Source organism: Primulina tabacum, chromosome 7, assembly GCF_025594145.1.
Source record: "Primulina tabacum isolate GXHZ01 chromosome 7, ASM2559414v2, whole genome shotgun sequence".
Lineage (NCBI taxonomy): Eukaryota > Viridiplantae > Streptophyta > Magnoliopsida > Lamiales > Gesneriaceae > Primulina > Primulina tabacum.
Window position 1 is genome coordinate 32,851,722 of NC_134556.1, and position 72,089 is coordinate 32,923,810.

The window sequence follows — 72,089 nt, forward strand, 5'->3', positions numbered from 1 at the left end:
ATCTATTTATTTGTAACTTGAAATTAAATTGAGATAATAAAATATTTATTTAAATTCTAGAATTTAATGTAATATAAGAGTATTTGGTTAGAACATAAGGTAAAAAGATGAACCAGAAAATGGTAAACACAAGGTTCGAGTTTAACTAGGAAAAATAAATTCATGTTGTAGCCATTCAGCCTGCTTAGCCGAGAAATGGCGTTTATGGATGATTTTTATGAATTTATGATTCTATGGGATCTCGGTAAAATCCTCTATTTTTTAATTACTCTGGTATATCTTTCATAAATCTTTTTATATTTTGTAAAAGTTCCAAATATAACCTTGAAATGAATTGTTGCTCATAAACGTACACAAAATTAATTAAAATATTATAATGTGTGTATCAGAAGTTAGTGTTGTGCTCTGGTGTTGTTAACACGAGCACACAACATGCAACGGAAATTAAGTATTAACACACAAATATAACTTTAATAAATTAACACCAGATTTAAATTATGCACAAGTACGAATACTTGTGCGATGCCTCATGGAAAAAAATTCACTAGAAAATAATGTAAATCGTTTACACCAAAACAATACTAGTGAGAAAACAAAACCAAATTCATTGACATTACAAGGAACTAAAAATGCATCAAAATAAACCCCATAAAAACTAGATGCATAAAACAAAAAGGCGTGTTGCTTAAAACCAAACGAAGACACTCTTCGATCAACACTCTGCGTCACTGTTGTTCTTGAGTGTTGGCAACACCAGTCGGCAACACGGCAAAGTCTGTGACTCAATCACACAAAGTCTTCAACATTAAAAATATTCTTCAGTAATCTCTGTAAAAGGAATATGCACTAAGTCCACGAAAAACCTCGCAGAGATCACACACGAGAAAGCTCACGAAGACACAAAAGAACTCTCTTCCTGCAACCCCACGAAAATCTTTTCTCTCTCAAAACTTCTTTTCTCTCAAAAGCCCATTCTCTCACAACTCTCAAAAAGTCTCTGGAATCACACAAATCTTTTCTCTCCCTTCTCCACACCTTATATGGTTTGTGAAGCTCACTTATTTATATTCCTTGCTTGACCTAGGAAAAAAGTCCTAGAAAATATAGAAATAATATTTTCATTAGTCATAAAACACTTTCAAACAAGGATAAAATATCTTGGAGATAAAAATCATATTAAAAACAAATCATATAATATCTATAGATAAATCAATTAAGATCTTATCATCTAGAAATAAATCAAGCAAAAGATTATAATCTAGAAATAAATCAAATAAAATCTCTTAATCTAGAAAGGCAAAATCTTAAATTGATATTATCAATTTAGCAAAATAATAAAGGAATAAAATATTTCTTTCAATCTCCCCCTTTTTGCCTTTCTGGACAAAACATCCAAAAATGATAATCTTGATAAGCATCGCAGTCAGTTAAGCTCCCCCTGCATTAGAGTGTGTCTCCCCCTGAATTAAACATGTTAGAGCACTGGTATTGTTGACAGTGTTGTCAACACCATCATTAGAACACCTGAAAACATAAGAAGACATACGAAAGAAAAATTCAATAATCACGCAAACAGATATAAGAGCGACCCAAAAACAACATTACAGACAGAACATAAGTATTCATCCTTTATCTTCTTATGTGTCATTTTTTGTTCTCCTTACTCCCCCTTTTTGGTCAGAATGTAAGCCAACTTCCAAAAGCACCATCTACTCAGTCACTTGTAGAATATGAGAGAAAATTATAGAGGTATATCAGGAGTTACGCACAAAAACGCACAAAGAGAAATCACTGAGAGTAAAAAATTGCAAGGGTAAATGAGAACAAGCAAGAGTAATTACCAAAATCAAACAGTAAAATTGATTCAAACTCGTGTTACGACGATTTCAAAAGAATATCCAGTAAAACCCACGTCGATTATAACTCACTGACACAAGTATACACATAAATTCAAAATCTAAGTAATCAAGGTTTTTATCAACTGTCATAGGTCAACACTGATATGTCACTGCACATGATGAATTCACGAAACAAAAATCAATATGCATGTCCTAAATATGCCTCCAATGTAATGAATTATCAAGATGTCAGGCAGTGTATAAACTGTGCTGTGTCAGAACTTGGTGTTGGCAACACCTCCTGGCAACACCACTGAGTTTTATTCAAACTTCCATAAAATTTTATTTTGATTCAGAAATGGTAGCTCCCACACTTGAAGAACGGTCTTCAATGGACTCCCCTAGGTAGCTTTTTCCATTACTATTTTTACTTAGAAGTGGTAGCTCCCACACTAGAAGAACGGTATTCAATGGGCTCCTCTAGGTAGCTTTTTCCATTTTCTTCTAAACAATTTTTTTTATTTACCTCTTTTCTGTTTTTCTCCTTATGCTCACATTTTCCAAGTCACTTTTTCACATTAGACAAGATCACGATTTCCATTAATATCCTCAACTACTCGATGCCTTGGATTGAGCATAATTTATTCCTCAACGTTTGATTGGAAGTATGAACACTCAGAGAGTACCTTTCAGAAATTGCCTTCACTGTTCAGAAATTACACAAATAAATAGGATGATTATGATTATGCAGTATGTCTAGCATCCTAAAAATATACATTCAAAAATGGTGTTGTCACCGGTGTTGGCAACACCAATGACAACATGTGTGTGTGATAATTGTACGCACATGCTGAGAGACTTCCGAAGATTGGAAAATCTCTCAAAGTCCAAAGGTTTCGTGAATATATCAGCCAGTTGATTCTCAGTCCTAACAAATTCCAGTCGAATTATTCTTTTTTCAACCAAATCTCGAATAAAGTGACGTCTTATGTCTATGTGTTTTGTTCGAGAGTGTTGAACAAGATTCTTAGAAATGTCTATAACACTTGAGTTGTCACAATATACCATCATGAAATTACTTAACTTGTAATCCAAGAAAGAAATTTAGTTCTCCTACCATGCTCATTTCGAACTGTGATGACATGCAATCCACAAAGTTATTCACAAGTATTTCAGATGAAAAACCAAACATAATATCATCTACATATACTTGACAGATCAAAATATCAGATTTCAATTTTTGAAATGAAAAGGATTTTGTCAACCTCACCTCGTTTGAAGCCCAGGTTTATCAAGTATTCGGCCAACTTACCATACCATGCCCTTGGAGCATGTTTCAGTCCATACAAAGCCTTCTTCAATTTGTAGACATGGCCCAAGTGGTGGGGATCTTCAAATCCTTTAGGTTGACAAACATAGGTCTCCTCATTCAGAATTACATTCAAGAAAGCACTTTTTACATCCATTTGATACAATTTGATGTGCATATGACATGCTATTCCAAGCATCTGTCGGACTGACTCAATTCGGGCTACAGGAGCGAAGGTTTCATCAAAATCCTCCCCCTCAACCTGTGTATACCCTTGAGCTACCAACCGAGCTTTGTTCCAAACAATGTTACCAGATTCATCTGTTTTATTCTTGAAAATCCATTTTGTTCCAATAACATTGGTATTTAAAGGTCTAGGCACTAAATCCCATACATCATTGCGCACAAATTGTTCAAGTTTTTCATGCATTGCATTGACCCAAAATTCATCTTTTAGTGCATAATTAATATTCTTGGGTTCAATTTGAGACACAAAACACGAGTGACTTACCTAGGAAAACGTAGAGCTCATGCAGATTAGTCCAATCATCTTTCGGTAGTCAACCTTCTCTTTTTTCCTAGTTTGCACACCTTCATGTAGTTCACCAATGATTTGTGATGATGGGTGATTCTTCTGAATTTTGCTGGGAATTTCTTTTCCACCATTGATTACCACATCATCATCATCATCGTTATCATTATCCACAGTTTTTGTTCGGTTCAGAGGCGGTGTTGTGCTTGGTGTTGCCTCACTGGTCTCAACACCAGACTCAACACTGTTTCTGGTCAGTGCCTCACTTACATCCAACAATTCTTCTACATCATCCTCCGGTGTTTTAACTGTCACATCTGCAAGATCATCAAACACAACGTTAATTGATTCCATTGTAGTCCTAGTTCTCAGATTAAATACACGATAAGCACAACCATTAGTAGAATATCCAAGAAAAAGACATTTATCACTTTTGGAATCAAATTTAAATAGATGATCTCTATCATTCAACACATAACCTACACATCCAAAAATATGAAAATATTTAAGGTTTGGTTTTCTTCCCATGATAATCTCATATGAGGTCATTGTAGAACCACTTCTTAAATAAACACGGTTGGAAATGTGACATGCTGTATTTAAAGCTTCGGCCCAAAAACTATTTTGACACATTCTTAGAACTAAGCATGACCCGAGCCATTTCTCGAAAGGTTTGATTTTTCCTTTCAGCTATGCCGATTTTTTGAGGGATCTTCGGAGATGAATATTCATGAGTGATACCTTTCTTATGGCAAAAAGAAATAAAATGAGTATTTTCGAACTCCTCACAATGATCGGTTCTTATTTTAACCACCCTCATATCATACAGATTTGTTATCCTAGCATGCAACTTTTTAAAAGCATCAAATGTATCAGATTTTTCTCTAAGAAAACTTACCCGAGTAAAATGTGAAAAATCATCAACACAAACAAACGAATATTTCTTACCACCCAAGCTTTCAACTTCCATCGGACCCATTAGATCCAAATGCAAGAGTTCAAGGCACCGTGTTGTCCCAAAGTGTTGCAACACCGGGTGCGCAACACGGGTTTGTTTACTTTTCTGACATGGACCACAGGCATACACGGCACCTAAATTTAAAATGGGCATACCTCTCACAACATCAAACTTACGCAGATTCTTCAAGGTATTGATACTCACGTGTCCCAGTTTTTGATGCCATAGGTCTAAATCACTCACCTTGGCACTTAGGCGACCATCATCCTTCTCCCAATTGATAGCGATTGTCAGCAGAACGAGTACCTGACATTACACAAACATTGACATCATTAAAAACTTCACAATTATTTTTATTGAACTTAACATATAAATCATCATCACAAAGTTGACTTATGCTTATTAAGTTTGAGTTAAGTCCTTCAACGTGTAGAACATTATGAAGTTCAGGAAGCCCGTCAACAGTCAGGGTTCCTTTGCCTACAATTCTTCCTTTGGCACCACTACCATAGGTTACACGCCCACTTTTTACTTCAACATAATCCGTGAGGTGTTCTTTAGATCCGGTCATGTGGTGTGAGCACCCACTGTCAAAGTACCATGCACCTGCAATGTTAGTTTTTAAAGAAGTATAAATGACATTGCAATAAATAACAGCTTTTGGTACCCAAACTTTCTTCACAGGAGGTTTCTTGACTGTTGTGTTGCGCCTGGTGTTGGGCGACACCAGATTTGCATGCAAGTTCATTGTAATGCCCGAGATTGTAGGTTGGTTACATGAAATTATGAAGGGTTGCATGGAAAGGAGACCGCACCTACGCCTGTATTTATACCGCCCCTGCGGTATAAGGGCAGAAAGTTGGGTTTTGAGTACAAGTACTACCGCACCCGCGCCACATTATCGACCGCACCCGCGGTAGGTGGGCAGTAAGGTATGATGTTGCTACAGTAGGGTGAGCGCACTCGCGGTCCATAACTGAGCGCCCCCGTGGTCGTTTATTATGGAAAATTGGAAGGGGATGCCGTGAGTTGACCGCGCCTTGCGGTCCAGAGAGAGCGCACCCGCCGTGCCTCGGTGCGAGAAATCCAGCAACACTATTACATCGACAGATGGCATATGAGGTATATGTGTATCCTTCTCCTTCAATTCTTCACTTCCAGCAGCTAAGAACCGAGAGCAAGTTTAGGAATTCCCTCAAGCTTTCTTCATAGTAGACTTTGAGTTGTGCAAGAATTACATATCCGAATTTCGATCCGAGACAAGATTCTTGTTCCTCTTGACAAGGGTTTAAAAAGGGTATACTTTTTATATCTTTCCATCATGTTTTGATATTTATGTGTTGGAAGAATTATGATGTGAGCTCTATGATATGTGCTTGAGATCCTAACCATTGAAGAAATGCAACCGGATCGATGAAATAATATCATATGCTATTGTTATGAAATTCCAGCCTAGATTGATGGAGATTATACAGAATTTTAAGGGTTATGCGATGTATATGATTGTGTTATGAATTGTGTTATGGAGTATTGTTGTTGAATTAGTTGGTATCGCGAGAGTACGCCGTTATGCCGTCAAATCAGTAGATTGATATTGATCAGATTCAGTATTGATTGAGATTGTATTGTTATGTTATTGACATTGATCAGATTATGTGTTGAATTGAGTATTGATCAGAACAGGTATTTAATTGAGTTGTTTACTGATATTATACCTATTCGATTGTCATTTCCAGATTCGGAATGGACAGATTTGAATCCGAAACTTCGACTTCGTCAGATCGAGAAGAGAAAGGTATAAATCGATGTTAACTGGGAGATCGACTTGAGTTAGATTTAACTCGAGTTTCCCTATACCACATACTTGTATGGTATTGTTTTTATACCTTTTTGTTTTAATGATTATGTTTATTTTATTGAATTAGAAAGTAGAAAGCAGAGAGCTATTGAGTGAGAGTCACTGACAGAGGGGCTAGACTATGACAGAGGAGTCACTGGCCCATTGCACATTGTCAGAATAGGGTTAGTCTTGGACAGACATGCCAAGACACTGGACATTTGGTATATCGAGATGCTTCAGATACAGATAAAATCCTTATTACAGATTATTCGATATAGACTAGACCAAAGTCCAGAAATAAGAACGTACCGCCACCGCGACCGGTAGTAGTAGGTGGGAGACCTGTTACGTTCTTATTCACCGGGATCCCTAGATTAGATGAGACATGAGTCGAGTCTGAGATGCCGAGTCATGAGTTGAATTACAGATTGTATAAATTATGTTTCGTAGATTACAATACATGTTTTATTTACAATTTGATTTCGATTTGCAATGTCAGATTATGATACATGTAGTGATATATGTTTCATGCTTTATTATACCATGGCATGTACACATTGTTTATACTGGGATTTATTCTCACCGGAGTTATCCGGCTGTTGTCTTTTTTGTATGTGTGCATGACAACAGGTGGGACATGATCGGGGTCAAGAAGATGATGAAAGAGGACAAGTTTAGCGTGGTGATTCCGGACTTGTTGTAGATATGGTTCTAACACTTGAAATCTAGTAGTTGAACCTTAGTCTAGTTTGAATGTTTATTGTACAGAATTGTATTTTTATACTGATATGTATATTAATTAAATTCCATTACGTTCCGCCCTTGTATTGTAAAAGAAAAAAATTTAGACCCTGTTTATCTTAATTGATAATTAAATTCCAAAAATGATTAAGAAGATGATTAGCGTCCGGGTCCCCACAATAGGTGGTATCAGAGCCTTAGGTCCTAGAACAGTAGGTTTCTTAGACTGAGATAGAGGAGAATGAGCGGGGTAGATTGAGTTTTCTTTCCTGCTTTTGCGATACTAGCATGTGACTTGTTGTAATATTGACTGGTTGTAATGTTGAATTACATTGTATATGCTAGCATTATACGATGTTTTACTACCTTATAATACATGTTACTTGATTTAACTGATTTGATTTGATAACGTGTATTATTGAGTATGAATCAGACCTGATTCTTGATCAGCAGTAAGATGATCAAGAGGAGGACTGAAACAGGTTTGTTGTATTTGGTTACTAATGCTTTTGGTAATCAGATATACCTCCTCGAAGAATTCCAGAAAGAGGTAGTACTGCGGTGGATCAGATAGATGAGTTGGAAATTTCGATGGAAATACAGTTGAAACGGTTTCAGTCATTTCAACCGCCGATTCTGAAGGGTACTGAGATGTCTTATGATTGTGAGAATTGGTTAGATGATATAGAGATACTGTTTGATTCACTTGATTACCCAGATGAACGGAGAGTTAAATTGGTGCCCACCCAGTTACGGGACATCGCAAGGAGCTGGTGGATGGTAACCAAAGAAGTATTAGAACAACGTGGTACGGTGATCACGTGGAAAATGTTCAGAGATGAATTTTATCAAAGATTTTTCCCCGTATCATACAGACAGGATAAAGGTACAGAGTTTGCAAATTTGAAACAAGGTCAGTTGAATATTGATGAGTATTTGGCCCAATTCTTTACCTTGCTACGTTTTGCTCCGCACGTGGCTAGGAACGATGAAGCTGTATCTAATCAGTTTATTCAGGGATTGAATCCGGAGATACGTACATTGGTAAATGTGAAACGATCAAATAATTTTGCTGATACCCTGAACAGAGCCAAAAGAGCAGAAACAGTTCTGATGAGACAAACAGAAGCTTCATATGTTCTTCCAGCACCGAGTTCACAGCAACTGCTTCCCAGAGTTGAGATTGGCAGCAGCAGTGGTGGAAAGAAAGAACAGTTGCAAGCTCGAAAGAAACAGTTCAAGAAGTTAGGGAGCGGGTCATCTAGCTCCAGTGGTTCTAGCCCGAGTTATGTCGGAGTTTATTGCAAAACTTGCGGAGGGAAACACCCCACAGAGCAATGCCAACTGGTAGATGCAATATCTGTAGACAGCGGGGACACTTTGCTAGAGTTTGTCCACAGAAAGGTTCCTTAAGATTTCAGGGAGCAGAATCATCTGGTTGAAGTGATCAAGGAACAGACCCAGGATGCACTTGATGATATAGTGACAGGTAACTGTTCTTTTACGATTATGTTACGTATGTATTGAGAGATACTAAAACATCCTATACATGATTTTGTATGAATTACATTGATATATGCTTTATCTGTTGGGTCTGGTGGTATTGTAGTATTGATTTCCTTACCTCTTGGGGGAAAGGTTGATGTCAGTGAATTCTGTAAAATATTGTATACTGCAGTAGGATGAGAATGAAATCGAATTAGACTGTGGGTACTTATGTTGTCTGATTCTGACTGCATGATTGATATTATTATGCTGACTAAGTGCAGAACTATTGTAGATTCTTGCCAGGAGATAGTAAGATTCGGACCTGAAATGGCCAAAGAATGAACCTTGTACGATAAGCATTCTAGATCTAGAATTCCTTTGATATCCGTATTATATATAATTCGATGATTATCGAAAGGAACAGAAGGATTTCTATGTATTCAGTTGATTTATTGAAACTGTGCGTATCATTGACTGATTTGCCAGTAGCATGAGAGTTGTTACAGTCTTCCCAGATGAAATGACGGATTTGCTTTCAGTCAAGAAGATTGATTTCAGTCTTGACTCGATACCAATCCTGTATATGGGTTGATGAACCTTATATCTGGCAGTATTCTAATGATGTTATGTTCGTTGTATCTATGACCTCTTGATATATTCGCAGCATATGATTGATTGAATCAAACAATTGAAAATTGTGTTGAAAATTCTGAGAACTGTGATTGTTGTATACAGAAATTGTTCAGATATGAATCTTGATTGAAACAGATTATATTCAGATATGTGATATCTGAAGACAGTATATTGATTGATCTTAAAACAGTTAAGATAGTGATCAGTGGCTGGGAACGATATCGGTATCAGAAATGTCAGAAATGTCAAAAATTCATAAATACCTGAGTTTAGCAGATTATTATATGCGACTGTTGTTTGAAATTGCTTGAGAATTGTTATTGTTCTAAAACAGTAATTGAGACAGATTATATTGTTTGGGGGACATTACATTTGAAAATGATATAACAGTTAATTTAAACAACATCGAAGATATGATCGAGTAACCAAATTGACAGTATTATCAGAAATTACCGTTTATGAGGGTCAAATATCAGTATAGATGATTGATGTTTCGAATTGATCCGATAGTATTGTTATTTGAATCCGTGTTTGATACAGATTATTGTGAACCGTTGAGATTATATACAGTTCAAACCGAATCAGAGCTGATATCGAGAATTCAAGCAGTTTAGAAATGTTATCAGAATGTTCAGAATTTGATTATGAGGATCAGAGCAGAGCATCGATCAGAGTAACAGATATGTGACAGAATCGTCTTGTTGTGCCGAATATTTCAGTTTGATATTACAGAATTCGATATTGATAATCAGAACAGGGTGTCGATCAGAATATCAGGTAAGTAATACTGTCTTGCATATTAATAACTGATTTAGTTGTGCCAGATATATTTCAAATCTGAAATGACAGATATTGTCTGAAACGCACAATAATCGATTCAGCATGGATCCTGATAGCAGAAAATATTTTGATAGAAACAGGTGAGATTAGATATGGCAGAAATTGTACTGAGATGGCTAAATTGCCGATAGATGTAAACAGAAAGATAGAAACCAGAAGATTTATTACAGAATTGTTTAATTTTGAATAGAAATGGGAGTACATTTCTATGAATTTTGTAATGAAAGTACCGTAACTATTTCAAGATTGTGATGTGATATGATTGTGATTAACAGATTGTTCAATCAGCATATGTTAGTTTGTACAAGATGACGTACAAACATGAACAGATGACAAAGATCGAGGTCAGAGAAATGATCAAATTGAACAGAATGCCCAAGTAGATTATATCAGATTGTGATTTTTGATTGATTTTGTACTTATGGCAGAATATACCATGAGTTCTTTCACATAGTAACCACAGACTAACAGATAGCCAGAGTGGACTATCCAGATATGGGAGGATATTTGTGGAACTATAATGCTGGATGTTAGCACTAGTTGACACGATGTATTGTCACTTTATGTATTATTGTACAACAATAGCTATCAGATGAGTAATGAGATAGTTGCAAACGAGGCATTGTACCGTAAGGAGTCCAGCTTCCCTTTGTATAAGGATAATATCTCGAAGATACCTGAGATAGGATCTGATACGATCGAAGATATAGCAAAGAAAATGTAGCTGATTCAGAAGAGAATGAAAACGGTTCAGAATAAACAGACTAAATATGCCAACATCAGACGATGAATGCTGGTATTTGAGGCCGAAGATTGAATATATCTTTGACTAGGTTAAACAGATTCGATAACAGCTGATGGTGTTGATTTGTTATGAGCTGTTAATTGGTATATACGGATGTTGTATAGCCAGTATTGTGAGATTGATTTTGTCAGAGTTAATTCGAAAGATATTATGATATTATACTTCTTGAATTATTATTCCAATTTGGAATCAAAGATTCGTAAAAGGCAGATGTTTCAGAATGAAGATTATTACGTTGTTGAAAACACAATAATATTGTCACAATATCAAAGAGACTATCTGAAAGACAGAATCTGATATGAGATTGAGATTTTAGAATGATTTCATTGAGATGAGTTTCTGATTAACCTATATTATACATTTTATATATATCTGATTTGATTGCCTACGAGTTCGTGGACGAACTCATATCTAAGAGGGGGAGAAATGTAATGCCCGAGATTGTAGGTTGGTTACATGAAATTATGAAGGGTTGCATGGAAAGGAGACCGCACCTGCGCCTGTATTTATACCGCCCCTGCGGTATAAGGGCAGAAAGTTGGGTTTTGAGTACAAGTACTACCGCATCCGCGCCACATTATCGACCGCACCCGCGGTAGGTGGGCAGTAAGGTATGATGTTGCTACAATAGGGTGAGCGCACCCGCGGTCCATAACTGAGCGCCCCCGCGGTCGTTTATTATGGAAAATTGGAAGGGGATGTCCGTGAATTGACCGCGCCTGCGGTCCAGAGAGAGCGCACCCGCGGTGCCTCGGTGCGAGAAATCCAGCAACACTATTACATCGACACATGGCATATGAGGTATATGTGTATCCTTCTCCTTCAATTCTTCACTTCCAGCAGCTTAGAACCGAGAGCAAGTTTAGGAATTCCCTCAAGCTTTCTTCATAGTAGACTTTGAGTTGTGCAAGAATTACATATCCGAATTTCGATCCGAGACAAGATTCTTGTTCCTCTTGACAAGGGTTTAAAAAGGGTATACTTTTTATATCTTTCCAGCATGTTTGATATTTATGTGTTGGAAGAATTATGATGTGAGCTCTATGATATGTGCTTGAGATCCTAACCATTGAAGAAATGCAACCGGATCGATGAAATAATATCCTATGCTATTGTTATGAAATTCCAGCCTAGATTGATGGAGATTATACAGAATTTTAAGGGTTATGCGATGTATATGATTGTGTTATGAATTGTGTTATGGAGTATTGCTGTTGAATTAGTCGGTATCGCGAGAGTACGCCGTTATGCCGTCAAATCAGTAGATTGATATTGATCAGATTCAGTATTGATTGAGATTGTACTGTTATGTTATTGACATTGATCAGATTATGTGTTGAATTGAGTATTGATCAGAACAGGTATTGAATTGAGTTGTTTACTGATATTATACCTATTCGATTGTCATTTCCAGATTGGAAATGGACAGATTTGAATCTGAAACTTCGACTTCGTCAGATCGAGAAGAGAAATGTATAAATCGATGTTAACTGGGAGATCGACTTGAGTTAGATTTAACTCGAGTTTCCCTAAATCACATACTTTTATGGTATTGTTTTTATACCTTTGTGTTTTAATGATTATGTTTATTCTATTGAATTAGAAAGTAGAAAGCAGAGAGCTATTGAGTGAGAGTCACTGACAGAGGGGCTAGACTATGACAGAGGAGTCACTGGCCCATTGCACATTGTCAGAATAGGGTTAGTCTTGGACAGACATGCCAAGACACTGGACGTTTGGTATATCGAGATGCTTCAGATACAGATAGCATCCTTATTACAGATTATTCGATATAGACTAGACCAAAGTCCAGAAATAAGAACGTACCGCCACCGCGACCGGTAGTAATAGGTGGGAGACCTGTTACGTTCTTATTCACCGGGATCCCTAGATTAGATGAGAGATGAGTCGAGTCTGAGATGCCGAGTCATGAGTTGAATTACAGATTGTATAAATTATGTTTCGTAGATTACAATACATGTTTTATTTACAACTTGATTTCGATTTGCAATGTCAGATTATGATACATGTAGTGATATATGTTTCATGCTTTATTATACCATGGCATGTCACATTGTTTATACTGAGATTTATTCTCACCGGAGTTATCCGGCTGTTGTCTTTTTTGTATGTGTGCATGACAACAGGTGGGACATGATCGAGGTCAAGAAGATGATGAGAGAGGACAAGTTTAGCGTGGTGATTCCGGACTTGTTGTAGATATGGTTCTAACACTTGAAATCTAGTAATTGAACCTTAGTCTAGTCTGAATGTTTATTCTACAGAATTGTATTTTTATATTGATATGTATATTAATTAAATTCCATTACGTTCCGTCCTTGTATTGTAAAAGAAAAAAATTTAGACCCTGTTTATCTTAATTGATAATTAAATCCCAAAAATGATTAAGAAGATGATTAGCGTCCGGGTCCCCACATTCATATAGTCATTTTTCAATTTAAAACAGAAAGGTTTGATGTGACCTGGCTTATGACAGTAGTGGCAAATAAAATGTCGCTTTCTTTGCTTTGATTTAGAAGTTGACACTGACTTCTTGGTTTGTGGCATCTTCACTAGCGGGTCAACTTTCAAATGAGAAGAGGAAGCTCTGTTTTGTTTCAGCAATCGTTCCGAGGCTTGCTTTGAGATTGGCAGAGTCTTCATGGGAGGTTTCATTATTAAGGGGACAGAGCAGTCTTCACTTGCCTTTACAAACACGGTTGATTTTGATTTAGAGTTGGAAGTTTCATCATGTTCATATGCGCTTTCAACATATCCAAGACCAGTTCTGTTGTCCTTTCTCATAGTTAGCATTGAGTCAAGTTTTGATGAACTTGAGCTGAATTTAGCAATAGTCTTTGAGGCCTTCTCAAGATCATCCTTGACTTTGCACAGTTCGAGGTCTTTCTTACTCAACAAGACTTCCAGTCGAGACATGCTACTCTTTAACTCAGTATTTTCCTTGGTGAGGATCAAATTTATTTTATTTCTTTTGATCCAATCTTCGTATAGCTCAGTATCCTGGATTTCATGCTTACCTAAGTCATTGTGAGATTTAGCATTGAGACACAAAGATTTTGAAGTGGTGTTGCAACACCAGAGGCAACACCATGGGGGTTGACTTGCAGCCAGCACTTTTCCTTCAAAACTGCAGTGTTCTTGGATAGTACGTCCATTCGGATTCTGTTAAATTTCCTGAAAAAAAAAACAACAATAAACCAGAATCAATCACTTAGTGTATCAAGCGTTGGCTCTGATACCACTTGAAAGTAATTGTTGCTCATAAACGTACAGGAAATTAATTAAAATATTATAATGTGTGTATCAGAAGTTAGTGTTGTGCTCTGGTGTTGTTAACACGAGCACACAACATGCAGCGAAAATTAAGTATTAACAAACAAATATAACTTTAATAAATTAACACCAGATTTAAATTATGCACAAGTACGAATACCTGTGCGATGCCTCATGGCAAAAAATTCACTAGAAAATAATGTAAATCGTTTACACCAAAACAATACTAGTGAGAAAACAAAACCAAATTCCTTGACACTCCAAGGAACTAAAAATGCATCAAAATAAACCACATAAAAACTAGATGCATAAAACAAAAAGGCGTGTTGCTTAAAACCAAACGAAGACACTCTTCGATCAACACTCTGCGTCACTGTTGTTCTTGAGTGTTGGCAACACGGCAAAGTCTGTGACTCAATCACACAAAGTCTTCAACATTAAAAATATTCTTCAGTAATCTCTGTAAAAGGACTATGCACTAAGTCCACGAAAAACCACGCAGAGATCACACACGAGAAAGCTCACGAAGACACAAAAGAACTCTCTTCCTGCAACCACACGAAAATCTTTTCTCTCTCAAAACTTCTTTTCTCTCAAAATCCCATTCTCTCACCAACTCTCTGAAAAGTCTCTGGAATCACATAAATCTTTTCTCTCCCTTCTCCACACCTTGTACGGTTTGTGAAGCTCACTTATTTATATTCCTTGCTTGACCTAGAAAAAAGTCCTAGAAAATATAGAAATAATATTTTCATTAGTCATAAAACACTTTCAAACAAAGATAAAATATCTTGGAGATAAAAATCATATTAAAAACAAATCATATAATATCTATTGATAAATCAATCAGGATCTTATCATCTAGAAATAAATCAAGCAAAAGATTATAATCTAAAAATAAATCAAATAAAATCTCTTAATCTAGAAAGGCAAAATCTTAAATTGATATTATCAATTTAGCAAAATAATAAAGGAATAAAATATTCCTTTCAAACCTTATATTCATTATTATTCTGAAATTTAAATTCTTCATTTTCTTAGCTCAGTATGAGTTGAAGATGGTATATAGGCTGAAAATCAATAATCTCCATGTGTGCGAAAGCCACTAAAAAAAATTTGATAAAATAACGCCAAGTATCAGATTCACTTTGGGCTCAAGTCTCAGAAAGTTATACACATTAATAATAGTAATAAAAAGAATAAAGCAAAAACCAAGCTTTGACAAAGGAATTTTTTTATATTATTTTTTTGTATTCCACCCATGTCTCAAACTTTACTCCCAGTTCCGGCCACCGCCGCCCCTTTCCGCCACCAGCATAACTATGCCCACCTCATCTCCACCGCCGTCGCATTCCCTCAGCTCAAGCAAATCCACACCCAAATCCTCAAACACGAACACCACCACCTTCTCTTCCAACTTCTACTCTCCTCCCTTTCCTTCCCTGGCTCAACCACCTATTCCCTCTCCCTCCTCTCCGCCGTCCCCCCGCCGCCACCGAACCTCTCCAACAAGCTCATCAAACATCTATCCCGCTCTAACAACCCGCAAAGCACTTTTGTCTTTTTCCAAACAATGCAGAACAAAGCGTTTCCAGTTGACAGGTACAGCTTTCCGCCGCTTCTGAAGGCAGCTTCAAAATCCATGGCTCTTAGTGAAGGGGAAATGGTTCATGGATTGGCGTCGAAGATGGGGTTTCACTGTGACCCGTTCGTGGAGACTGCTCTGGTGGGAATGTACGCTTCGTGTGGGCATATTAATGAGGCTCGTCTGGTGTTTGATAAAATGTCGTACAGAGATGTCGTGACTTGGAACATTATGATAGATGGGTGAGTTTCGTACGCCAGAGAAAATATAAAATTGAAAATTTGTGTGTTCATTTTTATATTTGTTCATTTTTATATTTTGGCGCTTTAAAGTTCGAAACTTTAAACTTTCTGCATTTTTCACAACTTCAAAAACTTCCATCTGCCCAGAATGGGATAATCATGTAAATATGGCGAACTTTTGAACTTTTTTCATGCATGGCCAACTTATTGTGTTTAGAGGTCCTAAATGTTTAATATTTACATAAATTAAGCATAAAATCTGGAAAAATATTTATACACTAGATCTCAATACTTTTCTTTTCCTGATTTTGATTCCATTTTCGAACAGATATTGCCAGATTGGCCTCTTTGATAACGTCATAGCTCTGCTGGAAGAGATGAAGTCCTCTGATGCAGAACCTGATGAGAGAATTTATACCACTATTCTTTCTGCATGTGGCCGTGTTGGAAATTTGGATGTCGGAAAAATGGTCCATGGGCTGTTAGATGAACGTAAACTTGTGATTGATTCATATCTGCATAGTGCACTTATAAACATGTATGCAAGTTGTGGAGCCATGGATGTGGCACAAAGTTTGTATGATAAGTTGAATCCTGTAAATATTGTAGCTTCAACTGCTATGATCTCTGGATACTCGGAAGCTGGCAATGTTGAAGCTGCACGATTAATTTTTGAGAAAATAAATGATAAAGACTTGGTCAGTTGGAGTGCCATGATCTCTGGCTATGCAGAAAGTGACACGCCTGGAGAATCTCTGAGAATATTTCATGATATGATAAAATCTGGAATCAAACCAGATCAAGTAACCATGTTGAGTGTCATTTCAGCTTGTGCTCGTCTTGGTGCATTGGATCAAGCTAAAAAGACACATTCTTTGGTAGATGACATGGGATTCGGAAAAGCTTTGCCTATAAATAACGCCCTCATTGATATGTATGCGAAATGTGGGAATCTTTTGGCAGCGAAAGAGGTTTTTGATAGGATGTGGAGGAAAAATGTCATCTCTTGGACCAGCATGATTAGTGGTTTTGCGATTCATGGAGATGTCGATAATGCCATGAAATATTTTCATCAGATGAAACGTGAAGATGTGGAACCAAATTGGGTTACATTTGTGGGTGTTCTCTATGCTTGTAGCCATGCTGGGTTAGTTGAAGAGGGACGCAAAGTATTTGAATCAATGGTGAATGAATATAGAATTACCCCCAAACTTGAACATTATGGTTGCATGGTAGACCTCTACGGTCGTGCAAATAGACTTAGAGATGCCTTAGAGCTTGTAGAAACTATGCCAATGGCACCAAATGTGGTTATCTGGGGATCCCTGATGGCAGCTTGCCGGATTCATGGTGAGTTTGAATTAGGCGAATTTGCTGCAAAACATGTTCTTGATTTAGATCCAGAACATGATGGTGCCCATGTGTTCTTATCAAACATATATGCCAATGAGAAGAGATGGAGTGATGTAGGAGAAGTGAGACGGTTCATGAAACACAAAGGGATATCTAAAGAACGAGGATGCAGTTCAATTGAAATGGATGGTCAGATACACAAATTTTTGACAGCTGATAAAAGCCATAAACGAACGGTTGAGATATACGACAAGCTAGATGAAGTGGTTGATAAGATAAAACGGGTTGGATATGCTCCAAATACGAGCTGTGTTACGGTTGATTTGGATGAAGACGAAAAGGGAGAGGCTGTTATTTGGCACAGCGAGAAGTTAGCTTTTTGTTATGGGCTAATAAGAGGGGAAAGAGATTCCTGCATCCGTATAATAAAAAACCTTAGGATCTGTCAAGATTGCCACAACTTTATGAAACTGGCGTCAAAGGTGTTAAATAAGGAGATTGTTGTAAGGGATAGAACCAGATTTCACCACTGTAAAGATGGTCTATGTTCTTGTAAGGATTATTGGTGATTCATTTTATTTTTGGTGGACATGTATATCATCTTTTCAATGTAATTCTTTGTGTTTTTATTACAATTAATTTGTTGAACATGATGTGTTTCCTAGATAAGTTGCAAGGTCTTGTAAAAAAGTAAGTATTGATATTTTTCAAAAGGGATAAACAAGATCCAATGGTAATATTTTATAAAAAGATTTACAAAAAAATTCCAAGTTTATTTTGTTAAAATCACCACATTTGCATCAAATTGTACAATAATTGTACTAGTATATACCCAAATTTAATAAAGGACAACCTTTAATTTTTACCAAGTGTGATCCCTTGAATATAAATCTAATTTTTCCATTTTTCATATTTCTTATGAATTTTTTCTTTTTTGGTCCTATTAGCAATGAATTCTCATTTTTAACCATGTAATTTGAATGTTTTTTTCATTTTGGTCATGTCAACGGGTGAATTGTATTTTTAGTCATGTAACTTGCATAAATTTTTTTTTCATTTTAAGTTTTTTTTACCCAAGTCTATCGTGTTTGGCAGAAATTGTTTATGTGACGGACATGAACGCTATATTGATTATTAAAAGAAATATTTTGTGGCATTCCAAAAATCAATGATCCCCTTTTTAAATTTTTTTATGAGGGCCGTGGTCGTGAACCTCAGCTCTAGGGATGGTAATGGGGCGGGGGCGGCTTTGCCATCCCCATCCCCGTCCCCTGAATTCCATCTCCACCCTCATACCGGTCCCGATCCTCGTTTTTCGGGTTCGGGGAATCCTCAAACCCGAAACTTCAGGGATCAACTTTCCATCCCCGCCCTATCCCCGTTCCAAAAATATTAATATCGCAAGACGATGACGGATTCAGATATTTTCTCAAACCAAACTATTATTATCTATAATTATTAGTGATGATATTAATATTAATATTAATATCAATATCAATATTAATAATATTATTAATATTTTAAAAAATAAAATTATTATTATATTATTGATACTAGTAATACTATTATTTTATTATTGATATTATTTTCGAGAGAATGGTTCGGAGATGGGGATAGTAATTCCATACCCGCCCCGAACTATATCGGGAATTTAAAAAATTCTCCGAACCCAAAACCAAACCCGAAAAAATCTGAGATCCCTATCTCGTTTCGAGTTTTCTCCGTGGGGCCCTAAATTCGTGGGAAAAGTTGACATCCCTACTCGGCTATGCTGTTTATTTAATTTTTTTTAGGGGCCGAGGTTTTGAAAATCAACTTTTTTTTTAGAACTCTTATATAAGAGGTTTTGGTCTAAAACATCAACTTTCTTTTGTTGTGAGGCGCTAAGGCCTTGTATCTTAGCATCCTCTTTTTATTTAATTTTTTTATGAGGTGCCGGGGCTTTGAACCGCGGTTCATCTTCTTTTTTTTCTTTTTTTTTTTTAAATGAGGGTCGGAGTCTTGAATTTGACACCTCTCTCGATTTAATGTTTTTTATGAGGTGGCAAAGTCTTGAACCTTGACTTTTTTTTTAGTACTAGTATTTAACCCGTACGATGCACGAAATAATATTATTAAAAATTAATTATTATAAAAATGAATAGATATTTAAATTGCAAAAATAATATAATTATAAAAAATGAAAAAAGAAACTAATTTTTTCGTTAATTTTGAATTTTTTTTTAAATACAACGTATGTCGATTAATTTTTTGGCTGATAATCACTATCATATATCAAATTTTTAGATCGTGTAAGCCTAAAGCGATGACATAGTGCTTACCTTGTTTAATGTATTGATGTCGACCACCAACCTAAATACATATATAATTCTTTAATTTCCAAAAAATTATATATTATTATTATTATTATTATTAAACATATGATAAATAAATATTTTTAGATCAAATTCAATAAACTTAATGATAAATACTTTTTTCAAAATTCAGTAACTTCGTCTAAATCTTCATTCACAAATAATTTTGTGACATGGTACGTATTCGACACATTTGAAGGATAATAACAATTGCTTCATCAATATCTTTATTCAAATATGTGGTGATTTTATTCAAAAAATTCTCCATAATGTACATAACAACCTATTATTACAAAAGAAAAATGAAATATGTGATTATAAGTAAATTATGTATTAAATCATAAAAGTTATTTTGTCAATATTTACTATGTGTATTCCAAAACAATATCAATAAATTTTATAAGGTGTCATATAATAAGATGCGTACTTCCTTTATAATTGATTTAATCTTTTCCATTACAAGACATTTTATATTGTCGTGTATCCGTGAACTTTGTAATATAGAAGAAAATTATCACATTTGCAAATGCGTAATAATTAAAATTTTGTACAAATATGATAATAATATTTTTTATTTCTCAATCATGAAAGACAGATTTCAAACTTAATATCTCATCGTTCTCATTATTTTTATGTATAGGTAGTTCGTAATAGCGTACAAATCTAAGTTTAACGTTCATTGCATCTTGGAAAGATTCATCTCACATATGATGCTGAAAAGATGAGTCATTTCAGAATTCAATTTTTTAGTACATAAATTTAGTAAGATAAATAGAATAAAATTGGTTTCCAATATAATATGCAACACTTCATTATTTGTAATTTAAAATTCAAATAAGACAGCTCAAGAGACAAATTATATAGCGGGTGCTTTTGACAGAATTATACCATACACTAAATCTTTCAAATTATGGAAATATCGAATATTGCATGCAATGAGTGTCAAACATTTTTTATTATTGAGAGTAATAGACATGTTTATTAAAGATAATTTAATGTCTATTTGAAACATTTTCGAATCTCTCTCTTTTAATTTTGTTGGGCTCTCTTATTTGAATTTTAAGAAGACAATTCAAGAGATACAATATATATATATATATATATATATATATATATATATGTGTGTATTTGGAAGAAAACTACTATGCATTAAATCTTTTGGAAGAAAACTATTATGTATTAACTCTTTCAAATTACTGTAATTTCGAAATAAAATGCATTTGAGGTCAAACATTTATAATTACTAAATGGTAATTTAGTGTCCATTGAAAACATTAACTTTTATATTCAACAACTTTTTTTTAAGAAAAATTAAATAAACTATTGAAATATATTATTTCTTTTTTTAGTAAGTAAGTTAGGCGAGACTTTCCTATTTTGACAAAAACTTTGTTTTTGTATATATATATAGAGATCTTATAAGAGGTGTTTTGAACCTCGGTTCCTGACTTTATTTAATGTATTTTTACACAAGGGGCCTAGATTTTGAATCTTAGCTCCTAATTTTTTTTAACTTTTTTACGAGGGTCGAGGTCTAGCACCAATCCTCCTTTTTATTTTGTTTGTTTAAATTTTTTGGGTTGGGGTCTTGATTTTTGTCTCCTTTTAATTTTTTTTTGTTTAAAAAATAATGGGACGATGTCTTGAACCCCAACATTCTCTTATTATTAATGTTTTTATGAGAGACTAGAGTCTTTACTGTTTTTACGAGGGACCAGACTCCTTTTTTTTAATTTTTTTTTTTAAATAAGGGATAGGGCTCTTGAGTCTCGGCTCCTCTTGTTCTTGAACCTCGGCTTCTTTTATATAGACACACACACACACACACACACGAGGGCCCGTTGTCTTGAACCTCGGCTCTTATTTCACGAGTACACACACAACACATGAAGAAGAATCACTGATGTGCAATGGTTGCTGTTGAATTTTTAAAAGACTTGTGCTGGTAACGGTTGCCGTTTGTGGTCATAAAATATAATTCGACTTGTAGAACTTTGTACTGAATAGCGCTTCAAAATTTTCCGACGACCTAACATCATGATGATGTTGGCAATAGCCTGTCCAGATTGCAGGTATTGTTACCCATCATGTTCTAGTATAATGTTGGCCATATCTGCATACAAGATCAAGGGTGCATGTTACATTCGGATAAGCAGCTTGAAGGATACACGTTCTAATGTCGTTAATTCGGACCGGTATGTTGATATTGATCATCTTTTCTTTTATATATATATATATATCGATTCTTGATCCTGCCGTCGATGTGGAATCACCAACAATGGTAGGTTGAGCTTGTTTGTGTTATTATACTGCTGAATCATGTAATTCTCAATGAACTTACTTTGGTGAAGTTTAAGGTAACCAACAAAGAAAATTAAAAGTGGCAGATGTAGAACGACGGTTCTATAATATATTTAAGCTCATCTTAATTGCATTTTCATCTTGGTATTTGTGAATGGGTGATTTAACAATGGAGATACATGTTAAACAGCGCTGGTTGGACCAGCTTGTGTCAAGTAGAATGATGTTTGGTCTACAGTGGGAATCAAGAAACACTATTCTTTGTTGCTCCAGAAGCCAAATTGGCATTAGACGTAACAAGAAGAACTCAGAGTTTAGCACGTTCGCTATTAATGAAACCATCACATTCCTAGCGAGGATGTGATACTGGTATGGAATCTCAAAATTAATTGAAGACAATAAAAGAGCCACATGCTGAACGGCAATAGAGTGTGTACCAACTCATTCCATAACAACATTAGCCCCAACTGCTTTCATCTTCTCGATGATTTTCTCCGCTTCCTCCTTGGATACCCCTTTTTTAATCACCACAGGAGTCTTTTCCACTAAGTCCTTCGCTTCCTTTAATGCCAAGTCAGTAAAACTCCGAATCTCCTTAATTACCTTGAGCTTCGAAGCTGCTTCATATGAGTCCATCTTCAGCTCAAAAGCTGTCTTTTCGGGCTTCTTTTCTTCCTTAGACGCTGTTGCCGTCTTCGCTGCCACTCCTCCACCTGGACCTGCTTTCATGACACCAATCACTGGCATCTCCTTCATACCCAACTTCCTCATCATAATAGAAGACATCTCAGCAGCTTCAACCAGAGTGAGTCCAGATATTTCATCAACGAGTTTCCATACTCTCTCTGTTGGGGGACTGCGATGCTCTGTTGGATCAAAAGTTGAAGCGTCATAATCAGCCGGAAGTCTTCTTTGGTCTATCTCCACTTCCTCCTCCTCATCCTCCTTCAATGCAGCCTGAGAAAAGTTTCTGCTATGCCAACTTGATTCAACTGAAACTGATGCAAGAAAAGGAGAGAAGATACGATGCCTAACCCTTGCAATCAGATTCAATGCCATAGTCTTGGGATAAAATTGATAGCAAATTTACAGAGAAATTACCATCCAGAAACCCTGCAAGATACCGCATCTCAGAAATCAAGTGAGAAATGTAATACAAGGTGATTAAAAATAATAATTGCAACTCTGATTTTTAGGCTAAAAATTGCAGGAATCTAGTTAATTTCTTTGCTGAATCCAAAGTCACCGAAACATACTCCAATTACCAATAAAAACTGTTGTAAAAAAACTTGTATCTCAGCTATATGAAACATTGACCACTGTTTAAAAACTGGATGAACATTTCAAGAATCTACGAAGCATTTTTCTACTCTTTAACCTATTCCAACAAAATCGATCCTAACAGCAACTTTACCATTCGATTATTATATGCAATCTGTTGGTTCAATCCATAAACTATATATAATCAGAAATGGATGATTTAAATTTGAACAATATCGAAACGGGCAAAGCCACTCAGTTTCATCAATTAACAGAGACATAAATCCTAACTTGAAGAAACGAAAGAAGGATGTACCACTTACAAGTATCGATTTTTCGTCCGTTCGCGGTCGGTGTAGATTTTCTGTTTTCTTCGATTTAGGGGATTAGGGCTGGCAGGAAGAGAGCGATCGATGAATGGAAGAAATCCTTCACAAAATGTAATACGCACACCAACCAAGTTTCAAGTGAGAGCAAAAAAAATATATTAATAATACAAGGTTTTGTTCCTTAATATTATTTTTGAGACTAAATCTTTTGTGAAACCATCTTATAAATTTTTATTCTTTATAGAAGTCAATCATACTCATATTTACAATAAAGTAATAATTTTGGCATAAAAAAATAATATGTTATCATGGATGACTCAAATAGAATATTTGTCTCACAAAATTGACTCATGAGACCGTTTCAACTGACTTTTTATGTATTTTTTTTAATATAAAAACATAATCGATTTAACCAATTTTTAAAATTTATAACCTAATCGTTTAAATCGAACTAACTGATATTTTAGAAAAAAAATAGAATCCCGCCAAAATGTTATTTTTTAAAAAAGAAATATTTATCATGGATATTAACATATGTGTAGTGCAATAAATGATCACTTCAATTATTGTTTGTATTGATTATATCAATTCATTTAATTCAATTTTGAATTTAATTAATTTTTTTATTAATTCAAATGTAATTTATGTATTATATGATTTTTATTTTTTTCTCAAATTAAAATTAAACTCTATTGAAAACATAAAATATATTAAAATTTTGCATTGATTATATCAATCACTTTAATTAAAAACTATATAAATAAATTTAAAATACAAATAATTGCAATGTTCAGTATCACTCATGAGGTAAATCATTCAAAAATAAATTTTTCTATTTTAAGTAATTTTCTACCCAAATTACTTACTAATAAAGAAATATAATATTTAATTAGTTTATTAATTTTTCTAAAAATAAAATTGGTTGCGTGTTAAAAGTTATCACTACAACAAAGTTTTCCAATGAACATTAAGTTACCATCTAATAATCATAAATTTTTTATCCCAAATACATATTATTTCGAAATTACCTTAATTTGAAAGAATTAATGCATCGTATTTTTCTTCCAAAATCATACGTATATTGTATATCTTGAATTGTATTCTTAAAAATTCAAATAAGAGAGCACAAAAAATTAAAGAGATAGATTCAAAAGAGTTTCAAGTGGACATTAAATTACTCTCAATAAACATGTATATTACCATCAGTAATCAGAAATGTTTGACACCCAATGCATGCAATTCGAGATTTCCATATTTTGAAAGAGTTAATGTATAATATAATTCTGTTAAAAACATCCAATGTATAATTTTTGTCCCTTGAGATGTCTTATTTGAATTTTAAATTATAAATAATGCAATATTGCATATTATATTAGAAATCAATTTTATTCTATTTATCTTACTAAATTTATCTACTCCAAAATTGAATTATGAAATTACTCCTCTTTTCAACACCATATATTAGTTGAATCCTTCCAAGATGTAATGTTCGTTTAAATTTAGATTTGTTCGTTGTTATGAACTACCTACATATGGAAACAACGAGAACAACGAGACATTAAGTTTGAAATATGTCTTTCATGACCGAGAAGTAAAAAATATTATTCATCTATTTGTACGAAATTTTAATTATTACGTATTACTAATGTGATAATTTTCTTCTATAGTATAAAATTTTTCGTAATGAAAATGATTAAACCAATTATAAAGAAAGTAAGCATCTTATTAGAAGACACCTTATAAAATTTATTGACATTGTTTTGGAATACACACAATAAATATTAATTAAATAAATTTTCTGATTTATACATAATTTACTTATGATCAAATGTTTTATTTTTCATTCGAAATAATAGGCTGTTGTGTATATTATGAATAGATTTTGTAAATAAAATCACAACTTATTTGGATAAAGATATTGATGAAACAATTATTGTTATCATTCAAATGTGTCAAACACGTGTCATGTCACAAAATTTTTTTTTGAATGTGGATTTAGATGAAATTATTGAATATTTAAAAAATTATTTCTCATTATTTTTATTGAATGTGATTTAAAAATATTTTTTTTATCACATGTTAAAAAAATAATAATATATAGCTTATCGAAAATTAAAGAATTAAATATGTATTAAGGTTAGTGGCCAACATCAATAAAATAAACACGATAAACATCATGTCATTGTCTTAGGCTAACACAATCTAAAATTTTGAGATATGATAGTGATTATTAGCCAAAAAATTAATCGACATACGTTGTATTTAAGAAAATTTTTTAAAATTAGCGAAAAAATAGTTTATATTTTTATTTTTTATAATTATATTATTTTTTTCAACTTAAATATCTATTCATTTTCATTAATTTTTAATAATATCACCACTGTGCATCGCACGAGTTAAATACTAGTTTTTTATATAAACCTAAGTTGCATTTGGTTAATAATTCAATCCAATCAAATGTTTGATTACAATGTTGTGTATGGATTCAATCATATCATAGAACTGAAATTATAATAATTTATTTTTATTTATTTATATTCATTAATTGTTAAAAAATACAAAATTATATATTATCACATTATCTCAAATTTAATACATCAAACCAAATATGTTAATATTTATTTAATACTAGTTTACATCTTTCTCAAATATTTTATAGTTAGAATATTATTTATCTATAGAATCTCATTCAATCGACCAAACGAAATCAATTATGTCATCTTTGTTAATGGTAATAAGTTACAAAAATTATGTATTTAAGAAAACAACAAAATTAATAATTTTATAACTAATAAAATTATCAATCGATGAAACTTGTGGGACTTTTTATGGATAAATTTAAAATATGGACAATAATTATAATACGATCAATGTTCCTTTTTTATTTTATTTTTCCATCTTTCTTATCTTCAATAAATATACCAAATTTGGTTTTCACAATTAAAATATCGATTATAAAATCAGAGCTGTCGAATTTGGTTTTGTTTGTCATGAAATTATTTTTATTTTTTACAAAAGCAGGTGAATTAATAATGGGTAAAATAGTTTTTTGGGTACACTAATTTGTTCAATTTTGGGTTTTTGACTATTAAATTTTCAAGTTTGGTTTTTGTGCACTAACTTATGAAAAGACAGTTTTTTTTTTTTTTTGTTCTAATAACCTGTTTAATTTTCATCCTCTTGGCAACTCAAGATTATATTTTTTTCCAAACATTCCCCAAAAATCCACATAAAATGCAGTTTCTTTGGTCATTATCAAGTGTCAGATTGGTGGAAGCGTTCCATGATGCCTTGGCAAGATGTTCGTCTTCAGTCTTCCTTCAATGTTTCCTAGTGATGGATTCACCCTCATCCTTTCCATTTGATGTGGTTTCAAAAGTATGGGAAGAAACTTTATTTGGATTTTGGGATAATTGAGTTGGTTGAATACATGAATCAACATTTACTCGTCGATTGTATAGAGATTGAGAAAAGACAAATCAATTGAGAGTTGAATTGAGAAAAGTTTGGTGAATGAGAATTGAGATCATCGTTGTTTATGAAACCATTTTCGTATTTGGATGAGATGAAATCGAAGATGAATAAATCTTTTTTTAATGAAACTGGAGGAAGTAATTTTTTGAGGGCATATAATGAAGTGAATTTATAGAAGACTACAAAATATAGTCGTTATCAGTCCTTGGAGAATTTTATCATTTTTTTTTAAATTATTCTCTATTTTTTTTAAAAAAAAATTAAAGGCTGGGATGAACTTGATCGTTGATCTACAACAACCAGATCATCATAACCACTCTCTTACTTTTTGTTAAAAATTTTAATTAATTTTTATTAATTATTTAAATATTTAAAATATGACACCTTTCTTCTATACTTGACAAGATTAATGATACTTATACTCCTAGTCAAAATAGAGTTTGAATGATATACTTATATTATGAAGCAATTCAAACAAGGGTATCAATTTGACGGTTTATAAAAATTTTGGCATGATGTCCCTACATTTTGTAAAAGCCAAAAACTCAAGCAATAACATCTAAACATACATATAAGCATATTTTCATATACATACATACATCGTATCATTATACATATAGTCATAAACGTCGTTTCAAACCCTGACATAAAATCCATTATAATACATATGCGGAAGCTATATAATAAGACGTTCAGGTTCTTGTCGAGGTAAAGCACGTCACAAGCATCAATTGGCAAACCGTCATCCTATGTATCTTCATTACCCGATCCTATAATACACGAACTACGTGAGTTTATAAAACTCAATAAGTTGACACTTATACGTATCAATATGCATCGTAGGATTATACATATCAAGTCGTGATCAAGAATGAATCTTTAAACCATGTCATATCCTAGCATATATTCATGTTCATTTTTGTACTTGAGGCTCATTAGTTGACATGTACTACCGTGCTTGCTTTATTATATATCTACTACTGTGTTGACGTCAGGGTGCCTTGTGACAACCTCACGCCCCATGAACAGATATTGGCCAATAGGTTTGGTGGACTTAAAACCACCCATGATATCAACAAGCTCATATATCATATAAAAATTCATGTTAATGTTCATGACATAACACCTATCTTTAATATTCATGAATGTCTTTCATATTTAATACATAACAATGAAATATGGTGCTATGTTTTCATCAATAAACATATTAACAATGTACATATAGCAATAATCAATGGGAAGAATTTGAAATATATAATATTACTCATGTATTACTTCAAGAGCATGCCAACTTACAGTCCAAGCGTACGAATACTGGTTTGAGATGATGTTTCTCGCTCATATACTGTCAAATATATCAATAATCCAATCACTATGTTTATACTAGTTGAAAGTCACCCCTACATATATAACAATAAAAGGAGATGAAAACTTACACCCCTAGGATGTTCTTGTGATGGAGAACTAAATTCTAACTTCAAAATGATGAAGAAGAGGAAGAAAAGATCACTTGGATGAAAAGAAAATATGATTTCTTTTACGCATGCATATCTTTTGGATCTCAATAAAAAAATATAGGAAGAACAAATTATGTGTTCAATCTCATCACCTCTCTTTTTAACACCATTAATGACATCAACAATTTTGTGATGAAAATCAAATTTCATTTATGCTTGATTTTCTATATAATTATATAATTGAGTTGTTTAAAGCTTGATATACATATAAACGGTATTATTAAAAAATCTGACGACGTATAAAATACAAAAAGAGGGGTTTTTATGATCTCACGAATAAAAATCCGTTGTTCTAAAATTTTCTAACCTTTTATTCGGTTGATGAACCAATGTTATGGTCTCACTTTTAGAGGAATAACAATTAGGGAAATGATATCAGTAGTCATAAGGAAATTCTGAATTATTTTATGTTATGGACATGATGTGGTGAGATTATAACCGATAATATGACATAACCCTTTAGAGAAGTAACATATAGGGCAATATCCATGAGGAAATTAGAGGATTTTCGGTATGTTCTTGAATTATCCTTAAAGAAATCAGATCGGTTATATTTTTAAGTTCTGCTATGTTTTTATTGCGAAATTATGTATACATATATAATTCTTATCACGTTTTATTTATCACTACTTGAGAATGTTATTTTTGTAAAAATCATGAATTATATTTCCTATATTTACTAAGTGACAGCCATATTACTCATATATTCACCCCTTCTAGAACATAAGAACGAAAATGAGATCAAGGAGTGGGAACAAACATAATTTGAGGCGGTAGAAGTTGGTCAGAAATTCCATGATTTTTTCGTTGTTATTTCAAGAAGTTCAGTTGTTCTGATTTGAAATTTTTGCTTTGATATTGTACTTGCTTTTGAGTTGTAAAACTTCAATTCAATAAACTGGTTTTTTTTTTTTATAGAATTTATGTAACTCAGAAGCAAACATTTTCCAAAATTTAATCATGACTTTCCAAGATGCGGCAGTGTCATCGGTTCTGGGCCGGGGCATGACATACGGAGAATAATAGGATTATCAATCATGTTTTTTTTTTTCCCACAAAAAGAACAAAGATAATCTAGCATACAACCTCATAAATTTACTCAAAAATAAAGAAGAAAGAAGTACAACGGACCAAGTCTTCGATCCAAGGTGAAAAAAATGAGAATTACATTTTCGTCTTGTGTGTTTGTTTTTTTTTTTTACGATTTTAGTTATTCATGTTGTCAAATTTCAGTCTTACTCTCTCGTGTCTTCCGATTTTTGGAAATTTAGTCGTTTTTTCATCGGAATGATGATGTTTCATTACACACGCAGCACCACGTCGGAAAAATGACTAATATTGCACAAAAAAAAAAGAACACTGACTAAGACTAAAATTTTACAACATAGATGACCAAAATTGCAGTGATGCAACATACGTAACCAAAAAACGCAATTTTGCTGAAATAAATTCCGTTAACTGCATTAAAAAGAGAATGAGGTGGTAGAAAATATTCAAGCCATGTTGATATTTGAGACATAAGATACTATGAACACGGCAAGAATCGTCACGGGAACAAACAACTTCGAGGAAGCTGCATCCGAAGAACCATCTCCAGCTGACGGCACTGTTCTTGATATTCCTCCTGAATCACATTGCAATCTTAAGGTTTTAATCTGTTAAAAATGGTTTTTTATCTGTGAAAAAGTGAAGGCACGTGAATATTGGGTGCCAAACTGTATTTTTTTTTAAAAAAATAATTTACCCAATTCAAGTGATCCAAAGGTACTCTTAAATGTCAAAAACAGTGTAAAAGGTATGAAGCAGCAATTAATAAATAAACAGGTTGATTGATTTGGACATATTGGTCCACAAAAATATATGAACTCCTTGGTCAAATTAAAGTTGGACCAAAGAATTCAGTGTGTGGGTATATCTGTATGCTAACATCTCATCAACAATGAATATTGTTAAAACATTTAATATGGGCGTTTTTAAATAAATATAAAAAAATAAAATCAATAGAAACAGTTTACAACCTCGGTGTATACACAAATTGATTAAAAACAAATCAATATTAAATTTTTTTAAAAGTTTTCTTAAAATATTACTTTTCACTTCAAATATGAAGATTATAATCTATCTCATGAAAATAAATTCGTGAGTCTGTCGACGCACTCATGTTCAAATTTCAAGAGCGGTTTTGGAGCCACTCTTGAAAACCCGTTTCTAAAGCACCGTTTTTTTTTTTTGTGTGTGGTGCACGAAAGATGTTCGAAATCCGACAGCTATAATTTAACTTGTTACCCTGCATGATTATATTTTGTCATATACATGTTTTGAAACTCATAAATGGGAATAGCTTTAATTTTTGTGTCTTAAATGCACTCCTGAATTGAATTCAAACACGGTACAAATCCTTTGCAAGATCACTTTTCATAGTAGTCTAACAGTGGATGAAATCTTGATTGACCATCTGGAAGAGAAATAGTATATATACCTGAAGAAGGGTTTGTTTTAGGAGAATTTGGCGTTGAAGGAGAGCCAGATGGAGAGGCGGCAGCTGAAAATTCAACAAGGCATCAACTTAAAGTTCAATCAAACCCGTAGAAAATCGAACTTTTCGTTCACGCTTTTGCTGGTTTCTCATCGATTATGTGTTGTATCAGAAATGGAAATATGACCAAAAACTTCTTAGAGTAACTCCAACCATTCTCTATTTTGGAGAAAATAGAGAACCAACCATGCTCCAACCATTCTCTACATACCATCTCTATTTTGAAGCCATGTACAATAATTCTCCAAAAGTGCCGAATCCTAGCTGCATCTCCATATATTTTGGAGAATGGTATTATTTACGAAAATGCCATTCTCCAAAATTGCAAATATACCCTTTTAAAAAAAATTTTCTCTTTTATTCATTTCATATATTTAAATGTTTATTTCAATACTTTTATTAACTTTTAATGATTTTTTGGTATTATTTAATTTATTTCAAGTTTTCTCATTTTTTATTATTTATTTATTTATTGCAATTGAATTATTTTGATGAAAAAAACAAATGAAAATAATAATTAAATAAGATTGTGAAAAAATACATTACATATTTTTTTTGAACACAAATCGAATTAGTTAACTTGAGATAAATTAAACACGCATTCACATTAAAACATAAAAAACATAAAAAATGAGTCACATTTAATTTAATTTGTTTAATATCATATTACATAATTAATATTTTTATGTTAAATAATTTGGAATAAAAAATATAAAAATAAAGAATTTACAAATTAAATATAATTTGTTTAATATCATATTACATAATTAATATTTTCATGTTAAATAATTTGGAATAAAAAATATAAAAATAAAGAATTTACAAAATTTAGAGAATATGGGTTTGAGAAGATTTTTGAAATAGAGAATTCAATACTCCGTTTTGGAGAATAGAGAATGAAAAAATGGAGAATATGGTAGGAGATGCCTTTACGTACCATTGCATCGGCTAACTGGTGGAGTTTGAACTTTACATGTCTTGGGCAGCTCTAAAGCTTGAGCCTGATCAATGTTCAGCCCCATGTTTGAGCCTCCACCGTTAAGCACCTTGCACAAGCACTGTGGTTGGGTCCGGACAACGGTGTCGAGCTGCGTGCAGCAGGCGACAGATGGGACGGAGGAGTTCCCGGTGATGTAGTTCAGGCAAGGTGACATGCTAAGGATCACCTTAGTACAGTCGTCGGATTGCGAGAGGATGACGGACCAAAGCATGGGTACGAGAATCAATATGTTTAAGGCTTTTTGGGGTGACATATTTGAATTCTTGATGGAAATGTTTGTGAAACAATGAAAATTTTGGTGTTCTGTTGAGGGGTTTGGCTACTTTTTTGGGGGGTTTTAGGGGAATCTATAAGGGTGGATTAGTTAGTCAAATGCAAATTTTGGTTTTTGGTTGCCTACTTTTTTCAAATACAAATTTTGGTTTTTGGTTACCTACTTTTTTCTAGTTTACTGAAGTTTTGGTATTTATATATGAACAGGTCTGTTGTGAGACGGTCTCACGAATCTTTATCTGTTAGACGGTCTCACGAATCTTCATCTGTGAGACGGGTTAACCTTACCGATATTCACAATAAAAAGTAATACGCTTAGCATAAAAAGTAATAATTTTTCATGAATGACCCAAATAACAGATCCGTCTCACAAAATACGACCCATGAGACCGTCTCACACAAGTTTTGTGTATATATATATATATATATATATATATATATAAGGAGTATGTATGTTGATACATAGAGTCTAAGTAGTTAATATGGTGGGTGACCCACTTCTATGTGATTTAACTAAAATGTTTTGAGGGAACAATTTAATATGGAGTTAGGCTGAATGAAAATATATATATTTTTTATATATTTTTAAAATATAAATTTATAATTCAAAATATGAAAATAGTTCCATATATAGCACGTATTTGATTTGTTGCACTTGGGATGAAAAACTGAAGGATAATGTTGCATAAAATTGATATTCGATATAGCGAAGCATATGCAGAAGACAAAGTGATGTTTAAGATTCATTAGTTCACAAAATATCATAAATATAGAAAAGTGCCAAAATACTTGAGGAAAATCTTTACTGAAAACATGATTAACAATAGGATGTCGGGAAAATAATTTTGTTGCCTCACATGGTTTTTCGAGTTTGGGTTTTTAGTCCATTATATTTTCATATTTTAGTTTCAGTAAACTAAGTATTCCAACGAAAGAGAACTGAAAGTCTATAAAAATCAAAGTTACTGCATCAAAATCAAACTTTGAAAATTTAATAGATCAAAACTGTGAATACCATGATTTCGGTAAACCGAAAAACAAAATTCGGCAGAGCAGCTGAAGAGTTGAGCAACAGTGTTTTTTTTTTTTTAAAAATACCGCAAGTCAAATCCACAAGAAACCACTTCTAGCTAACAAATCTCCACTTCTACAAAATCAAATCCTTCAATAAAGCTAGTCACCACAAACAAAACAAACCCCAAAATTCAAAATTTCCTTGCAACACTAAGTGTATCCATCTCCACAATGTTTTCCCCTACATTTGGGCAGATCACAACCAGTACTCCATGCAAGTCTTCGATGATCACGCCCTGCGTAAACTTTGTCGATATCGGCATTCTTAACACCATGACCACCCCTTCACCTGCCTGTTGCACTTCACTTAACTAAACTTGTATGTAATCAGGGCCGTGCTTATTCAAAGTCAAAAAAGTCCAATGACTCATGCCATTATTCTTTTTGGGGCCCAAAAATTTTTTAAAAAATTTATTATATATAAAAAGAAAAAACTGTTTTTTTTTAATTTATAAATACTAAAATTTAAAGAATCAATAAAATATCAAATAAAAGCCTCTAAAATTGATTTTCACCGCTCTACTCTTCTATCCTTCATCTTCGGTCTTCTCCATCTTCGACTCCAGCATCAGTTGCTCACCAGCCTCACCCTTGTAAGTGTATTAATATTATGTACAGTAATAATTTGTATTTTAATGCTTTCTCCCCTAATCTTGCTACTTGAATAATTTGATTTCTATTGATATAGTGGATTTAGATTTGTAGTTTTATGATTTAATGGAATTTCTTTACAAGTTGAGTTTTCTTTCGCATGATTTCTGGGTTTTGTTTGACGCGTGTAGACGATAGCCTTGCATCCAAAATTTACCATGATTTCTTGAGGCAATTCACGTGTAGCTATCGTCAAGGGGGCAATTTTCTCTGAATTTGTAATGTCTTGGAGTCAAAACTGTATGATTCACTCTCCGTCTCATTAAGTCAGGATTCTCTGTGAAATTTTTGGGTGAAGATCATGCTTTTAGTTTCTGGAATCATTGGCCCTTTACTTTAACTTGCTAGAAGCATAAGTTGAATGAGTAATCACAGTTGGGACTTGTGAGAATCGTCTTGATATAGGCTGTAGATAATGGAGGAAATTCTCAATGTTCGCTGAATGAAGCGTAATCTAGAATATATAAATGGCTGGGGAAATTGATGGTTAGCATGAAGATGTGTTCAGTGGAAAATTGGAGGACTTATTATGAACTTGGAGGGCATACACCTTTTTCCCCTTATTATTTGTTTATCATTATTACTCATCCGTTTGTAGGAGTCTGTAAGGACTAATGAATATAACCCGAGTTTTTGCTGTTATTGATATTATTTATCTATTCGTTTGTTTTATTTTCTGATGTTTCTCTCTTTATCTTTCTTTTAACATATTGGTCTTGATGCAGTCTGTTCTTTATTTTTTTGAATTCTTAGGTTAATCATGCGTCTAAGTACATGTCTGGGTCTCAAAAAAGAAAAAGAAAGCTAAAGGTTGAAGAAATGATTCAAAGTCAAGCCGGAGATATCAACAAGTACTTTGTTTCAAACAAAAACATAGTTCCAGAGGTTGAAGACACGGTTGATAATTCAATTAGCAGAGAACAAGAAAATGGATGGATGTTTCCCAAATGGTCATATTGCTTATAAAATCTTGTTGACTGTCCCGGTCACAGTAGCAAGTGCAGAGCGAAGTTTCTCAAAATTAAAGCTCATCAAAACTTTTCTACGATCAACCATGTCACAAGAAAGATTGAATGGATTAGCTATGTTATCGATTGAGAAAGAAATTACTGAACAAATTGATTATACAGACTTGATTAGTATTTTTAGCTCTAAAACTGTTAGGCAGGTTGTTTTTTAATGATCATTTGGACATGTTTGATATTTTTATTCATTTAGATTTTTATATTGTCTTTAACGTATTGATTTAATTTGAAATATTGCTATGGAACTAAAAAAAAATATGAACACACATTATGATTCAGAGACCTCTTTTTAAAAGTTAGACTCCCGTCTACCAGACGCTAGCGGTTTCGCTTCCCCGGGCTTGTAACATGCCTGGTGTAGAATTTCAATCTAAAGGTATTGGGAAATAATTCTTTTTCCCTTAAAAACAACATATATGCTAAAAATATTTGTGTTTGAAATTCATGTAATATATAATCAATATTTTGTTTATTTTTGAGAAAAATAATTGAATTAAAAAATAGATATATAATAAAGAAGGATTTATCCATTAAAATAAGTGTTTTTTTTAATACGGTACGATTCTCCTGTTTATATGGTTATCTTTCGCGCCACTTGCTAAAGCAATCAAATAACCGTCATCCTATCTCCGCGCCATGAGCCGGCCCCTTCTCCTTCACGCCGCCCTCATCCTCCTCCTCCAGTTCGCCGCCGCCGCAACACCACATCCATCTGCGTGCTCCGATGAGCTGGTAACCTTCACGACATGTCTCCCCTACGTGTCCGACTCCCCCAACAACCTGACCGAATCCCCTCCCCCTCAGTGCTGCGATGACATTTCCACTGCTTTTTCCACCGGATCCGCTGTATGCCTATGCTATTTCCTCCTCCGACCTGGAATGCTTGGATTTCCGCTCAATTCCTCGAAGCTGATGTCTCTGACTTCTGTCTGTCCCGCGAAGCATCACGATTCCGAGGCTAGTTTCTCGCTGGGGACTCTATGTTCAGGTTTGATCTGAATACTTGTGCTTTCGTGGGCTAACTTTGATCTGGTCGTTTACTTCTCTATATTTTGCCTCACGAATTTTATTTTAGCGATTTACGCCTCTGTTTCCCTCAATTGTTCATTTTCAGTATAATGTGTACATGAACTGTAACAAATTATTGGTTGATTTAATTACGAATTTCTGGAAAGTTCTTCAGATTCTTGTCGTAAATAGTTAAATATCTTGAGAATGTTCAATTTTAGTTTTTGCGTTAAGTTCCTCAACTCTTCTTTAATTTTCATCCTGCTGGGTTGTTTTACTCTTCAGAATCGGCTGCCTTGCCTCCTCTTCAGGCAATAACAGGTAATTTCCATATCTTTCTTCCTATCTGATTTGCTGAAATTATGTGCTGAACACTTGTACCAATTTTATCTATCAGGTCCTGGTAGATCCACTCCACGCAATTCTGGTAAAAAATTTTACATTTTGTGGTTACTTTGGACATTTATCTTCATGCAAGAGGGACCCCTGTAGGCTGTTTGTTTCTCACCTGTATAATTGTATTAAATTAAGTGTAATCTATGTCATGGATAGATAAGTTTCGTTTATTTAATCTTTCGAAACCAATTTCGAGTAAATAAAGTGAGAACATGTTTTTTGGTGAATCAAATAAGAACATATTGGGAAGATGAAAGACCACTTGTCCCATGTCAAAATATGTGATGGATAAATCTTCTTTACCAACTAGTTCTACTTCTCAATGAAATGAATTCATTGGTGGAGTTTTTAGAATATCATAAGCTACCTATAAAAGAACTGTCATGAAGTTTGGTGTGTAACACAGAAAATGATATTTTTCTGTGTTTTTGGAGCATGAAATTTGTGTTAATGCATTTAGACACATGGATAGACGAATGACTACCTCATTAATTGGAGAAAAAAGTGTGATTCAAGAAATCTTGTTCACAAGTTACATGAAAAAAGTCGTTTCCGGAGCAGATTACAATTAATCTTATGAATAGTTTGCCTATGGATAGAATCACCGAGGAACAATTTTCCTGTGAATACTTCATACGAGTAGAGCTTTTGTATTTGTGCAAAACATCTTGAAATTCTGAAGCTGATGATGCCTATGAGTACTATTCAGGTGCTAATGTCTCTCCTCCGTCGCCACCTTTGATGGGTTCGCCCCAACAATCACCTGGTGGCAGTTCATTACCTCCAGAAGCTGATGATGCTGAATTGCCGACTCAACCACCACCATCAACAACTGCATTTCTTTCGATCGCAACTGAAGGTTTTCGCAACTTCGATCGGGTAAAGACTTTGCCCATGAAGCTGATTTTCCTCATTTACATTTTAAAACTTATGTAAGCACCAAGTTTGAGTTGGAAATGTATAAATAAGTTTTGAAAGTAGTTTGTTGTTTATGATCTAAATAGTTTCTGCTTAGAACAACTCATTTTATGAGCTTTGCATCTTTCATAGGGTGGAAACATAGAGTTTATGTATAGTCCATAGGTATGGAGAAATAGAGAAGCAAAAACAAAGAGATTAAAAAACTACTAATTTTAAGTGTTTCGTGTTCTTCTGACATTTTTACAATGGTCTTAAATACAAGTTGCCATAATCCGCTCGATATATTAATAAAGTGTCAAAATTTTATTACAAAATGTATGTAGCTCAGTGGGTGGAGCATATGTTTTCTAAATAGAAGATGCAGGTTAAATCACATACTTAGCACGTTTTATCGATTTTGTTTTTCTCACTTTTTAAATTCATTATTTCAAAATTGCAGTTTAGTTCATCACAAATTTTCACAATTATGGTATGTCTCTCATGTAAAAATAATCAAATCAAATTATAATATATAATAATTTCAAAATGAGTATGATTCATCGCTAATTTTATAATTATGATATTACTTTTGTTTGAATATAAATCAAATTAATTAAAAATTTATATATATAAGGATGCAACACTTACAAAAGAGACGCTAATTTAATGGCTCTTTTATATACTTTGTACCTCTAGCACAGTTTTTAACCCACTTTTATTTATTTCTTTTAGACCTCGTTTTAAACATTTGAATTTGACGATCGTCATGAAAAAATATAATTAATTTACTAGATAACTTGTTGATTGAATTATTTGTGAATTGTGAATTATAGGTTTGTTTTTCAAGAATTATGACTCAAGTACTGTGTTATTAAATTAATTTGGATATGTAATAATCTGACTTGATTATATTTGATTGTTGAGTCGATGATTTTGCTTAGATAATATTTGCTTGAAAACTTTTAAAAGCAAAATATGTAAAATGAAATTCGAAATTGTTTCTATATGAGGGTATGGTACTGTATCTCAATCTGTGATAAAATGGATGAGCAATTATTTTCTTACAAATTAACAGACAATGTTGATAAGAAGTCTCATAAAGTAAAATGTTAACGTTGAAATTATTGAAATATTTGTAGATGAAGAGATGTCAAAGGAGCTTCTTACTGCCCAAACAAATCCTCATACATCCATATATAAATGTTAGTTTATCAAGAATACAAAAGAAAAGTACTTTGAATTGGATTAATCGTCAAAGATGGCTTAGAACAAATAGTTTATTATCTAATAGATTTTTCTGTTCTAATACTCTATTCGAGAATTATCAGTATTTATCAATTATGTTCCTATCTAATGGAACACTAGTGGATCAAATGAGAAAGACATTTTTAAGAAAAAGATTGTTTTTCTCGGATAAAATGAAAATTGTATTCATGTAACATGAGAAAGATTTCTCATTCCTTAGCCGGAAAGATATGTGGCTATGATAGAGTGATTAAGTGGAACGGAATTGACTCGGTGATAGAGTGGTGGAAAGCTCTTCTTTCTTCCATATTTTGGACCTTAGCTCCATGGAACAATATGTTACTCTTGAAACACAGAAGAATTGAAATCTTATATGAAAACACTATATATGGATGGTATGAATTGTCCAAAAAAGAATTCTTGAATAGCTAACAACCAGTTCAGATATTCACGATCAAAAAGTGTTGTATTCTCTTTCGGATAAGCCCTGAAAGGAGAAGGAATGATGGAATGCCAACAAGCGCGTCTATTATTGAATTGATCTAATAGTACCCATTTTTGGGAATGTCTAGTGTCAAAGTCACTGTATTGGTAAGTCGACAATCCCTGGACTATGTAATGTACTTTATCTACTGGATGAGGGTGGACATTTTACCAGAGTTTCTAATCTACCCTTGTGTAATTCTTGTTGAAGCGTATACTCGGGGGTGGATGTAGGACAAACGATTTTAAATCACACTCTATGTTCATTAAAAAGAGAATATCACCAAGATTGTGTGATCGAACTTATTCCAGCTGATTTGATCTAAGCTCTCTTATTTAATTGCTCATTCAACCAGCATTCTCAATACTATGCCTTGAAGAGGACTCAAATCTCCATGCTCTTTAGCATTGGATTTTGATTCTCGTGTGTCTACAATTTCACCACCAAGGCATCTTGAAAGTGCATCATATTCCAAGAATATGATATCTATCTAGTGTGATATATAAAATATATGACAAAGGTGAAGTAATTCTATTGATCGGTCATATAGGCCTAGTTGAACAACAATTACTTCGATTTAAATTATCCGGAGAATGCAATGTCTTATGTATATAGCACATATAAAAAAAAGATGTTCAATCAAACCTATTTTATTTCTTGATTCAATAGAAGCTCAATGAGATGAATAGGGTCCCCAAAATAACAAGAGATATGGAAAAAAAAAAACAGGTCTGATTACGTCTATTCCTAGTCCCAAATGGAATGGAACGACGTAGGGATCTATATGTAAACATAGTATCTATTTAGATATGCTCGAACGATCCTTGAGAATGTATATAACCTTATTCCGGCCTGGTCCAGTTTGAAATGAACTTATAATAATGGAATCGACTTGATCATCATATTATAAGCTCATAACCTTAGCCCATTCTCGTTTTGCTTGGAGTAGATATACTAATTCTGTGATTCCAGTTGGTAAAAGAGATCTTGAACTAAGAAATAGACCCTAGAAGATAAAAAAAATGGTATCGTGAGAAATTGAGATAATCGGGTTCATTGATATTCCTGGTATAGTAGATGTTGTCACACATACAAATAATACTCAATTCGATGGAATTTTTTAATCTTAAAGGAGATCTATAATTTCACCGTGAGGGTGATTTCTTGGTTTCTTCCAGTCATTAATAACTTGATTATTTTTAAATAATAGTATATAAAAACAACATCTGTAAGGAGTTCTATTACCAAGGAATATCGGCTTGCCTGTCATCCACACAAGAATAAATAGAGTTTTCCGGAAAAACTAGTGGAGGAAAATCTCCTGAGAATAAAAGACATATAGGGCTAAAGAGATAGTCAAAAAAAGGATCTTTCATGTATAATCATGCATAAAAAGAGATCTTTCATGTATAATCCTGCATAATCTCGAATATTCTCATTTCCGGTACGTAGACCAAATAATACAATGAAAGCAAAAGTTTCTAGATAGGGATGACAATTTTCCCCATGGCTTTTGGGGACCCACGAGGAAAACCCGAAATGGGGACGGGAAACCCCGATTTTTTGGTTTTGGGTTCTTTCAGGGCAGGTATGTGGATATTATCTCCATCTCCGAACCTGCCCCAAAAATAATATTAATAATAAAAATAATAATAATATTCTTTGAAATATTAATAATAATATTAGTATTAATATTAATATTATCACTAATAATAATATATAATAATAAGTTTTGCTTCAAAGAAACCCTGTACTCGCTCCCGTCTTATCCCATTAATATTTTTGAAATGAGGATGGGGACGCGGATATGGATTTGATCCCCGCGGTTTCTCCCTGAACTCGAAAAAATGGGGATTGGGGTGGCTATGGTGGTAAGGATGGAATTCGGGGATGGGGATGTCAAACCGCCCGCGCCCGCGCCCAAGCCTTTTTCCATCCCTATTCCTAGATTCATGGAGATATAGAACAACATATAAGTTATCATGCTTGTGTATCTATCATTTGAGTCTACAACAATTATTCTCATAATTACATATTGATTTGACCTATGAACGAATATACAAGCATACATTTCATGCTTGTTTGAGTAATAGCAATGATATTTCTCAATATCATGCTAAGATTATCTAGGATTTCTAGAAAAATATGTCATTCGTGTTATGAGAAATAAAAATGAATATTGAAAATTCGAGTAGCTGAAGCAGCTACTTTCGAAGTAACAGAAAGAAAAGTAACTACTGGAGTGGGAGAGTCAGAGTCAAAAAGAGAATTATTCTTCAAACTGTGCATGAGACTTTCATATTATACGGCTCCTAAGTGATAAAAGAAAGAAGAACTCGTATTCTTTCTTTTTTGATTACCTTCCTCGCGTATGTTTAAAACCAAATCCCTTCGATTTCTTAAAAATATTACTAATCCTTATCTTTTCGAGGAATCCTTCTTCAGTTGTTGTTGTTAGTGACTTATTTCTTCAATCTTTTCGACATTGGTTCCATAGGAGCAAGTCAGAAAGATTGATAAATATAACCATATGATTGAATTCGTTCTTGATAGTCATGAAATGATAATCTTAAGTTGATCTTTTTGTCATCGAATGCTCTTATTATACTCGTAGTCTGTGAAGGATGAGAACCAATAATATAACATCTACATCAAGAATTCAAGTATTGTATACACCATTAGTCCGATCCTTTGTAGGAACTACCTGTAATAACGAACTTGAAAAATGGATCTGTTTATCATAAAGAGATTCGTCGTTCCTGACTCTACTTCACCTTTATTGTTATTTGAACAATTCAAAGTTCTGTTTTGGTTCGAGTGGAGATAGCATTTCTCTTCTGCATGTTCATAGAGTTTTGAAAAATTCAAACGTCTCAAAGATAGATAGAAATGTAGGAATTTCTCGAACGAACCGCACTCATTCATATACGTCAAGAGTCTATTGATGAAAAAGAGCTGGGAAAAGCTTGAACCCAATTCTTACGGTAATAAATATGAGTGTGATTGAAATTCATGAGGAGTTATACATTTGTATATTGATAAGACCCCTAACAATCCGATCAAGCCCAATCCCCTAATGTTTCGTCCTCCATGAATGTGGCACATGTCTCTTACTAATGGAATGCTCTAATACGTTATAAAATTTCGCTTTAGCCAATGACTCAATCAGTGACATTCATTATTTCTTGAAGTCGATCTCTCATCCGGATAAACCATATAGCCAAGAGAAACCATGAACCAGAATAGAAGAGTTTGCCCTACCCATAAGTAAATATTTCACAGTAGCCTCATTAGACCATATATCTTTCTTCATATAAAAAATATAAACTGAAATATGGAGCTACAAAAATAGTTATTAAATGGTTAGCACCGCATTAATAATATTCCTCCTAGAGTAGCTGTTTTTTATACTTATTATATATTAATGTATTTTGGTGCATTATTTTTTAGAATGAATTTATTTGCATAAAAATATTGTTATTTATATTTAGGTTCGACTCGATAACCTGTTCCAACAGAGCGGGTCAATATTTAAACCAAAGGTGAACAAACATAATACAATTACCTGTTGCCAGTGTGGCAGTGGCAAGCTAGTCTATTCAATTTTTTTTAAAAAAAAAATCTTTCTTTGCCACTGAAAAAGTTTCAATTTACCATGGCAAAAGGAGTACACTGCAGAAACCACGCCTGTAACTTTCAAATTTTGATAAAATGTTCTTTAAAAAATTAAAACCCTCTTGCATATTCAAATGTAAAGGTAACCCTTATATTGTTTAATTAACAGGTTTATTTTGCATTCATCTCCTCTGTATTTAATGAATTTGAAGCAATGATCCCTACTATAATATATAAAGCTATATCAACAATTTAAAAGATCGAATCGAAAATGAGATTTTTAATATAGTAAAATGCTGTGTACTATTGAAGTGCTTTAAACAGAAAAAAGATGAATGCAAAAGGAATTTAAAGTCATGAGTCCTCTCCCAAATCACCAGGCAATATCTGAAAAATCTGTCTTTTTTACTTTGTAATAATTTGAGGGAAACAGTCATTTTCTTTAATTTCCAGAGGAATAAGAAAAGGCGTGTTCTCAGACAATTCGTAAGTAATGTGTATGGGAAACATCCAAGGAAACCACTTTTCAGTATAGTCACTGGCCAGACACACGAGCATTTGTATTGATAGGAGGATGTTCACAACATATTTTTATATCGGAAATATGTTCATCACACGTCGACTCATGGAAAATCCCACCTGCCATTCTTGATACTTCAATGTTTTAGTACCATCCTGTGAGACAATACCTGTTTGTCAATGAAGTCATGTCTGATGAGATAGGGTAACATATACTTGTATGGAGGATGAGTTGATATAAAGAACATTTTTGATAGAGAATTTCGAGTAACATTGAACATGGTACCTGACCATGGAGAGCCACGAGAGTTTGAAAGAAGATAGAAGATGCCTTGGGGTGGGAAACAGTCGTTCTTGAGATAGCAGCTTGACTCCAAATCAAGATGCTGTAGCTTGGGAAGCAAACGGTGGTCAAAGGTTAATCAAGCTCCATCGTTCTTGTACCGTTGCAGTAATACGCATTTACATCTGATCAGAAAACAAGGGGGAAAATTGGACAAAGTATCATAAGACAAATTATATGTGACAAGCATCGACAAACATACAAGAGATGTAACAAAGAAGCCAAATCGAACATTCAAAAGTGCTTGTTAAAGTGAAAAAGGTAATGGCTCACCTTTCTTGGTTAATGAGCAACGAAGTGTCCCTGTCATCCTTCGGGTTGAGTTTCTTGAAAATGATCATTACCTGGATTCGGCGGGACCAACAACTAAAGGTGCATAAAAAAAAGCTTCAAAGAATAAGTCAGACTTGGAAACAAGACAATTATGATAATTAGACTATGAATCAATTTCAAAAGAAAGAAGAGTTGAGTGGCTAAGGTATTCTAAGATTAATCACGGCGTGCAGATGTTATCCGTGCGTACCATGTATGAAATGTCGACTCTATCTATCCTCAAAAAAAGCTGAGTTCCGTATAACCATGTGAGTCAGGTAACAGTTCCTCTACCTCAATCCGTGGCCTCGAGCTCATGCTTTTCTTTAACTTGTTTGGAACTGATTCAATTTCAGCCCAAAACAGACTCAAAACTGGTCTATGATCAGAAAACCTAGATTCCCCTCGAACATAGGACAACTGCTGAAGCCCACTTCCATACCACAAAATTCGATCACACCTTCGGATTTAAAAGTACCCCAGATCAGCTCTTCACTTCGCATATGAGGTGATATATTTTTTTTGGACTGGTATTGAAATATACTAAATCTCGACATAATAATCTTTACCATGCAGGTGTTCGTCGTTTCTCCTTCAGGTGCGTAACTTCACCAGCATAGCTGTCTGAATTATGTGAGTACTTGTACGTTGGTGGAAAATATATCATTCCTTCTTTCCAACCCTCAAAAACTCGACCTCCTCTCTGCTCTATCCTCAGCTGGCAAGAAGAAATGTAAAATGATGTGCTATTCATCATGTCAAGTAATTATTAAGATAATATTGTATAGAAAAGAATAGATAATATACTTGATCTTTATCTAACAAAGCTTTCCAGTTCTGCATTTCAATTAGAGCTTTGGCTGAGCGGAATGGCAATGCTACTCGGTAGTTCAAATCTCCGAGCCAAAAAATACGGCTACATGAAAATTTATTTTTGGGTAAATGAAACCAAGAAAAATTCATTCAATTTAAAACAATGTGTCTCCACATTCTCATTCTTTCTGTAGTTGTCTCAAAAATTTTAAAAAAAAATATTGTGTTGGTTAAGCTGTCTTACTCGTGTTCAAGAACTGTCTCTGGGGATTTCCCATCATCAAGGTTATTAACTCGTGGGAATCTTGTTTTCCGCAAAATCTCCATAACGTCAGCGTTTCTGCGCAGCTCGTCACCATCCTTCTGACCAGATGTCAAGTGACTGCACACAAAGCAAAGGCTAGTCTGATGCAACAATATGCTGATCGAAATAGATCCCTACAACAAAAGCACAGTGCTGCAGCAATTACAAGAACTTCCATTAAAACCTGGAAAAGACTAGTGCATTTGGACTACCTTATTTCTGAGATAACCCATTAATCCTCGGCCAACACAAGAAATCTTAATGTTCCGAACGTGTTCACTCAACTCACTTCGAATCCAAACGGTCAAAAAAATTCCAACCATTTGCTTACTTGCAACTAGAGAGTATCTTGAATGTTCAGGTATTATACTTGCATCCCAACCATTAGTACGTGAATCCTCGACCAAAAAATCCTCATCTAAACCACAGGTAGAGAAATCACTAGGCCTTTGACCCCAAGAATAGTCACTAGGCCTGCAACTCAAATACTCGTTGCCTGGTTGTGGAGCTGGCGAATAGTCACTGGGATAGTGACCAGAAGAATAATCACTCAGTCTCCTACTAGATGAACTGTCACTTGGCCTGTAACCCCATTTCAATGTTGGGTCGAAGTCACTAGCTCTATGTCCACATATTACACCGTCAGAAACACTTAATCGCCTGTCAAAATGAGGTTGGTGGACCAAAATGTCATTCTCCGTTCTCCTATGATGAGGAGTCTGAAAAGACCGACGGTGGTAAAAGCTTGAGCCTTTACCGCTGGCTGATCCCTCAAAATCTGCATTCCACTCGACAATGGGATCTGGCATAGGTGGTGGTGTATAGTAACCACTGCCCCCAATATTGCCAGGGGCATTGTTCAATGTTTTTTTAATAATAGCCAGCCACTTCTTGGCAGGTCCATTGTCTTCAGCACCAAGAATATTACCGGCATTCAGAGGAACTATTTCCTGAAATCTATATTAAAAAGTTAAAAAAATTAATAAAACGTCATTTAAGGAAAGACGGAAAGTTGGATCTATGTCAAGACATGAATCATGATTCAAAAAATACCCCAGCACATATATGTCTACTGGAGGTGCAGAATGTAGCCAATTATCCAAGTCCATATTGCTTGGTGGCGATTTTCCTCCCACATTCCATGTTGACACAAAGATGCTGTCTCCATATAAGCGGACGAAATAAGCATTTCTCAGAAAATAGATAAAGCAGAGAAAGTGAAGAATATATACATATGACACAAACTTATATTTCTGGATATTTATTATCTGAGGATGATCAAGATAGCCGCTCCCTCGCCAATGGGAACATGATCGCGAAAAGGAATGCTCTGTATTCTTTGCTGATTCTTCTGCAAACCCAATTGGGACAATCTCTTCGATATCGTCATAGAAAAAGAAGGAAAAAATAAACTATCCGAATGGACTAAGTTAATATTTGACATCCACATTACATAATCGTAAATCACATAATTTTGATCAGAATTTCATTGTTAATTAAATTCTGGGGCTACCTGAGACAAGTTTGAAAGAATGAAAATAGCCAAAATACTGACCAATATTACTTTTCTTGATATTAGACGGCTCCCCTTCTGAGAATCTTTTCCTCCATTCCACATCGCCACCTTAAATTATTAATTATCAACATTTAACTTCTAAAAATCAAATAGCAAGTGATCATATTGATTCATATGTTTTGTGCAGATAGGATACCCCTGAATTACATCCCATAAAGTAGAATCACAATCATAATTAAACAAGAATCGATAACGGAAAGGACATCGAATGAAATTTCAAATACAATAGCCAATAAGTAGCATATTGTCCCAATATTGAGAAAAATTCGCACAGAACTGGTGAATTAAAAAAAGGTCTAAAACTAAGAAATAAAACAGCCAGATTAGATTGTTCTATGAGACACACAAGACAAATCCATTAAAAACAAACCAATAGAATACAAAAAAATCTTGAAATTGTTGTCTTCCATTGACTTACTCACCAGCCAAACCTCAACCACTCCATGAAAATTAACTGTTGATATAAAAGACACAAAATATGACAAAATTACCAGAAAACAGACATTAACTCTAACCAAAAATAATATAAATAATAAGAAGGGGAAAAAAAAAGAGATTTCAACTTTAAGCAAATTTCGGTAATTAAACAAATTCTCAAATCATAAAACAAGGTAGATACTCACCTCCATATACAACTTCATGAGCTTGAAATTCCTCACTTTTGGACTTGTTGCTGAACCATTTTCTGATCAATTTCTTTGACCATGAGAGCTTCACAATTAAAAATAAAGAACAAATCCATCGAACAAATCCAAATTGAAAAATCCTGTCCTTCAAGAAATTATAAACAAGGGGTGAAAACTAATCAACAAACAAAACCTTGCTTTTCTTGGAATTTCCATTGTTCATTGTTCCGCCTATTTCTTCATGAGATACTCTCTACATAACCTCTTCCCAACAAACTCTGATCTTGATTTGAAAATAAAACAAAGTCCCAAAAAGAACAAAAAAAATTTCCCCAAAGTTCACAACTTTATAAAATAATAGTTAACAACTTCCACACCTCGAATCTAATGCAAAAAGTGGTCAATCCCAAATATCCACTTCCAATTTTCTTCAAATATCTAAGCAAATACTCGTTAAAAGCATCCTACTTTCTGTGCATCTAACCATGCATCCCCAATGCAAGATTCAACCTTTTTCTGTTATCCACAAATACACAGAAACCTATGATACATGAGAAGCAAGAGCCCAAACCCAGAAAACCCAGTTCTTTAATCACCAAAAGATGATGCAAAAACTAACTCAAGAACCAATCAATGGGTTCATCAAAGTGAGATACGGGGGAAAAGTGAGAGTTGAGGTATCCTGTTCTCTTTTCTTGAAACGCAGCCTCTTCCACAGCAGCAGAATTCTTGGAAGACCAAAATGTATATATTTATAGATGTACGTATATATATTGATTTAAAGAGAGGAACAGTAAAGTGCAAGCATAACTGCACAAACACTCTCTCTCACACAGAACGTACCCACATTTTTGTGAGTTATTATTATTGGCTCTCTTTTATTTCCCGAAGCCCAAGGTCGTCCCAGAATGGAAGGGCAACGGGCATGGCTATAACGAAAGGGGCAGTTGCCCAGAGATTAGCCAAATTGGTTACATATTACCCAATGTTTTCATAACTCGCCAAAGGAATCTATCTGAGAATAGTGGTTCAATCGGTAGGAACGATTCGATCGAACGATTGGACATGAGTAATATATATTATATAAAATAATAATATTAATTATTATGTAATAAATAATATATTTTAAATTTTAGAAATCTTAAATAAATAATAAATATATATATTTATCAAATTTTAAAAAACACCAATTTAAATATAACCAAAATATCAAATATAAGCATATTTTTATTAAAAAACACAAAAAATCAATTAAGATTTAATATTATTAAAATAATATTTTTAACAAAATTCAAAATCAAAATAATCATATATATATATAATCAAAAATAAAAGTTTAAGTTTTAAATATAAAAAATTATTAAAATTTAAAAAATAGTGAAATGGTCATATCGAATTTTAACTCATTCATCGGTTTTGACCTATTTGACAGATAAAACAGTTTCTAGGTGTGTCCAGGTCGGTTACCGGTCGAACATATCAGTCCGATTCTAAAACAAAAGATATTATATCTGCGTAAATTGAATTTTGATCATTTAATTAATTAGACTTCTTTTATAATTTTAGAATGTTTTTTTATCGAAATACTAAAGAGATGTCAAATATTAGTGATATGTTTTTTACACAACATTGGACATAACCTCCCTCGTCATTCCGATGAGAAATGTCTTGAAATGTTGAAGAAGTCGTCAAGTTTCTTGTTTAAGACCTATTTTTAACTAATGGAATAAAAATTGTTATTTTTCCTAATCAAAGTAAGTTGAATTGACTAAAAAAATAATATGATATAATATATTTAATATCTATAGCTAAAATCCTTAAGGGATATATTTTTAGGAGTAAGCTTCATATCAGACGACATCATATATTTATATTTGTGAAACATATTGATCTAGTCTATTTTTGGAGCGCAGAGTAATATTTTTTGTATAAAAAAATATTTTTTTAAGAGTAAGGTCAGTATCTATCTCACAAAATTGATTCGAATTTTTAGTTACACATACTTTTATAATAATTCTTGTTAGTAAAAAACTAATAATAATCACATTCGTTTTCTTTCCCATTTGTAGCAACTCAAAAAATTGAAATATTCTGTGTGATAAAAGATTTAAATATTTGTCAAAATTGTATGTTGTGCGAAACTGGGATCCACCAACGGCCCTGACATGAATTTGGTGAAACAAAATATTAATTTCTCTCATTTATTTAGTTGCAAATTTGGTTGCATTGGCCCAGAACTGCAAGCAAAGTTAATAAATAAAGCAATTAAAGAAACCAAATAATAATAAAGATAAAGTTCCAGCAGTAATACTAGAGGCCTCTATTTGATTTTATTATCACTTATTCATATTTTTTAATGCAATTTCCATAAAAATCAACCAGATTAATAATAGTGAGTTTTTGAAAGAAAAAATAAATTAAAATTTCCTGTTCATGTATGGGACAGAGCGCTTGCCGCTTTACCAATAGCTATAGCTAGTAGTAATGGAACAACTCAAATATTTTAAACTGTACAGCAGCTTAAGCACCGCGATTCGATCGTTCTAACAAACATGGGACAATTATTGCACTCAACAATCTCCCTCCCAATAATTGCACTCCTTGCAATCAATGAGAATCAAACCCGTGACCTTGGCTCTGATACCAATTGTAGGACCGAGCGCTTGCCGCTTTAACAAAAGATATAGCTAGTAGTAATAGTGCAACTCAAATATTTTAAACCGCACAGCAGCTCAAGCACCACGATTCGATCGCTCTACCAAACAGGGACAATTATTGCACCCAACAGAAAAGTAATATTATTAGCAACAGCTGTCGATTTTAGAAAAACGATCGAAACATGATATTTGTGCAGCTATGTAATATAAAAAATTCGAGTTGCAATATTACAATTAGTTGTAGTATTTGATAAAACGTGAAACATTTGATCATTTATACATTAAATATATAAATTTTTAGGACAGAACATGTATTTATTTTTCAGTCTAATTGCATGAGGAGAGAAAAACATGCCTTGCATATTTATCAAATTGACATATCAATAACTAATGCGTCATAAATTTGACCCCATAAAATCAATTCACGCCAATTGTAAGGCTCCCATCTGACCCAACAAAATTTATTAAAGAAACCTTGGTGATTAAATGAATTCTATGGAGCATAGGTTGAATTAATTGTATGGACAGATCAACAACTAATCCATATGGTAATACACGCGCATGCACACATATATAATTGATCTTTTGGACATCCTTTGTAGGGCATATATGTGATTGTCGATGAGGTGACGTCTACTTTATTGGATATATATTTCATCACATCCAATTAAAAAGCGTCACTTCAGTGCTTCTTATATAGGTGCTCACAAGTGGGTGTCCAGGAGATGAAACTTCTATATATATAGTCATATGATAAACTTATAGTTTATGTAACTTTTTCGGATGAGCCATTCGTATAAGTTTTTTCTAGTGCGGCTTACTTGAATAACATGGTTTGTCGCTATCGTGTCAGCCAAAAGATTTACCCAGTTCGCAACGAAGCATAACAGTTGTGAGTTTCATCGTCATAAAAACAAATGTGGAGTCAAAAACACATCTTTATATCCTATGTTGTTTAAACTATGACTAGAAATTTATTATTATTATTTTTAAATTTTATTATTTTTAGATTATTGGAATTTGAACCAATCAATGACCCATTAGATTCTATAAAATTGATCGATTTGCACTGAAAAATCACCAAAATAAAAACTTTTTTACTCGAAATAATCGTAAGTACACGAGTCAAGATATAAAATAGTATACAGAGTACGAGTATCATCCCACAAAGACTATATTTCACAATTATTATTTTCAAAAATTAATTCTTTAACTATGTGTCAACGATGATTTGAGGTGAATTTATTTATCCACTAAGAATTCAAAGAAAAATATAGCTCAATGAGAAAATAAAATTCACTTGTTAGGATCAAGTGTTTATCATTAGGTCAAAAACTATGACTATTAGTCTTCCTTATATTTGTGGAAGCATATAGTACACCTACCTAGGTGATAATGGGCTGAGCTATTAAACTAATGAGTCATGGGAGGTGCATGTCTACTGCTAGTGATGTCTCATATACCTTAGAGATCAGTGTTATTAATTTCATACCGTCTGACCATGTCCCAAACAGAGTGATTATTATCCGTTAAGATCTGACGTCAGTTTTTTACGGCCCACCAAGCCAATCAAATCGAGCAGCGTAATGTCGACAACTTGACGCACGAGAACTTCATATGGAGTCATATATCTCAGTACTACTCTCAGTAATGTATGTTTAACCCAAGATTCCCCCTCTAGAAAGTATATAATTATGCTTCTTGGGAGTCTTGAACCAATGATCTCGTTTTGATATCAATTGTTAGGATCAAATGTTTAACACAAGACCAAAATCTATAGATATTAGCCAATGCACAATTTTATTTTCTTATACTTATCATAGGATAGAGTGCGCCTAATTGAATGCTAATGGATCGGGCTATTAGTCTCATGAGTCCGAGGATTTACGTGTCTATCTACTGGTATTGTCTCATATTTTCTTAGAGATCAGTCTTACCATTTTCCTATCATCGGTCCAGTCTCAACAGAGACGGTATTACCCGTTAAGTTCTGGTGTCATTTTGTTAAGGCCCACCAAGCCATCCAGATCAAGCGGCACAACGTCAACAACTTGACACACGAGAACTTCTTAGAAGTTCACTCATCTCGATATTATTCTCACTCATACACACTTAACCCAACATCAGTAAATGAAAATCTTTAAACCAAGCGAGAATAAATTTGTTGAGAATTTCATTTCACCTACCGTTTGTTGATTTAATTAATTAATCTCAACAATTGTATATATTTTTGACAAGATTTCCTAACATATTAACATTCTCTCAATATATGTTAAACTAAGTCAACACAATGAAATAATTATATGTCAACTATTTATCAAAAATGAATTGCATGAACGATTTATGGAATTTAGCTTTCAACCTATTAAACTATTACTATCAACGTGTATTCGATTTCATATGTCTATGCAAATTGTAAATTCGTGGATTATGATACTCGTTCCTAATTGGAAGCTCTTCTCTAGAATTCATTCATAATATAATATATTTAAGAAGTTAGCTAAGTTTCGATAATTCAAATAAAACAATAACACAATCAAACGTAAAGCATAAGTCGAATATTAAATTAATCAAAACAACTATCTCCTAAATCTCAATAAAGAATTCAAACTAGCTACTAGATTTTTATCGAAAAAATAACAAATAAATAAATGTTTTTCACAAAAGAGAGGAAGGGAAAGAAAAGAACGAGAAAACACTGCACGAAATCTTGTTTTCTTGCTTGCCTCATCGACTCCGAGATCATCCTCCACCTGTGGCGGCTCTCTCAAGTGAAAGTGATATGTGAAAGGAATTTTATTCCTTGATATATTTTCTTTTTTTATCTTTAATATTTTGCCTATCTAGACATGAAAATAATCTCGAAATTGACAATATGATCTCATGTAAATCTAATATTTGATATGACTCATAATATCCTTAAGATATGATATCATAATAACTTTGAGATATGATATCACAATATCTTTAAGATACTATCTTTGTTTTAAAAAGAGTTTGTTTCCTTATGAAATTGCTTTTTGTCTATGTTAAATAGGACTCAAAGGAGAAGAAACAGGTGCAGAGGTAGAGACGCATTCATACGAAGAAAGGTTTTCTGATTGAAGCAATCTCGCGTCGTTGATAAAGTGTTGCTGTGAAGTGCTGACAACATCTGAAGACAACACCTAATCACTGTTTTGATTAGTGCGCTGATTTTTGAAGACTTTTTCACTTCTCAGTTGATGCATCCTGTGTATTTTGGTTATACGGTTCTTTAGAGGTTTAGGATGCAATTTGTTACTCGCCTTAATAAGGGAGTTGTTTTATTCTTTCACTAGTATTGGTTTTTGTAAACTTACAAGTTTTTCTAGTGAATTATTTTGCCCTGAGGCACCGCACAAGTATTTTATACTTGTGCATAATTTATCTCTCGTATCTCGTATCGTTTTCATTCAAGTTGCGTGTTAGTGTGTTAAACTATAATTTCCGCTGCATGTTGTCGTGGGTATTACAACACCTACGCAAAACACCTACATTCTGATACACACAACACTCACCCTCGTCACATTCACTCTGTGGAAACGGAACTTTCAATTGGTATCATAGCTTCCACTTGACGCTACTAAGTGAGATCCTGTTTTTGTTTTGTTTTCCAGGTGAAAAAGGATTATGGAAGCATCAACAAATACTGTGTTTAGACCTCCCGTGTTGGATGGATCAAACTATGCATTGTGGAAAGTAAAGATGAGGGTTTTTATTAAATCAATTGAAGAAAGAGCTTGGAAGCGTGTACTTGATGGTTGGAGTCCACCAAAGATTGAGGATGCTGATGGAGACACTCGGCTCAAACCTGAAAGTACATGGACAATTGATGAAGTGCAAACTTCAAATTTTAATTCCAAGGCTCTCAATGCTATATTTTCATATGTTGACACAAGGATGTTCAATCTAATCACCAATTGTATCTGTGCCAAAGAAGCTTGGGACATACTTCAGAAACTATTGTGAAGGATCCGAGAGTGTGCGCAAGACTAGGCTGAGGATGGTGACATCAAAATTTGAAAGCTTGAGAATGGAGGACAAGGAGTCTATTCTTGAGTATGATAGCCGTTTGAGACAACTCTCTAATGAAGCCCACAGTCTTGGAGATCCCATGACCAATGAAAGATTGGTGAATAAAGTTCTAAGATCTCTTCCTGAGAGATTTAATGTCAAAGTTTGTGCAATTGAAGAATCAAAAGACACTTCAAAAATCAACCTGGATGAATTAATGAGCTCTCTCAGAACTTTTGAGATGAATCTTGATTTACAAAAGAGGGATAAAGGGAAGACAATAGCCCTTGAAGTTTCAACCGACTCTTATGATGAAATCCTTCAAATATCTAAAGAGGTGAATGAGTCTGACCTAGGAGAAGATTCTATCTCTCTAATTACTAAGAAATTTGGTGATTACCTGAAGAAAATGAGAGAGAAGAAGAAAATTGGACAAAAATCTGTGTTACCCAATATCACCACTTCAGCAAAAGCTCAAAAGTTTACTCCTATGAAAGGACAATTTCGACCTAGGAATGAATTGCAAATCCAATCAAATGTCAGAAATCTGGATTCAGTGCAATGTAGAGAGTGTTCTGGATTTGGACACTATGCCAATGAGTGTGCCAACCGACTTCGAAAAAACAAAGGCATGGCTGTCACCTTGAGTGATGAAGAGTCTGATGAGGATCAAGGATCGTATGAATCTGAGAATCACACATCACTGTCTGCTGTGATCAAGGAGAAACGTTTAATGCAAATCAATCCTTTGGGTGTTGCCACAGGTGTTGCAATACCTGGGCGCAACATCTCTTCAAATTCAGTGTGTCTTAATTCTACAACCCTTGGTGAATCAAGTCAGTCTGAAACCCAAGAAGAAGATGATGATGAAGTCACTCTGGAAAGTATGCAGACAATGTATGAAGAATTGTATGAAGACTGGATCAAAAGAAATAAAGTGAATGCAATTCTCTCCAAAGAGAACACTGAGCTGAAGTCACAAGTATCACGACTTGAAGTAATCTTAAGCAAGAAAGATCTGGAGTTATGTAAAGTCAAGGAAGAGCTTGGAGAAGCAACTCAAATTCTTGCCAAGCTCAATTCAAGTTCATCTAAACTTGATTCACTCTTGATGATTGGAAAGAATGACAAAGCTGGACTTGGTTATACGAATAACCTGTTTGAAATTGAAGAATCTTCCAATACTGAAAGAAAACCAACTGTCTTTGTCAAAGAAAGTGCTGAAATCACGAATGCTACACACACTGGTAAAGGTGTTTCATCAAAGAGGCAAATATCTACCAAGAAGTCCAAGTCCCGGAAACGCCACTTCATCTGCCACTATTGTTTTAGACCTGGACACATCAAACCCTACTGTTTTAAACTGAGAGATGACTACAAAAGATGGGGATCTGAATAGGTGTTGCCACAGATGTTGTACAACACCCGGCGTAACACTGCCAATAGGAAACCATCGGTAAAAAGGGTTTGGGTGCCAAAGGCTAGTATTCAATGTTCTGTTATCTATACTTCGTTAAAGACTAACATTGCAGGAATATGGTACTTTGACAGTGGCTGTTCACACCACATGATAGGTTCTAAAGACTATTTGACTGACTATGTTGAACTAAGGAAGTGGTCATGTGACATATGGTGGAGGTGCTAAAGGAAGAATAGCTGGCAAAGGAACCTTGAATGTTGATGGATTGCCTAGTCTACACAATGTGCTTTATGTCGAAGGGCTTAACTCAAACTTAATAAGCATAAGTCAACTTTGTGATGACAGGTTACATGTTAAGTTTGATAAAGACAATTGTGAAGTCTTTGATAATGCTAATACGTGTATTTTGACAGGTACAAGGTCTGCTGACAATTGCTATCAACTTGGAGAAGACCTGGTGTGCAATCATTCAAAGGTGAGTGAACTAAACTTGTGGCATCAAAAATTGGGTCATGCAAACTTCAAGACATTAAAGAACCTTGGTAAGTACGATGCTGTGAGAGGTATGCCTAATCTATCCTCTGGAATTCCTTATGTTTGTGGTGCATGTCAAAAGGGTAAGCAAACACGTGTTCCCCATCAAGTGTTGCAACACTTTGGGACAACACGGTGTTTTGAACTCTTGCACATGGATCTTATGGGTCCAATGGAAGTGGAAAGCCTTGGAGGTAAGAAGTATTCATGTGTTTGTGTGGATGATTTCTCTCGCTTTACATGGGTAAGTTTTCTTAGAGAAAAATCCGACACATTTGCTGTTTTTAAGAAATTACATGCTAATATTACTAATCTACATGATTTGAGGGTTGGTAAGATAAGGACCGACCATGGTAAAGAATTTGAAAACTCACACTTTATATCATTCTGTGAAAAGAGAGGGATAACTCATGAATTTTCGGCCCCTAAGACTCCTCAACAAAATGGAATAGCCGAAAGGAAGAATAGGACACTGCAAGAAATGGCTAGGGTCATGTTGAGTTCAAAGAATATTTCAAAACGATTTTGGGCCGAGGCCTTAAACACAGCATGTCATATTTCAAATCGTGTGTACTTAAGGAGTGGTTCTACTATGACATCCTATTAAATCATCATGGGAAAGAGGCCAAACCTGAAGTACTTTCATGTTTTTGGGTGTGTATGTTATGTTTTGAATGACCGAGACCATCTTGCAAAGTTTGACTCTAAAAGTGACAAGTGTTTATTCCTTGGTTATTCATCTAATAGTCGTGCATATCGTGTGTATAATCTCAGAACAAGAACGACTATGGAATCTATTAACATTGTTTTTGACGATCTTGCAGATCTAACGGGAAAAACAATCGAGGATGATATTGATGGGCTATTGAACGTAAGTGAGACACTGCCTAACACATATGTTGTACCCGGTGTTGTAACACCTGAGACAACACCTGCACTGGCAGAATCAAATGATGAACTAGGAGAGGAAGTTGTAAATGATTATGATGTAACCAATGAAGGGTTTGATATTCCCAATAAAATTCAGAAAAATCATCCGTCATCTCAGATCATTGGAGAAGCATTTGAAGGAATGCAAACTAGAAGAAAGGAGAAGGTAGATTATCGGAAAATGATGGGTCTAGTATGCATGACTTCCGTATACTCTCAGGTAAGCCATTCTTGTTTTGTTTCACTCATTGAACCCAGAAATATAAATGAAGCCTTAAAAGATGAATTTTGGGTTGATGCGATGCATGAGGAACTTGAACAATTTGTTAGGAATGATGTGTGGGATTTGGTTCCCAGACCTGATAATGTGAATGTTATTGGAACCAAATGGATTTTTAAAAACAAAACTGATGAATCTGGAACTGTTGTGAGAAATAAAGCAAGGTTAGTTGCTCAAGGGTATACTCAAATTGAAGGAATTGATTTTGATGAGACATTTGCCCCTGTTGCCCGGATTGAGTCAGTCCGACTTTTACTTGCTATTGCTTGTCACATAGACATAAAACTATATCAAATGGATGTGAAAAGTGTCTTTTTGAACGGCATTTTGAAAAAAGAATCTTATGTAAGCCAACCTAAAGGATTTGAAGATCCACACCACCCGGACCATGTCTACAAGTTGAAGAAGGCACTTTATGGACTTAAACAAGCTCCACGAGCATGGTATGGTAGGCTTACTGAATATCTGCTTGAATTAGGCTTCAAACGAGGTGAGGTTGATAAAACCCTTTTTATTCAAAAATCGAAGCATGATATTCTCGTGTGTCAAATTTATGTGGATGACATCATTTTTTGTGCTTCTTCTCAAAAGCATGTTGATGAATTTGTTAAATGCATGTCTACCACATTTGAAATGAGCATGGTAGGAGAATTAAGTTTCTTTCTTGGATTGCAAATTAAACAAATGCATGATGGTATCTTTCTGTGTCAATCCAAGTATGCCAAGAATTTGGAGAAGAAATTTTCTACCGAGAACACTAAACACATGAAAACACCAACGGGGTCGACTGAAAAATTGTCCAAAGACGATGTTGCTGTAGGTGTTGACAACACCCAGTATCGCAGCATCATAGGCAGTCTTCTTTACTTAAGTGCAAGTCGTCCCGACATCATGTTTAGTGTATGTTTGTGCGCCAGGTACCAGGCTGATCCTAAAGTCACTCATTTAAAAGCTGTCAAAAGAATTTTGAGATATATAGCCGGGACAGTTAACTTAGGTTTGTGGTACACCAAAGAAACAAACACAAATCTAGTGGGGTTTAGTGATGCTGACTGGGCTGGAAATCTAGATGATAGGAAGAGTACCACTGGAGGATATTTTTATCTAGGTAACAATTTGGTGTCATGGTATAGTAGGAAAGCAAAATTGTGTATCTCTGTCCACTGCTGAATCTGAATATGTTGCAGCTGCTAGCTGCTGTTCACAACTTTTGTGGATGAATCAAATGATTAAAGATTATGGATTCAACTAGTGACACCTTAATTGTATACTGTGACAACTCAAGTGCAATTGATATTTCAAAAAACCCAGTACAACACTCTCGAACGAAACACATAGACATTAGACATCATTTTATTCGAGATTTGGTTGAGAAGGGTACAATTCGAATGGAATTTATCAGAACTGAGAACCAACTGGCTGATATTTTTACAAAACCATTGGACTTTGAGAGATTTTCCAATCTTAGGAAGTCTCTCAGCTTGTGTGCACAATGATCACTCGCGGATGTTGTCCTCGGTGTTACAACACCTGTGGACAACACTCAGCATGCATGTGCATTTTATTTTTAGGATGCTAGACATATTGCATACATCCTGTTTTGTGTGAAGCCTGTACAAGTGAAGGATACTGAATGGTGCGCTCTCAGTTGTGAATCAAACTTTCTATCAAAATTTTCTACAGTATGGAGTGTGCTCAATCTAAGTCATTAAGCTGTTGAGGATGTTCGTGTACCACATGATCTTGTCCAATGTAGAAAATGACTTAGAAAATTTTTGAGCAATATGGTGAAAAACAGAAAAGAGGAGAAAAATGAAAAAAAAAATGTTTAGAAGAAAATGGAAAAAGCTACCTAGAGGAGTCCAATGAAGATCGTTCTTCTAGTGTAGGGAGCTACCACTTCTAAGTCAAAATACATATGGAAAAAGCTACCTAGAGGAGTCCTATGAAGACCGTTCTTCTAGAGTGGGAGCTACCATGTCTGAATTATAAATGTTCAAGAAAGTTTAAGTCCAACTTGTGAGTGTTGCCAAGAGATGTTGCCAACACCCAAGTACAGACTGATCACAGTTTGATCACATGCGTGTGTATTTCATTTTTGATCATATTTTAGGCATAAATTTAAGTCATTCATTCTGCTGTTATGTGAATTCATCATGTCCAGTGGGCTACCAGTTTTTAATTCATGAAATGCGAAGAAAACCCTAACTGACTTAATTTTGAACTTTCTTGATTTCTAACTGATTGTGGGGTTAATTCGACGTGGCATTTTATTCTGACTGTTTTCTTGAGATAATGATTACACTGTTTCAAAATAGTTACCGTTGGGTGAGAGTAAAAACTGGTTTGAAAAGGTGCAGAAGTTGCGACTCAACAAAATATTACCGTTGGAGGGTGGTGCTTAAATATTTAGGGTTGAATAAGGATCATCTTTACTGTTTACTATTTTTCCTCACATTCTAAAGTTTCTCCTGTCCTCACTAATCGTTTTTTTGCGAAAAATATCTCTGTTCTTCGCGATTTTCTGTGTTCTTCGAACCATTCTACTGTTTTTGTTCTTGATTTTGCAGATGGCTGGCTTCGATCCTCACGACATTAGGAGTGAAATGGCTGCGAGCATGGGGGGAAAATCACATAACGCAACACCCACCGCCGAAGCAAATGTTGGGGGCCTCGAAATTGTGGGTGTGCCAGAAGAACCAACTCCTCTGGAAGTAATAGCCCCTGGTGAACCTGGGAATGAGATAAACGTTGAGAATCCACCGGACTTTGAAGTCTTGAATAAAGCTTTTCCCACTGCCCCTTTTTGCCGAAGGTCAAAGAGACAAGCAGGGTTCGATCCTGACTTTGTTCCAACCAAGAAATCACGGGCATCTACCTCCTCAAATCTTCTGGACCCTGATTTCTCATCTGGAGACGACTCCAATGATGAGGATTTTGAGTTGGTGGCTCGCCCCAAACCAACTGTTGCTGCAAAGGAACCTGGCTCCACTTCTGGTATTCAAAAGCAAAACCCCATCACAGATTCTCAAAATGTTGCGGAAGAAAGAGTTCCTGATGAGCCTGTAGAAGATGAACAATCTCTGGCCGAGTTTCTTGCTCACCTTAAGGAAGAAAAGGCTGCCAAGAAACAAATTTCTAAGGATGATGAACCTGATTCAGAAATGATGAAGGAGTTTGAGCAAAACCGACCTGGAGCTTTTGATGATTCCTCTTCATCGTCTGCATCTGACTTTGAATCAGAGGAACATGGTGATGCTGAATCTGAGGATATTGGCTCTGAAGCTAGTGAGGCTTCTGATGATGTTGCTGCTACTGCTGTCGGTGTTGAGGAGGATGTTGACAACACCGAGTACCACATTGACTCTGCTGACTATGATTTAAGTAAGTCTTTTTCCCCCAAATTTTATTATGAGGATGCCTTGGCATTATGGCCGCTGTTTGTTCAGAGAGAGCTGATTGAGAAGAAAAATATTGATGTTAATGCATATGGGAAATACAATTTGATTGAGTTTCTCAAGAACCGAAGGTTGCTATCCACAGTCACTACTGTTATGCCCTACTGTCGCCGTGTAGTGTTAGAATTCTACTGCAATCTCCTGGGCAGTGTTGGAGATGAGGAATCGGTGAAGTATGGGAGAGTGTTTGTTCGTGATCGTATCTACAAGTTCTCACCTTCTGTGATCAATGCATTCTACAACACTCCGGATATTGAGGAAGTTGAAGAGGATCTGGACATAAATGATGTAACCTCTGTGCTCACTGGAGGCCTGATCAAAGTATTCCCTGATTATCTCAAGAAGTTGAGTGCTGCTAATCTCACTTCTTTTTTCTCCGTGCTGCACAAAACATCAATCTGGAATTGGACACCGTCAACCAATTCTACTACTGTGACTAGATCTCAGGCCCTGGTGTTGTTTGCTATTGGTACTGGAAGGGCCTTTAACTTTGGAAATCTGGTGTTCAGGACAGCATTGCAATATGCTGAAGGAGACTTCAAGAAAACAAAGCTGCCCTACCCTTCACTGATTTATGGAATCTTGGAATCTCAAGATTTCATTAGGGATATTGATGAAGATCATTGCCCTGTCAGAGATCCTCTGAAGATTTCTCCTGCTTATTTCAAAGGCAACAGAAAGATCGATCTGCCTTGGCTGCATTCAAATGTTGCTCCGGATGTTGGCAACACTGATGATACAACATCTGAACATGTGCCTGAGACAGCTGAACAGCCACCTACAAATGTTCCTCCTACTGGTTATGTCACACTGTCTATCTCCTACATTCAAGCTCAGATTGCATATGGTCGACAACAGATTGAAAATGCCAAGAAAACCATTGAACACTATGAAAATCAAGTGGCGGACTATGAGCTTCTGCTGAGTGCAAGTGTCCATTCTGTACAAAAAGGGGGAGTAGATACAGATATAGCTGGAACCAGTGGAGCAAAAATGGATGATGATGATGATGATGATGATGGCAGTAATGAAGGATAATGAGATTTTGAGTTTGTTATGATCTGAATGTTGCAACATCTAACATACAACACCTGTGTGAACTGTATTTTTCAGGGAAGGCTTAACGGTAGAATTCAGGGGGAGTCAACTAAAGTTGGCTGAGTCACTGATTTGCTAACTCAGGGGGAGCTGAGCTGTATAACCTATTTTTGGGTTGTTTTGTCCATAAAGGCAAAAAAGGGGAGATTGAAAGGAATTTTATTCCTTGATATATTTTCTTTTTTTATTTTTAATATTTTGCCTATCTAGACATGAAAATAATCTCGAAATTGACAATATGATCTCATGTAAATCTAATATTTGATATGATACTATATTTGATATGACTCATAATATCCTTAAGATATGATATCATAATATCTTTGAGATATGATATCACAATATCTTTAAGATACTATCTTTGTTTTAAAAAGAGTTTGTTTCCTTATGAAATTGCTTTTTGTCTATGTTAAATAGGACTCAAAGGAGAAGAAACATGTACAGAGGTAGAGACGCATTCATACGAAGAAAGGTTTTCTGATTGAAGCAATCTCGCGTCGTTGATAAAGTGTTGCTGTGAAGTGCTGACAACATCTGAAGACAACACCTAATCACTGTTTTGATTAGTGCGCTGATTTTTGAAGACTTTTTCACTTCTCAGTTGATGCATCCTGTGTATTTTGGTTATACGGTTCTTTAGAGGTTTAGGATGCAATTTGTTACTCGCCTTAATAAGGGAGTTGTTTTATTCTTTCACTAGTATTGGTTTTTGTAAACTTACAAGTTTTTCTAGTGAATTATTTTGCCCTGAGGCACCGCACAAGTATTTTATACTTGTGCATAATTTATCTCTCGTATCTCGTATCCTTTTCATTCAAGTTGCGTGTTAGTGTGTTAACTATAATTTCCGCTGCATGTTGTCGTGGGTGTTACAACACCTACGCACAACACTTACATTCTGATACACACAACACTCACCCTCGTCACATTCACTCATGTGGAAACGGAACTTCAATATGTTAAAAATGATGAATGATGGTCAAATTCTCATTTATTAGGGCTTCTCATATAGCAAAGAGTCCAGAAAATTGGAAACAAATTATGAAAAATCAACTTTTCTTTTTGGAACGTGTTTGGGTGGCCAAATTTACTCGCCCCAGCGCGAACTGCTTTGTGTTATTCTTCTTTTTTCTTGATTTGAGCACGAGCGATCAAAATCACCCGCCCTAGCGCAAGCTCCTTGCAGTTTTGGCTATTTTGTTTACGCCCTGGGACAAGAATAAACACATACCCTAACGCTCTCTGCTTGCACATGTAGCTCATAATTTCCTTTTTTTCTTGATCAATTCACCTACAAATTAATCTGACACGTGAGAAACTAACAATACGTCTAATATGATTAATAAGAACCAAAAACCGATTCAACATATTAGAAATATGAAAAAAGAGGCTCACAATAACATAATAAAATACATAGAAATGACACCTATAAAAAAAATTCGTCTCAAGATAGACAACTCCATTTATATAATATATTTATGACAGAAAAGTTGTTTTCTTAAATATATATTATGAAACTATACACATTGTTGGGTGCAATAATTGTTCATGCTTGGTAGAGCGATCAAATCGTGGTGTTTGAGCTGCTGTATGGTTTAAAAGATTTGAGTTGCACCATTACCACTAGCTATAGCTTTTGGTAAAGCGGTAAGCACTCGGTCTGACAATTGGTATCAGAGCCTAGGTCACGGGTTCGATTCTCATTGATTGCAAGAAGTGCAATTATTGGGAGGGAGATTGTTGGGTGCAATAATTGTCCCTGCTTGGTAGAGCGATCGAATCGTGGTGCTTGAGCTGCTGTGTGGTTTAAAAGATTTGAGTTGCACCATTACCACTAGCTATAGCTTTTGGTAAAGCGGTAAGCACTCGGTCCTACACACATGAAATATTATGTTATGATATTCACAAAATATGGAAATGCAACTTGAATAATGAAATCATGTATATTAATTTTTGTAACATTTCCTCCTATGCAAATACATATGGTGTAATTTGTAATGCAATCAAAATGAGTTAAAGCATGTCAAGTTGGCCCGTCATGTCTCACTCCAATAAATAGGTGGGTTGAATTGATAATTTCTCAACTCGATCTGTCAAATGGCTGGTTGTGGGGAGTTGCGAGCCAATTCACCCCTAACCTGTCAAATATAATTAAAAATTGATGAGTCGGTCCACCCGTCAAATAGACCGGTGGAGTTGAGAATTTTCCAAACCGACTCCTCTCCGTGATCCCTTTTGACATCTCAACTAATTTGCCATCAAGTTTTACCGAGTAAATTGTGCATTATTGACATTAGTATGCCCACAGTCCACGTATATTTTGCAGCATTAAATATATAATAAATTGGAACAAACTTCCACGTTCCAAATTTTGTACCAAAATAAAACTAGTACAGCAAAAAAGAAATTTAGCGAAATCATTTTGTAAATTAACATGTTCTGATTTGATCCAGTAACTCATAAATTCAATCTTCGAACGAAAGTTTTTTTAATTTTTTTTTTCATTTAGTCATTTCCACCAAAATATTAACATTAACTCGAATTTGATAATGTACCAACCGACATGAGTGACATGATGCTAGAATTACTTTCGTGACATCAAACATTGTTGATTTTTTTGGCATCATACCAACTCTTCGTCAAAAAAGCATTAAAACTAAAAAAATTACTAATATCAAATTCCGACCCCTTACAAATCTAAAATTCAAAATAAACCAACATGTAATAACATGTTTGTAATATTTTTTTTTTCTCATGTAGCTTTGAGTGAGAGGATATAGAATTGATGATAAATTATATTATTGTACATTTGTACCAAAAAAACTCAATGATTAAGGAAATGGTTGAGAAGTATTAAATGGCATTAAACTCAATGAAATAATGAGAAGGGATAAGAGTGAGAAACATTAATAATGAGATGGAGTGAAAATGACATGAAAAAAAAGAGTGGGGAATGTGGTTGAACAAATTAGAGGCTTAAAAATATAGTTGTTTATGAGACAGAGGCTGTTGTCTCAATTTTGTGTGGTTTTTATTTTTGCAAATGCATGCATTTTATCCAAGTATAAAATTGTATTTTAAAAATATTTATTTCATTAAAAAAATACATGTATTTAGATGAGTCTGGGTTCTTTTTTATATATATATAAAAAATTTATTCAGCAAATGAAGGAAAAAAACGATTTATGTGAATGCGAAAAATATATTCAAATTTCACCTTTTCCAACATTTTTAAAGTCACACCTGAGCTAGTTCAACATTATGTAGTCGTTTTTTGTTGCACTGAATTTTTTGTTGATAGTATTTTTATAGTTCATGTAACGTCAATATCTCATGATATCTCATGGTTGATACAATGTTTTAAATTTGAAATCTAATTGAAATAAGTCAAAAACATGTGTAAGACGGTCTCACGGGTCGTATTTTGTGAGATAGATCTCTTATTTGGGTCATCCATAAAAAATATTACTTTTTTATGATAAGAGTATTACTTTTTATTGTGAATATCGGTAGGGTTAACCCGTCTCACAGATAAAGATTCGCGATACGATCTCACAAGAGATCTACTCGATATATATATATATATATTAAATGGGGGAAATTATTGTGAAATGAGTGACTGAGACTCGATTCAATATAAATTTGGTATAGTTATAGTTGTGGCATTAATTGATTGACGAGTGTGAGTTAGTTTTTTCTTAAATACTAGGAGAATTTCTGCTGGATATCTCAACCAATAACGCGTTATTGTATAAAATTACGAACTTAGGTTTTGGGAAAAATAACCTCACGAGAATTCTTTTTCTTTTCAATTTTTAGGCTTATAAGAATTTTTATTTAAACAGTAATTAAATTTTTTATATAAAGATCTATAGTTTAATTTTAATAATAAATAAATTATTTTCTGACAAATTTACACATATATTTGTGTGTGTGTGTGTGTGTGTGTGTGAGAGAGAGAAATTTAAAATTCAGTGTAGAATCATGTTTGTTGAGCCTAAATCTAGAGCATAACATAATCATATAGTAGGAATATTTGGAGATTTCTGTACAGGGTGAAATGTTACGTATGTGCGAGTTATCTTTAAAACATTGAGCAAAGTACTCATACACGAGAGCCACCTTTTGAACATATATCAACTATCTATGGATTTCGATGTTGATGGATTGACGGGTAAGGTCAAGACGAGAACACTATATACTGAAGTAGGTGTTATATGTAGATAATGTTTCACATATGGCACCAAACTAAAGCTAGAGTTAGATATTGTTCTCCGAAATAAAAGGGATCCGAATAATCAGTCAATTCAGGTGATAAGCCAATCAGCATAATCAGCTCACACTTCTACCACTCCAAAAAAGTAATCTTCATGATTCCTCACCCACGTCCCAAATGAACATTAGAGACGTTAGAAAGATACTCAATAACGATCAAGTCAGCGATCACTTCTACCACTCCAAAAAAGTAATCTTCATGATTCCTCACCCACATCCCGAATGAACATTAGAGACGTTACAAAGATACTCATAACGATCAAGTCAGCAATCACTTCTACCACTCCAAAAAGGTAATCTTCATGATTCCTCACCCACATCTCGAAATGAACATTAGAGGCGTTAGAAAAATACTCAATAACGATCAAGTCAAAGATCACTCGAAGAAAATCTGTTAAGAAGCCAAAAGTGCTTGACATGTAAAATGAGAACTTATTCCTCGACTGAGAGAGAGTATGATCCATCTATGGGCTTCACTAGGGCATAGTGGCATGGAAATAGACGGGTCCCATTTTGGGCTTAATGATGGATATCAACAAATGATTCAATAAATGCGAGGCCCAAAACTAAATGAACAAATAAATGGATGGCCCAAAAGAATTAAAACGAGCTGACCCCATCAAAATATTCCACAAACCAGTAGCCAAAATCAGGATACTTTCATGTTAAAATGAAGCAATAACCAATGAACATTTCGCCATTTAACCATTTGAGGACTTTGAACAACCTTTCTCCTCAACATTGCTATCATAAAAAGGTATCCCAGAAACATCGTAATCGAATGCGCATTGAGTAGGTGATGGCTCGACGTAGCCTAATTTCGGGTAAGAAAACATATTAACATAAAATAAAATAAATCAAATCATGGTCCTCGAGTAGGAGCGAAGCAAAAACATCTCCCAGCTTGATCCTCGGGTATCATCCCCCCTCCTTTGCTCGTGTCGATTGCCTCCAGCAAGCCAACAACCTCGTCCATCCCGAGCCGTTTTTCTGGGTTTGCATCCCAACACTTTTTCATGATGTTTACGAGAGAACTAGGGCAACACCGGGGAATGTCTGGCCGTAAATTCTACATAAATAAGACCATTCCATGTTTAGATTCCCCTCAATATATATACGCATATGCAGTATAGCAGTTTTGATATGCTGCACACCTACTGTGTACACCTACGTGAGCACCGATGAGATGTCACTCACCCATTGGATGTGATGAAATATAGAAAAATTGCGCATCCAATGAGTGAGTGACACATCATCAGTGCTCACATAGATGTGCACGATAGGTGTGCAGCATATCAAAACTCTGTAGCATAGTATTTAACTATCCATTGTATCGTTGTAAATATCTTATGCAGGAAAAGGCAATAAGAAAACATCGAGTTGTCGTAAGCATAATTTCAACCACAAAAACAATACATATTTCAAAAGGTATACTCTGTTTTACATTACAATTGTGAGAGTATAATCGATTTTCTAGCAGAAAGAGCTAAAAATATCACTTGAATAAATTGGCGATTGCAAGAATCAAGTTCTACCTATAATAAATTCATAATTTACATTGAAATAAAATCAAACACAACACGAGATCTGATTTTTTTTTTTAATCATGATGGATAGTCAAAACAAGACAGACATGCCCATCATCAATATATATACCTTGAATTCGACATATGCTATCGATTAATTAATATAGAGCACATATATTTACACCACACTTCTATATAGTTATGCCACATTTCTGCACAGTTATAGGCTACTAAGTTTTTAACTGACGTATCATGTCAAAGTAAAACCAATTATACAACTAATATACTTTCAGAGAGGGCAAAAATTAAGTAACATCATTTGGAATTTGAGGGTGAAGTAAATTTACCTGTTTAACGACTGCCGTTGTAACATCTGCAAAACTAAGATTCGAGTATGGTAAATCACAGCAATATATTTCCCATAAGCATATACCAAAGCTATAAACGTCACACTTTCGGTTATAGGGTTTCCCATCAAGTACCTATATAGAAATTATATGAATGCCATTAGTATCCTTTTGAGTATAGCTACTGGTTGGTTGATTTATAGGGGAAAAAAGGAAAAAATCAAGAACACCTCTGGAGCCATATAGCCAAGGGTTCCGGTTTCCCCAGTCATCTCTCTAGGATTTTGAGCTTCAACACGAGCAACACCGAAGTCAGCGATTTTCAATCTTCTTTGGGAGTCTAACAGCATGTTTTCAGCTTTAACATCACGATGCACGATCTTTTTTGAATGTAGATAGCTTAGTCTGCGAATTTAATAAAATGGGAAGAAATAAGATGACATGATTTTCAAGTACATATAAGTTCTTTAGAAACATACCCCCTTGATAGATCCAAAGCAAGTTGGACCACAATTTTCAGGGGAAGCTTCTTGGTACAGTTCTTGAACAAGAAGTTCTTCAATGTTCCTCCCGGAAGAAATTCTACAACTACACAACACGCCCTCGGTGGAAGAGTGGTGTTACCTTCCGAAGGGTTTTTAGAAGGAATCGTAAGTTGTGACGTTCCCATTGAAGCACCAACAAACTGCAGTAATTTATCACGGCTAAGAAAATTTAACAGATCTTAATTACGACAAAGCCAAGGTTCAAGGGCAGCGGCAGACTTTGCAGGAAGAAATATAGGAAAACCGTCCCCTCCCTCGAACAAAATCAAATTCCTTAATTGGTTAATTGTTCTAAAAATGGAACCCCACCCTCAAATATTTGAAGTCTTATCCTTTAACCAAATTCTCGATCGCTGTTAGATTGTACAGGTCTCACATGAGTCCCATTCCTTTTCGATTAAGATAATCAATGGCATATACCGAATACCAAATATTTTTTTTCATGTGTGTATGATCCTGACACAAGTGTAAAAGGTTTGAGATATTTACTTTTGTCACATTTGGGTGGTCGAGCTTCTGCCAAACAGACACCTCTTGTTTAAACGATGCTCGAAGAGCAGCAGTTTCAGTGGTGGTGGCCATGCCATCCTCTCCCCAGTCCAACAGCTTCACTATAAAATACAAATGGAAAATTACCGTATAAGAACTCTAATGAGCACGACTGAATAAAAAAACAAAATATCATCCAAACAAACTTGAGAATCTTTGTAATGAAAATGGCTAAATGATCTATACGATAGACTTTTAGATGTTGTCTGTTTCTCGGACAAGAAGCAATATAAGGATCATTTGATCAAATACATAAGAGGCATCAAATCCCTATCTCATCGCTAACCAAAAATAGTGACACAATTTACAGAACTAAAGAACTAATAGTCCAATACAGTATAGGAAATCAGTCCTCACCCTTGTATGTTCTTTTGTTATTCCTCCAACAAAACAATCAAAGGATAAGCACGAATCCAGAAAATAGCAAGAATGGATTGACAAGGATGAGAAGGTGATGAGAAAACATATAAAGATGTCATATATTCTGGCGTTAATATGTTAACAAGATTACCAGGACTAGATAGAATGTGTATCAACTTCTACTTTGATTTCTCATCCTACTCAATCAATCAATTAAATTCCAAGTTTAAAACCAGCACCCATTATACCTGCAACATCTTGATCATCATAAACGCCCCGATAAACGGTGCCATACGTCCCCTGAGCAACAAGATATCGAATCCTCAGCTTCAAAGGATCGATCTCCCATACTTCCTTCGGCCTCTGATTGCCCTGTAATTCTGTGCTTCTTGACCAAACTCGACTCAAATGCTTTTCAAGTTGAGCATCCAAGCTTTTGAGATCGATTTTATCTGCCCGAAAAATCATATCTTTACTGCTAATGCTGCCAGCACTACTGACGGACTTATCACTTAAACTCCCGGTGCCCTTCAGTTTTGAGCTCCCCAAGGATCCACCCTCATTAGCCAATTTCTCCATTTTTGAAACAAGATGATCTTCTTCGCCAGTTTTTGAATCCATATCTCGACAATTGTTCCTAAAAAATCAAGGATTTAACCAAACTAAGCGAAACTATACATGTAAAAATCAGCATTTCATCGCTTTTTTTTGAAGAGGCATTTCATCATCATCAATTCATCATTAATAAAGAAAACAAAAAAGAACAAAACAGTAAATTTCAGATTCGAACCTTCTCACCCCCCCTAAATCACATTAAACCTGAAGATAGCCGATTCAAATCCAACACCCATTAATTCTTAAAACAACAAAGGCCAAAACCCACCAAAACAAACCATCCCTAAACTGAAAAATTTACAAAAATAATTCCAAACCCATAAATTTTTACACAGAACCCAGATCAGAAGAGAGGAAAAATAAACAACATACCTCAACAAAACAATCCAAGAAACCGAAAAGAACCCATTAAAATCCTCCCGCAAAATCCAAGTTCTGATCCAGAAGAACACATTTCTTGCCAATAAATTACATGTTTATGCTCCTACACAGAGAGAGAACAAAAAAAAAGGTGCGGTGGAGAAGGAAGAAGAGAAAAAGGGACGAAGTTTTTAACAGAGAACCTGGCGAAAGAATAGCCTACAATTAAGGAGATTAATCGAAAAAATACTAGATTTAGAGAGAGAAGGGAGGAGAATAAAGCTGTGTTTGCCTTGGAAACAGAAAACGTACTGTTCCGTGCATATCCTTTCAACTAAATAACCTGTAACACCAAAAACGCATGTACCAAAACGTCCTCCTTTTGTACTTTCACGTGCGCGATGCTCCCGGTAGAAAATCATTAATTTGGATTGGAATAAGTTATCAATTTAATTTATATTTGAAATTAAAAACAATAATTTTGATATAAAAAAAATAAAATATTTTTTATGAATCATATTTGATAAAAGATTTATCATAGAAATTTTTGTCTTAGATCGAAATATAATTCCCATAAATTATTATTGTTGTTGTTGTTATTATTATCAAGATTTTTTAAAATCGATTTTACAAAATTTTAAACCTTAACTAAATCTTGAGTTCGAGTTCGAATATTTGAATATGTTTGCAAGCTATTTAAAAAATTATTCAAAAATAAATACTCAAAAATCGTGAAATATATTTATTTAATATATAATTATATTATATTAATAAAACATTAAAATTTGTGAGAACACATACTAGCTCTTTTTGAATCAAACGTTAACTCACGAACTATTAAATTAAATAGTTGGAGCTAAAGTTCGATTCAAAAAAAGCTAGTATGTGTTTGAGTTCGAATGATTTCAATAATTTCGAATGTAAATCAATTTTTTTTCAAATTGGTTCCAAAAGCTCGTAACTTGGCTTGACTAGATTTCACATTGAAAAGCGATACATCGATACCATTCATCGAAATTCCTAAAATCAACTTAATCTATCTAAATTTAAATAAAATAAATTTCGACTAAATAAATTTTATCAATATAAATATAATTAAGTTTTTTTTTGTTATTTCGGAAATTATTCTATTTTCTGGTTTTTAAGGAGTTTTGTTTCGTCAACAACCTAATTAATCTAGGATTTACCTCTATTAATAATTGTCGTACCTAATGGTTAATGATTTGGTGGTGCTTATCATTCATTATTCTCAAGTGGTAATAAATTAGCATATTTTTGTAGGTTCTTACGCTCTTGTTGTTACAAAGGGTTAAGGTTGTGGGGAAAAAAAAAAGGAAACCTAATTGGGAATAAGAGAATTGGTTGATCTTGAAAATTCAATTATAGACCATTATAAAAAATCACATAGGAAGTAGTTTATACCCAAAAAAAAAAAAAAAAATCTTCCCCTCATTACTCGAGAGAGTATTCAGGGCGGGAGGAGCGATGTCATGATTTTTTTCTCATATACTGTGGGGTGTAATAATTATCTCTATTAAGATAACGATCGAATCATAACGATTGAGCTGTTATACAATTTAAAATATGTGAGCTACACTGTTATCTCTAGCTATAGTTTTTGTAAAGCGTCAAACGTTCAATCCAACAATTGGTATGCAGAACCAAAGTCATGAATTCGATTCACATAGATTGTAATAAATGCAATTT

General features: G+C 34.3%; 6 protein-coding genes across 12 annotated transcripts; 2 read left to right on the top strand and 4 right to left on the bottom strand.

Moving 5' to 3' along the window:
* Positions 1–15,504: 15,504 nt before the first annotated feature.
* On the top strand, positions 15,505–18,106 carry LOC142551315 (pentatricopeptide repeat-containing protein At4g14820). The gene is made up of 2 exons (XM_075660485.1): positions 15,505–16,105; positions 16,434–18,106. The coding sequence occupies exons 1-2, from the start codon at positions 15,540–15,542 to the stop codon at positions 18,025–18,027; spliced, it is 2,160 nt and encodes a 719-aa protein (XP_075516600.1). The 5' UTR covers positions 15,505–15,539; the 3' UTR covers positions 18,028–18,106.
* Positions 18,107–22,357: 4,251 nt separating this feature from the next.
* LOC142551316 (uncharacterized) lies at positions 22,358–23,850 on the bottom strand. 2 transcript variants are annotated; one of them, XM_075660486.1, is made up of 2 exons: positions 23,697–23,850; positions 22,358–23,226 (listed from the first exon to the last, which is right to left on the bottom strand). In XM_075660486.1, the coding sequence occupies exon 2, from the start codon at positions 23,170–23,172 to the stop codon at positions 22,555–22,557; it is 618 nt and encodes a 205-aa protein (XP_075516601.1). In that variant the 5' UTR covers positions 23,173–23,226; positions 23,697–23,850; the 3' UTR covers positions 22,358–22,554. The 2 variants fall into 2 exon arrangements, with proteins under 2 accessions (XP_075516601.1, XP_075516602.1); XM_075660487.1 differs by having other exon boundaries at positions 23,690–23,850.
* A 6,224-nt stretch (positions 23,851–30,074) lies between these two features.
* LOC142550876 (non-specific lipid transfer protein GPI-anchored 26-like) lies at positions 30,075–32,614 on the bottom strand. Its single transcript, XM_075659920.1, has 3 exons — positions 32,167–32,614; positions 31,173–31,235; positions 30,075–30,317 (listed from the first exon to the last, which is right to left on the bottom strand). The coding sequence occupies exons 1-3, from the start codon at positions 32,480–32,482 to the stop codon at positions 30,187–30,189; spliced, it is 510 nt and encodes a 169-aa protein (XP_075516035.1). The 5' UTR covers positions 32,483–32,614; the 3' UTR covers positions 30,075–30,186.
* A 3,240-nt stretch (positions 32,615–35,854) lies between these two features.
* LOC142550877 (non-specific lipid transfer protein GPI-anchored 25) lies at positions 35,855–37,657 on the top strand. Of its 2 annotated transcripts, XM_075659921.1 has the most exons (4): positions 35,855–36,240; positions 36,546–36,581; positions 36,658–36,687; positions 37,366–37,657. In XM_075659921.1, the coding sequence occupies exons 1-4, from the start codon at positions 35,889–35,891 to the stop codon at positions 37,590–37,592; spliced, it is 645 nt and encodes a 214-aa protein (XP_075516036.1). In that variant the 5' UTR covers positions 35,855–35,888; the 3' UTR covers positions 37,593–37,657. The 2 variants fall into 2 exon arrangements, with proteins under 2 accessions (XP_075516036.1, XP_075516037.1); XM_075659922.1 differs by lacking the exon at positions 36,658–36,687.
* A 5,831-nt stretch (positions 37,658–43,488) lies between these two features.
* On the bottom strand, positions 43,489–48,346 carry LOC142551317 (type IV inositol polyphosphate 5-phosphatase 7-like). 5 transcript variants are annotated; one of them, XM_075660492.1, is made up of 14 exons: positions 47,771–48,346; positions 47,587–47,671; positions 47,391–47,478; positions 46,747–46,815; positions 46,437–46,542; positions 46,245–46,349; positions 45,404–46,148; positions 45,132–45,325; positions 44,882–44,990; positions 44,644–44,792; positions 44,286–44,534; positions 44,036–44,128; positions 43,706–43,887; positions 43,489–43,575 (listed from the first exon to the last, which is right to left on the bottom strand). In XM_075660492.1, the coding sequence occupies exons 2-11, from the start codon at positions 47,614–47,616 to the stop codon at positions 44,315–44,317; spliced, it is 1,815 nt and encodes a 604-aa protein (XP_075516607.1). In that variant the 5' UTR covers positions 47,617–47,671; positions 47,771–48,346; the 3' UTR covers positions 43,489–43,575; positions 43,706–43,887; positions 44,036–44,128; positions 44,286–44,314. The 5 variants fall into 5 exon arrangements, with proteins under 5 accessions (XP_075516607.1, XP_075516606.1, XP_075516604.1 ...); XM_075660491.1 differs by having other exon boundaries at positions 47,587–47,676; XM_075660489.1 differs by having other exon boundaries at positions 44,036–44,149; positions 47,587–48,346.
* An 18,374-nt stretch (positions 48,347–66,720) lies between these two features.
* LOC142551318 (serine/threonine-protein kinase 52-like) lies at positions 66,721–70,736 on the bottom strand. The gene is made up of 7 exons (XM_075660494.1): positions 70,395–70,736; positions 69,656–70,044; positions 68,988–69,109; positions 68,433–68,638; positions 68,184–68,358; positions 67,954–68,088; positions 66,721–67,149 (listed from the first exon to the last, which is right to left on the bottom strand). Exons 2-7 carry the CDS (start codon positions 70,026–70,028, stop codon positions 66,943–66,945), a joined length of 1,218 nt encoding a protein of 405 aa, XP_075516609.1. The 5' UTR covers positions 70,029–70,044; positions 70,395–70,736; the 3' UTR covers positions 66,721–66,942.
* Positions 70,737–72,089: the final 1,353 nt, after the last annotated feature.

Coding starts and splice junctions, on each gene's coding strand:
- LOC142551315 (XM_075660485.1), top strand. CDS start 15,540: ATGTCTCAAACTTTACTCCCAGTTCCGGCCACCGCCGCCCCTTTCCGC. Junction 16,106..16,433: donor TGGAACATTATGATAGATGG/GTGAGTTTCGTA, acceptor ATTTTCGAACAG/ATATTGCCAGATTGGCCTCT.
- LOC142551317 (XM_075660492.1), bottom strand. CDS start 47,616: ATGAACAATGGAAATTCCAAGAAAAGCAAG. Junction 46,543..46,746: donor TATCAAGAAAAGTAATATTG/GTCAGTATTTTG, acceptor TTGGGTTTGCAG/AAGAATCAGCAAAGAATACA. Junction 44,793..44,881: donor CTTTGTTAGATAAAGATCAA/GTATATTATCTA, acceptor TCTTCTTGCCAG/CTGAGGATAGAGCAGAGAGG.
- LOC142551318 (XM_075660494.1), bottom strand. CDS start 70,028: ATGGATTCAAAAACTGGCGAAGAAGATCATCTTGTTTCAAAAATGGAG. Junction 68,639..68,987: donor ACCACCCAAATGTGACAAAA/GTAAATATCTCA, acceptor AAATTACTGCAG/TTTGTTGGTGCTTCAATGGG. Junction 68,359..68,432: donor GCTTTGGATCTATCAAGGGG/GTATGTTTCTAA, acceptor TTAAATTCGCAG/ACTAAGCTATCTACATTCAA.
- LOC142550876 (XM_075659920.1), bottom strand. CDS start 32,482: ATGTCACCCCAAAAAGCCTTAAACATATTGATTCTCGTACCCATGCTT. Junction 31,236..32,166: donor ACCAGTTAGCCGATGCAATG/GTACGTAAAGGC, acceptor TTGAATTTTCAG/CTGCCGCCTCTCCATCTGGC. Junction 30,318..31,172: donor TAAAACAAACCCTTCTTCAG/GTATATATACTA, acceptor AATGTGATTCAG/GAGGAATATCAAGAACAGTG.
- LOC142551316 (XM_075660486.1), bottom strand. CDS start 23,172: ATGGCATTGAATCTGATTGCAAGGGTTAGGCATCGTATCTTCTCTCCT.
- LOC142550877 (XM_075659921.1), top strand. CDS start 35,889: ATGAGCCGGCCCCTTCTCCTTCACGCCGCCCTCATCCTCCTCCTCCAG. Junction 36,241..36,545: donor GCTGGGGACTCTATGTTCAG/GTTTGATCTGAA, acceptor TTTACTCTTCAG/AATCGGCTGCCTTGCCTCCT. Junction 36,582..36,657: donor TCCTCTTCAGGCAATAACAG/GTAATTTCCATA, acceptor TTTATCTATCAG/GTCCTGGTAGATCCACTCCA.